Genomic DNA, 71,624 nt, shown 5'->3' on the forward strand with positions numbered 1-71,624 from the left:
AATACACATCTAGCCTCAGCGGCTTTCCTTAGCCACAGAGGAAGATTCCACAACCCCTTTCTTGTATTCTCGATTCTAAGAACAGAACCACCCTGTAGATGAATTTCTAAACAGTCTTATTAAATAAGAAACACAGAGCCAAATACAGAGGTAATAGCCAAAGAGATCAGAGCAATAGCCATGACTAGCCTTAGCTTACCACCACGCAGTAGCTTCCACAGAGAGAGCATCTTCCGGTCTATCCGTGTTTTTATTGCCTTCCTTTTCTGCCTTCTCATTGGCTCTAAGCCCAGCCACATGACTTCCTCATCACTGCCTGTCTATACTGACCTCCAGGTCTCTATGGTTGGTACTGGGATTAAAGGCTTGTGTCATCACACTTGGCTGTGTCCTTGAACACACAGAGACTCTGCCTTCCATGTGATCAGATTAAGGGCATGTGCTAGCACGGCCTGACTTCTGCTTAATGGCTATTTGACCTCTGATCTCCAGGCAACTTTATATATTAACATACAAATAAAATATCACATTTCAGCACAAATAAAATATCACCATACCACCCAGCTAAAGGTGCCAAGTAACTAAGTGTGGGAGTTAGGAATTATGTGGAACCTATATCATGACAAAATTTTCCTTAATTTTAAAACAGGAATAGAATTTGTGTATTTCAAATTGTTGAAGGATTGATAGAAGTGAGACGGGTTGTGGGCATTTAATGTTATTTTCAAACTAAATGCTAAGTCACATTATGATGGGACACCCCTTCCTTTTTTATTAAGAACATATGATACTGTTTGCTTCTGTTTTGGCTTAGTAAACAGTTCAAGTTTGGCTCCTGGAGTATCCACTTCCCTAAAGAGCTCAGCTCAGACTCAGTATACTTCCTACGAACCCCACATCACTCAATGCCTTTGGCTCTGCCAAGGCAGGCTAACTAAGTATAAAAGTCAGTGAGACCTTCACTAAAGTCTCAGCAAAGGAGTTCAGGCCCTGATGTAAAGGATGCTGGCAGCCATAGGCATCTCTGAATTCAAGAAGCCTAGCTCCTTGAAGTCATCTTGAGAAAAAGATGAATTTGAGGGCTGGAGAGAGGGCTCAGCCGTTAAAGGCTAGACTCACAACTCCCTGAAAGATGAATTTGTTTCCATAACAACCACAACAAAGCAAAAAGAAAGTTTTCTTCCTTTTCAAAAAGGAAACCACAGAGCTGGGCACAGTGGCTCACACCTGTAATCCTAGCACTGTGGAGACTGGCAGGAAAAGCCTGAACTGGAGGCCAAGCTGGGCTACATGGGGAGGCCTTTTTTCCCCTTTAAGGAAACTGTAGAAGAAGAAAAAGTGGGGTAGAATAGAAAGAAGAGGAGGAAAAGAAGGTGGAGGGGGGAGGATGGGGGAGGAAGAGGGGGAGGAAGAACTAAAACATGAATTCCAACAGCCATGGTCTTATCAGATTAAAAAATACTTCCGAGACTCTCATGCAACATGTTTTGATCGTATTCTTTCCGCCCCCCTCCTCAGCAGTTGTAAGGGCAACACACGCTGGGCTGTGCACTTCTCCAAGTTAACGTGACTCTGCCCAAGATTTGACTTTGAATAAAAATGAAGCAAAATCTGGAGTAACCTTGTGAACCGCTCTCATTTAAAAGCTGTTTTTAATGGTCATACAGGAAGGGTCAGCGATAAGGCACAGTTAGAAAAGACTGCCTTATCTAGGAATGAGTGCGTTGAGATCACTGATTTTGTGCATGTCTTCCGGGGATCTCCAGAAGACTCAGTGAGCTGAAATTACAGGAAAAGTGGGCACATTTCTTCTTGGCTCTTGTCTGAGTCAAGGTTTTAGACTCATTTGCGGCCTTCTATCACTGGTCAGGAAGTCTGGCAAACTGAGATGACTGGAATGATCACAGTGTAACACTCTGGAAGGAGATAAGCACAGGTCAGTAACCTCAGCCACAGCCACGTATCCCTCAAGTCCCGGGGAAACAGAAGCTCCGAGGTGCACATGCCTGCCTGATTCTTGTTGCCCACAAGCTCATTTTCACTTTTAAGATCCATTATTTTTAACCAGTTGTCAGAGGGAAGCAAGATTCTAATGTCAGACTCCATGCTTATTTAAAGTCTCATTCTGGATCAACCAAGTCACTCACTTCAGGGAAACTAAGAGAATGCTCTCTTGTACCCTGAATTTTCACCTGCATTTTTTCCTATCAGTGTTATTAATAGCTCCTATCTCTATATTAAGGAGTTTGGAGTGATGGAATAGGCTCATAATGCCAGCACTCAAGAAGCTGAGGCAGGGGGATCTTGAGGTGGAAGCTAGCCTGAGCTATATCACAAAGCCTCGTCTAAAAATAAAACCAGTAACAACGAAAAGATTTAGAGATCAGAAATGCCGATTTTTACATTAGTTTATTGTGTGAGTTTACTGGGTACAATGAAATTGGCAATGTCTTATCTTCCACCTGCCTTGATATTGCTGAACTGGAAGAAGATACTGTGGTTGTCTCTCCAAGAAGAAATAATAAATGTTGATCATTAACAAACGAAATTACAGCCCTTACCGGAATCTGCCTCACTTAAATGCAGACTTCCTTGCCCACCCTTGGTTTCGAAACTGAATTTGAAAAAAAAAAAAAAAAAAAAAAAAAAAAAGCCCTCCGGGAGACTGCCAACAGAGCGGAAGCCACAAGAGTCCACATCATTCTTAGTGCCAGAGAAAAAGACTCACAAATAATGTACCTCCCCTGAAATTAAGGACAGAGTCCAGACAAATAAATGGCTTCTGCAGGATGTCTGTGAGAATTGGTATGCGGGTTCCCAAGCCCGGAGGACCGCTAGAACATCCTCCGCTACATCTTCAGTCGCTCAGTGCTCTCCCTCTCTCCTTTCCATCTCCACACCCGCCTTCTGTTTTTCCCACCCCAACCTCCTTGAACTTTGGAAATCAGAGTGCTCACTCTGCTATGAAGGACCCCCGCGAGGCTGCTCCCCCTCTCACCACCCAGGACTAGGTGTTGGGCGAAGAAAGGATGATCAGCCAGAAATGACAGGTGAGGAAGCTTCTGGACTGCTTGCGTGCGTGCGGGGGTGGCAACATCCCGAGACCGGTTGCAGTCCTGTTTGCTATGGCTGGACTCTTACCCACTCCCCTCGCCTCGGGTTCAGCATCCTCAGAGCGTAACCACGGCCCCCTGAGGCCGGAGAGCAGGCACACATCCTTACTCCCCGCGGGTCCTCCACGCACCACCCCTCGGCCACCCTTAACCTGGAAGGGACCCAGTTCCCTTCTGCGAAGCCTAGCTCCCGGGTCACGTGTCGTCTAGGGCAGCCTCTTGTTGGAGAAGGTGCGGTCGCCTGGGGTGCCTTGCTCCTCAAACCGGGTCAGGAGACCTCTGAAAGGCGTCAGGGGGCAGGGCTTCCTGTGGGAAAGGGCCGGGAGGACGCGGGTGGCCTCCTGGCTGCCTCTGCCGGCTTCCTGCCCGCCCAGGGCTTTGCCGAGGTCACCCGCGCCAGGCCGCTCGAGTCCGCGTCCTGCCACTTTCACCAGAGGCTCTTCAAGGCTCAGGGACCCTCATGTCCTCAGGTATCTGTTGGTTAGCAGTCTGGGGGTGAGGGTGAGACCTGTTGCTTTCTTTTTTCTTTTTTTAAATCTCCTCCAAGAGGGCAGCTTTGTCCAAAAGTTTTCAGGGTGTTGTCATCATCTACGGCCCCTCCATGGTTTGGTTTACAGGCAGACGTGCACTATATAATAAGGAAAAGTTTAAATAATTATAGACAGCTCGATCCCAGCTTTATAAAATATGTGATCTTTATAAAGGGGGGAATCGAACGATACTGGGAGCGCTCGGGGGTGTGTGTCTTTGTTCTTTCCTGTTCTTTGTAAACTTTTCATCTAGTCGGAAACCAGAAAAAAAAGAATGTCCTTTGTTCTTTCTAGCTCTCGAGCCGCCGTCCGGGTTCCCCGCCACCTTGCGCTGTCATTGAACTAGGGAGACTTCCCCGCCTACTCGAGGCTCCCAAGAGAGCGGATCCCCGGTGCACCAGCTTGGTCCAGACCCACTTCCCGGCTGCAGCCGGGTCACAGGAAAACCCTTCGTCGTCGTGGTCCGGGACTTTCCGAGGCTTTCGGGTCAGAAAGAACTTCCGGGTACTGGGGGAGGCTCCGCAGGGGGTCCGCAGCCACGGAGGTGGGTGGGTGGGGATTAGAACTGGCGGGTGAGCAGAAGGAGACAGAGGATCCGGGTCACTGGAAAGCGCCGAGCTCGCCCTTCCGCTCTCCACTCCTGGTGCTTGCTCCCCTTCACTCCCTCTGCAAGACTGGGAACTTACAAGATTGCTGCTGACTCTGCAGAGCAGGTCTGCTTTGGGGGAAAATTCGCGGACAGATGTCTTCTAAGCAGGGGGCCATGGCAACTGAGGGAGTTGGGCAAGAGGATCGTTTTGCCTTTTGTTTCTTCCAAGTTTCTCTTCCCCCTTCTTCTACCATCTCAGTTTCGGGTGTTTGTCAGGGAGAAAAGCTTTTGTTAAAATTAGAAACGTCCGTCCTGCAATCATATTCTCTCCCAGAGACTAAGCTGGAGCAGAGAGCAGTGATGGTAAACGTTTTAGAGGGGACCCTTCCTTAGCTCACCGTTCAGAGGAACATCTGTTTACAGCCAGCGTTGTTTCAAACAAAACCAATTCTCAACACGTGAGGAATCTCAGTGGCACGCGTGACCACCCTCCCGGGGGAGCCGTGCAAACTTCCTGTTAAACTGTTGGTACACCTGGTTCATTTTAGTAAAAACATCGCTCTGCGTCTTCTCATCTGTGGCATTGGAAACCAATCAGCCTTCACAGAGCCGGGCAGCCCTTCACGGGTTTCACAGGACATAGGGGTCAGCGAGCAGCAGCTTGATTGGCCTGTGCGTGTGATGTGTGTGTGTGTGTGTGTGTGTGTGTGTGTGTGTGTGTGTGTGTGAGTGTGTGTGTGTGTGTGTGTGTGTGTGTGTGTGTGTGAGTGTGTGTGTGTGTGTGTGTGTGTGTGTGTGTGTGTGTGTGTGTGTGTGTGTGTAGTTGGGATGTTGAAGCTGCTTTGTACCTAACACATCTACTCATATCGCTCTTTTTCTCAGGAGAAGAGACAAGGCTCCAGATCTAGCGAGCTGTGGCCACTGGAAGGCTCTCAGGTGAGTGTGTGCCTCTTGGGATCCAGCATGAGAAAGGTTAGCACTGAGTCTGGGGTGCAGGGCCGGTGCCTTTGGCTCATGCCTGTTATCAGAACTTGTTTTTCATTCCACTTATCTCCTTACTGTTAGCAGAACTTGTTTTTCATTCCACTTATCTCCTTACTGTGTAACAGTTTCTTTGTTAACATATATGACCGTTTGCAGGTCGTTAGTGTTTTACAGCTTTGTGATGACAGATAACAGTAATATACAGGGTAATGCACACATTACTGATGATACTTTACTATTGATAATTCTGTTTCATTCCACAAAAAGCTGATGACCTGTGGTTTTTGTAAAGAAAAAAACTGCTAAATGTTTGATTAGGTCTTAGTGTACGTGGTGTCAAATTCCAAAGGTGCAGGGTGTGAGGTGAAAAGTCTCTCTCCTGCCCCTGGCCTTTGGTTTCCCTTTCCTGAGACAAACGCTGCTACCACTGTACAGCCTGTTGACCTTCTATGCTATTTGATAATTTAAAACTAGCAGAGTTCAAAAGCATTTTTGAGCCTCCTCCTCCTCCTCTTAAATTTGTTATTTTAATTGTTCATTTCTGTCTTCCTACTGAATACTGAACTGCTAAGGATTCAAGCTACCTTGTAGAGGGACCTTGTGCCCCTGGAAACTAACAAATAGATTAGTTTGTTCGTTGGCCTTTGTGACACCCCTAACAACCTGCACAGCTGCCAGTGAATGGCAGGCCTGTGCTCATATTCTCACATGCAGGCACAAAGATGATTGACATTTGTGGAAAGCAATGTTTTGGACCACATCCTCTTATGAGGCAGCGCCAGCAGCGCTTCCCTCCTAAACAGTGGTGTCTAGGTTGGTATCCCGTTGGTCTCAGCACACATGCTTCTGAGCCCCCCTTCTCTTAACTTCTACAGTCTGTGAAGTACAACGGTTAGCCCCAGAAGGGAGGCAGTTTGTGGCATGATAAGAGACAGTGCGTTGGAGTTCGGATCCTGGCTTTGACTCCTTGTTTTATACCTGCACCCATTCTTTAAATTGCACAAAACTCCATCTCCCTCACCTCTAAAGGGCAATTCATAGGACTATTTTGAAGATAAGCCAAGATGGTCCAGGTGCAGGAAGGACACAGCACCCCGTGCCTAGCCTGTGAAAGGCATATCATAAGCAGAAGCCTTTAACTGTCAGCTTGTCATCATTTCATCTTCCCGAGACAGGTGAATGCATCTGTCCTCTTAGGCTACCTTAAGGTGCAGTAACAGCCTCGAGAATCTCAGGGAAGAAGAATGGATTTCTTGCTCATATGACACATGCCTTATGTGTCCGTCTTTGGTCCTTCTCTCTGGCACTCAGCCTGAGCTACTTCTTTAGGGGGCTGTGATGTTGTGGCAGGGGCATGAAGGAAGGTGAAACTACATCTTTTAAAACATCTTGGTGGTGGCACACACTTTTAATCCCGGCACTCAGGAGGCAGAAGCAGGGGTATCTCTGAGTTCGAAGCCAGCCTGTTCTACAAATCGAGTTCCAGGACAGCCAGGGCTACACAGAGAAACTCTGACTCGGGGGAAGGGGGTGGAGGTTGGCGGGGGAGGGAGATCTGCAAGGAAGTAAGCTTCTGCACAGCTTCCACGTGGCGGCGTGATGCGTGTTTCTATTTGTGTTGATGTCATTATCAGTCTAAAGCAGGGGAGCCTTCTCCAAAGGGCCCGCTGGGGAACAGCAGAGAGCGAGGTGCAACAAACACTTGACCTCTGTGTGTGCTGGAAGGAATCACAGTTGTGGACTCAGAGGTCCATCAAACCCTAAGAATGAATTCACACCAAGACTACCATGGGCCCCAGGTGCCAGCTTTCCCCTTACAGTGAGAGTCCCAGGTCTGAGAGCCTGTTTGCAGCAGACACTTTTGGCAAATGGATGCACTCAAAAGACAGAACTGCAAACTCAAGGGTTATATAAAGCATCCAAAACAATATTTAGCTGTCACCAAAAACATTGTATTTGGGAAAACACCGGTTTTTGTCTGTTTTTCGAGACAGGATTTCTCTGTGTAGCTTTTGGAGCCTGTCCTGAACCTTGCTCTGTAGACCAGGCTGGCCTGGAACTCACAGAGATCTGCCTGGCTCTGCCTCCTGAATGCTGGGATTAAAGGCATGCACCATTACTGCCCCCCGAAAATACCGTTTTTTAACATAGTTCTTTTGTGACTGTGAAAGCCCAGGGATGGGCTGGAGTTGAAGCACTCCCTGGACAAAAATGGAGATGGTTTCTGCTTTTCTTTTTTCTCAAGGTCTTTGCTTCTTATCAGAAAACCCTGCGTGCGCACGTGTTTGTGTGTGTGTGTGTGTGTGTGTGTGTGTGTGTGCACCCGAGTGTGTGTAAGATGTGTTGTGCACACAGGTATGTGCGTGCATGCAGAGGCCAGAGACTACGGTCAGTGTTAGTCGTCAGGCATCTACTACCTTCTTTGAGACAAGGCCTCTCACTGGCCTACACTTTGCAAGATAGGCAATGCTAGCTGGCCAGGGAGCTGCAGGCACCTGCCTGTCACTGCCCCCTCTCTTACCAACACTGGGATTACAAGTAGGTGTGACATGCTCCTCAGTTTTTTATGTGAGTCCTGGAGATCTAGGCACACTCCTCACACTGGCAAGGCAAGTGCTTTATCAACCCTGCCAGCTTCCAAGTCCATTGTTTTCTTTGATGTTTTTGACTTGCGGGTGTAATGCAGTTTTACTGTAGAAAACCTTTAAGCAAACAGGGAATATAGGTGGAAAGTGGATGTCACCCGAGAGTCACAGCAATGAATTCTTTTTATCAATGCATAAATTATTACATCACTGCATTACTCAGTGTAATTATTCTCATTCATGTTGTCTGCTTCTTGAATAATGAGACTTCATTATCATGAAGTATTTTGAAATGCTATCGTGAAGCAGTTTGATCAGTTCCACCCATTGCATGTTAGCTACTTCTTGCTGGCTTCAGTTTCAATCATTTTTACATCCTTGGCCCAAGATTTTGAGGAGTCCTCTCACTGCTTTCCTTTTTTAACTTACACAGGATCTCTTACCTTGCTACGAAGTTGAGTATGCTGCAACAATGTCTAAGAGACAAGAATATGACATTAAAATTAAAGATTAATTTCTTTTTTTTTTTTTTTTTTGGTTTTTCGAGACAGGGTTTCTCTGTGTAGCGCCTCTCCTGGAACTCGCTTTGGAGACCAGGCTGGCCTCGAACTCACAGAGATCCGCCTGGCTCTGCCTCCCGAGTGCTGGGATTAAAGGCGTGCGCCACCACCGCCCGGCTTAAAGATTAATTTCTAAGTTAACAAAAGACATATTGCTCAGCTGTCATTTATGGGAGTAAATGAGCAAAGCTTGATTTTAGCAGCATGATGGGAAGATTGGGAGGGGCTATGTACTGAGACCCTGTCTTAGTTACGATGTTTCTATTGCTGTGATACAGCACCATGACCAAGGCTTTCTTTTAGAAGAAAGAGTTTATTTGGGGATTACAGTATCAGAGAGAGGGCTAGAGTCCATGACCTTCATCATGAGGACCATGGCAGCTGGCAAGCAGGCATGGTACTGCAACAGTAGCTGAGAACTCACATTGAAACACAAACGCTAGGCAGGGAGAATTAACTGGGAATGGTGTGAATTTTTGAAACCTCAAAGGCCACTGTCTCTATGCCTCCTCTAACAAGGCACACCTCCTAATCAGTCCTGAACAATTCCACCAACCGTGGACTAAATATTGAAATATATGAGTCTATGGGGCCATTCTCTTTCAAACCTCCACAGACCCACTTAAGAAAAACAACACAGGAAAAGGCAAAGATAAAAGGGTAGTGAAAATAGTTTTCAAACCAGCATAGTTTTGATTCCAACATCTAAGACAGTAGTTTGATACTAACCGATTTTTGCTTTGTTATAAACAAAACCAGGGCAACTATAAATTTCACTTAATTATAAAGTCTCATCGATGGGGCTGGAGAGATGGCTCAGTGGTTAAGATCACTGACTGCTCTTTCAGAGGACCCAGGTTTAATTCCCAGTACCCAATGGCAGCTCACAACTGTCTGTAACTCTAGTTCTAGGGACTCTGACATCCTCACACAGACATATGCCGGCAAAACACCAATGCACACAAAATATAAATAAATAAATTTTAAAAACCTCATAGAAGACTACTGCTTCAAAAGCCCTAAATCAGCATAAGTAGATAAAAAACCCAACCACACAGACAATCGGGAGTCATTCAGAGGCCACGGTGAACACTTGGCAGCTTGGTGTCTTCAGCACACTTGGTGGAAAGAGTGGTATGGCTGTGGCAAAAAGTCACCCATATGCATGGCGCGACCAAACTCCAGAATTAAACATAATGGTTTCTATTTGTAGGAGAGAAATCATTCTCTGTGGAAAAACATGTGCTTGCACGCATTTGTGTGTGTGTGTGTGTGTGTGTGTGTGTGTGTGTGTGTGTGTGAGAGAGAGAGAGAGAGAGAGAGAGCGAGCACATATGTACATGCTCACATAATTATGCTTGTGTGGAGAGCCTGTTTGTAAAGTTAAAGGCAACTTTTTAGTGGTTGGCTCTAGAACAGAAAACTAAAAGATTGAGATTGAGTGAGAGCCTTGTTTCTGAATGCTTTTTATTTTTTGAACTTTTAAGTCATATGTGTATGTAGTTTTAAAACTGTTAGGGTTTTTTTAATGGTCGTTCTGTATCAAAATAGCTTCAGAAAATTTTAAAAAATGAATTTTCCTTTCCTGTTGTAAATATCCTGTAAATAACACCCCATCCCACCGGCACTGTAGTAGACCCTCGTACAGTGAGGTCTAGGTGGGGCACCTCAGGCCTTGGGCTCCAAGGATGCTAACAGTAGCTAGATGGAACTGCTGTGATTGATGACTGCTTTTCAAGACATTTACAAAAAAACACGGACACAAAGAACTCCAGTACCAGTGAAGGCTGTGGTATTGAGGCAGCCTCATGACAAAAATGTAATGTCTAAATGATAGAATATAGGAATCATGTGAAGTATTTACTTTTTAATCATTAATCTATTAGAAATTTAAGGTTTAATTTACTATAAATTGATTTAATTTAATTATATAAGGTGATAATATCGCAACTATTTATAATTTTAATGAAAAATTTTTTTACCTTATTTTTTGTGTATATGGGTGTTTTGCTTATTTGTACATATGTGCACCAGGTACATGCAGTGCCTGAGGAGGCCAGAAGAGGGTATTGGATTCCCTGGAACTGGAGTAGCAGGAGGTTGTGAGCCACCATATAGGTGCTGGGTGTCTCACCAGGCTCCTCTGGAAGAGCAACTAGTGCCCTTAGCAGCTGCTGCATCTCTCCAGCCCCGTTTATAACCTTTAAGTTTTTTATTTAAAAAAGGTTTCACAATTTGTAGTAATCACGTAGAATTAATAGACTGTGGATTTTCTTTGTGTATGAATCGTCGGAGGACATTAAAAACGCAAACCAATCGTTTTTGAGACAGCCTCAAAAATTAGGTAGCGCAGGCTGGGCTTGAACTCGTGATCTTTCTTTCTGCCTTAACGTCTCAGGAATGACAAGGGTGTGCCACCACGACACACCTGACTTTATTCTTAAAGTCCATCCGTCATATTTCTTCTAGGCGTGCCATTACTTAACGAAAAAGGAATTGAGGCTTCCCTCTACTCCCCGTGAATCACGGCACTGTTAATAGTCATCCTCATGATGAAAGTGGTCAAAGCAGAAATGAAACAAATCGGGAGAAGAAGGGTTAGTATAGGAGTCGTCTGTGTGTTGTTTTCTTCGTTTAGAATCCCCTACCACACTCTGAGCACACTCTTAGAGAGGGCAGAACTAACTTAGTGGGGGCTGAACTAACCTGATGCCTTGACTGTTGCAGGCCAGGGGACGTCATGTCCTCCTTTGAAGATGCTGACACGGAAGAGACGGTGACGTGTCTCCAGATGACTGTTTACCATCCCGGTCAGCTGCAGAGTGGAGTATTTAAGTCAATAAGGTTCTGCAACAAAGAGAAATTTCCTTCTATTGAAGTGGTGAAGTTTGGTCGGAATTCCAACGTCTGCCGGTACACTTTTCAGGACAAACAGGTTTCCCGAGTTCAGTTTGCTTTACAGCCATTTAAACAGTTCAACAGCTCGGTTCTCTCGTTTGAGATTAAAAACATGAGTAAGAAGACCAGTTTGATGGTGGACAATCAGGAGCTCGGCTACCTCAATAAAATGGACCTGCCTTACAAGTGCATGCTCAGGTTTGGAGAGTATCAGTTCCTGTTGGAGAAGGAAGATGGAGAGTCGGTGGAATCTTTTGAGACTCAGTTTATCTTGTCTCCAAGACCACTCTTGCAAGAAAACAACTGGCCAACACAGAGTCCTGTACCTGAGGATTCGGGGTATTCATCCTACTTCACCCATAGGACTTCTCCTACAGAAATGGATGAAAATGAATTGTGAAGAGAGCCCACGTAGAGAAACGTGAAGGATGGATGAGTGTAGTGTAGTACAGATATCTGCATGCTGACTTTGGATTTAGTAATAGCATTCGGAAGTCCATATATAGGCTGTGTTTGTCGTCAGCTCAGTCAGCTGTTTGCATTCCGGATCTACAAAGAATTAAGTGTATGTCTGTAAGGGTTAGTGTATGAAACATACCTGCTGTGTCATGCTGTTCTTGGTCCTTTTTCTGCTTGATGGCACTCCCATGCTTTGTTTTGGTAACAGCCAAGCTGGGTCACATCATTTCGTAGCAGCCTTTGGTTTTCAAGTTCAAAGCTCAGGCGGATTGTTCACTGGTGTCTGTGGCATGTTAATACTTGTAGAGCTGGAGTCCTGGAATGAGTTCTTGAGTCTCATCTGAGTCACTGTGGTTTCATGATGGAAAGACTTGAGAAAGAACACCTTGATTTTCTTTCTATGAAATTACAATATTTATTCCTAAGATGGCAGTTTTGCTTTTTTGCATGTAGGACCTACAGTTAACATTTAAAGAACATGGAGGTTAAAATTATTTTTTTACAAAATTGAAAATTGCCGGGTGGTGGTGACACACGCCTTTAATCCCAGCACTCAGGAGGCAGAGGCAGGGGGATCTCTGTGAGTTCAAGGCCAGCCTGGTCTACAGAGTGAGTTCCAGGACAGCCAGAGATACACAGAGAAGTACTGTCTCAAACAAAATAGCACAAAACCACCACCACCAAAAAAAAAAAAAAACAACCCAGAAACTGAAAATGAATTTTATGTACCTTACACAATTTAAAAATTGCAGAAATCAAAACTTGTAACAGCCTCTTTGTGTCTGATGACGTCAGAGCTCAGTCCACTAGCCTCTTCTCTGAGACTTCCTAAAGAAGGAAAAAACGTTCATGCTCAGCTGCTGTAGAGAAGTAAATATATGTGAATATTTGTAATAAATGCTTTCATATTTCTAAACGCTCGCTTTCACAACTTTTAGAAGCTGTGTTTAAGAGATTCTCATTCAGTTCCTTTTGGCTAGATGAAGATGAATGTTTGTGAATGTTATGTAAAAGAATGACAGCCATCAAGTTAAGATAAATTCTAGCACTACCAGGAAGCAAGGCTCCCTGTGTAATTACCTTGGTAAATGAAATTCTGTGCTATAACAGATGAGGTGGGGGGGAACTAACCACACACACACACACACACACACACACACACACACACACACACACACACATTTGTTTTTGAGACAACATCTCTCTTTGAAGCTCAGGCTGGCCTTGAACTCATGATCCTCCTGCATCAGGCCCCTGAATGCTGTGCTTACAGGTGTGCACCCCCCCCCCCCCCCCCGTGCTTAGCTTAATGTAACTGTATTTCTGCAACAACCCTTCAAAACTATTTCTAATAAACTTTTCAGGCTAGTGCCATGGGAATGTCACGCGCAGTATGTCTCTTGATGTAGATTGCCAGTCACTCCTCGACTGTGAAATGGGGCCTCAGCTGCTGCCCCAGCCCCAGGCCTGTTGCTATGGAAACTGTTTTCTGTCTCTGTGCTAAGTGCCCAGTTGACTGTTTCATTTCTTGGTTTTTCTGCTGACTTCTGTGTTAATATTCTGACCTGCCCCTTGGGGCCACCCTGTGATCTGACATAGAAGCCTGTTCTTAAGGGAAAACTCCACCCCTTCCATCTCCCCCTTCCGCTTTCCTCCTGTGAGGTGTACACCTCTCCAATCCCTCGCCCTTCTCTCTCTCTCTCTCTGTCTGTCTCCCTCACTCTGTCTTTCTGCCTCTTCATCTCTCTATTATAATAAACTCTCCATGTGGATGCAGTGTCTGGGGTGTGTATCTCCCCACATGGCCTGCATCTCGTTGCATCTGCCCAACATGGCCCCCTGCACGCGCAGGATACCCTCGGGGAACCTCCCGCATACAACATCGTAGCAATGGCGATATCATAACAGATGGGGGAGCAGAGTTACCGTGGGACTTAGAAAACACCTTCCGATGGTCTCCATACTGTGGTGGGTGAAGGACGCAGTCTAATGTATCACAACACGGTGGTAAACAAAGAGTGGCATACAGGCGTCCGGGTGTCTCCGTGCTAACTGCCAGAACCTGTGAGTGTGTCCTGACAAAGCAGAAACGAATGCATGCTGTGGATAGAATTAAGGTTGCTCACTACCTGGTCTCAAAAGAGGTCAGCCTGGATTATCCCAGATCCAGTTAATAACAGGGTTTTTAAAAGCAGGGGAGTAAGACAAAAGACACCAGAATGATGGAGTGTGACAAGGACATGGCCTGCTGGGAAGGGTTTTGCACTTGGAGGAAGGGGGCTATGAACCGAGGAATGCAGCAACATCTTGAAGCCAGAGAATGTGCAGAGAGATCCACATGCTGGAAAAGGCAGAGAAACCTCAGCAAGAATTGAAATCCTGGGGACTCTTCAGTCCACAGACACCTGCCTTTGACTTCTGACCCGTAGGACTTTAAGATGCTAGGTTTTTGTTGCAAATGACAGCAGCAAAGAGCAAACAGACCTACTCCTTCTGATGTAAGGTTATGGTCTTCGTTACTGTTCTATCGCTGTTAAGAGACACATGATCAAGGCTACTTATAAAAGGGGGCATTTAATAGGGGCTTGCTTACAGTTTCAGAGGGTGAGTCCATGGCCATCATGGTGGGGAGGATGGCAGCATGCAGGCAGGCATGGCAGTGGAGCAGCAGGTCAGAGTTTACATCCTGATCCAAAGGTAGAAGGTGGAGAGAGGGAGACGGCCTGGCTTCAGCTTTAGAAACCTCAAATCCAGTGACATCACCTTCTACAAGGCAACACCTCCTAATCCTTCTGAAACAGTCCACTAAATAGGAACCAGACACTCAAATATATGAGTCCATGGAGGCCATTCTCATTCAAGCCACTACTGGCATTTCTTGCCACTATCATAATGGCCTTCGTTATGCTACCTAGCTTTAGGATTACACCTTCTTGTCTGATGCAAATTTGTGAACTAGACTACCTCGCTCGTTAGAAGTGCTCATGGAGGAGGGGAGGCAGAGGGTGGAAGCAAGGAGACCGGGAGATGAGTGGGATCATGATGTAGGATGTGAAGTCCACAAAGAATCAATAGCAAAGGAATCCAATAGGTGAGTATAATAGTGTTCTGATTGCAAATAACAAAACCTCTTCTGAGCTATTCTAGGACAGAGGGGGTGATTAAAGGGAAACTAAACTAGCTCCCAGAATGAAAGGAAGGAATACTGCAGGCTTCTGCTAAGATTGCACCGCCCAACCTCATTCCTTAGTGTACGGTGGCCCCATTGCCCATGTACATGTCTGCCTATGGCCACCAGGAACTCCCAGGATTTGCCTACATTAATCGCTCAGAGAACCTGACCTCCCTAATTCAGTTTTTGGAAGGGGTAAGCTTGAGTGAGATGTCCAAGCCTCCACCAATCAACTCTCTGAAGGTAACACAATCACGTTCTAAAACAGCTGTCCCAGTGAGTGACCATGTAGAAAGAAAACACATTTTCTAACAACGACCACAACAAAATCACCACCGTTGAGTGGAAATGAGGACAAAAGGAAAGTGTTTGATGCACCAAACTCTGTAGCTCAGTGAAAATCTTCCACACAGGTCTTAAGGACTCTGCCTTTGGGAGTTGGTATGGGGCTTTTAAAGGAGCATGTCGGCTGGTGGCAGTGTTATAGCATTCTTTCTTGGATCTGTAGCTTCATGACATGGCCAAGCAATCCACTGGGGAAGTAAACTCATATGGTATATGACTTTTAATCTTTTTTTATTTTTAAGAATTATGTGTGTAAGTTTGCCTGTGTGGGGGTATGTGCTAGAGTTATAGGCAGTTGTGAGCTGCCCATTGTGAGTGCTTGGAACCAAACTTGGGTCCTCTGCAAAGGCAGTAGTCAAGCCCCTCTTAACTGCTGAGTCATCTCTCTAGGCCCTGGAACAGGGTTAAATTCTTTTTTTATTGGATTTATTTATGAGGGTGAAGAGTTACACACATGAATAGGTGGAGGTCAAAGGATGACTTTTGAGAGTCAGTATCTCCTTCCACATACGCTTTTTACAACTACTTTCTAGAAAGTTCTATTTCTATACCCAGTACCTTTACTGACAAGCAGAAGCTCTCACATGAATAAAAGTATGTGTTTCAGTGGGTGTAGGATGGGGTGTGTATTAGAATTCCTAGCCACTCCCCCACCTACATGACCGTGAGTGTGCTGGCAAGATTCTTAGTCATCCCAGCGCCTGGTGTCCTACGTAATCCATTTGCTGCATGATCATGTAATTTGCGCACAGCGTGATCACATAATCTATGTGCATGCACATAGATTGGCGTAGCTACATAAGCCCATGTGCACATGTGGGGGGGAGGGGACCTATAAAAGCAGTTCCACTTATTCCTCCCCCCTCTTCCTGCACAGTCATTCCATAGGCCTATGCACATCTTTCCTATTCCCTTCCCTTAATAAACTCTTAATAGTGGGTTTTGTTGTACCTCATGGCTTCTCTTTGCACAGCAAACAGTGCTGCCTAATGAATAACACTTCACCACTTAATAACAGTGTGTTCACTGGAACTTTAAAAAATAATTTTTATATGTAGATAATATCTATGCATTAAGACAACTGGCCATAAGCTCACGGTCAGGAGATACTGTTCATAGTTTGAGTAGCTGTTAGACCCGAGAATCGTGAGGAGGAAAGACCACCTCCACAAATGTCCGATTAAAGCAAGCTGTATTTTGGGGTGCACCCAGGACTGGCCAGCCGGCTGTCCCACCCTAAGTCAGGATTTGAGAGAGCAGCTCCTGCCAGACTCTTGAGGTCCTTTTTTATAGGAGAGATAAGGTATTCACAGGGGCAAGAGAGCTGGCTGTTACACATTGTTAGGAAAATACAGGGAAAGGGAAGGAACAAGGGTCAGGATGTGCATCATGTGAGTGGGGTTGCAAATTTAGTGTAGGCTGAAAAACTCGGTTTACAATTTACATCAGATCTAAGAAACAGGAACTTTTTTTCTTTTGTTTTTGGAGACAGGGTCCCTCTGTGTAGCCCTGGCTGTCCTGGAACTGGCTTTGTAGACCAGGCTGGCCTTGGACTCAGAGAGATTCACCTGCATTTGCCTCCTCCTCCCAACTGCTGTGATTAAAGGTGTGCGCCACGACGGCCCGGCTGGAATTTATTCTTAATTACAAATAGAAACCTTAACTTGCAAGGACTTTCAGCAGGACAAGCAGGAACTTATTCAGCTACAAACAGAAACCTTAACCTGCCCAGCGCAAACAGGAACTTACTCCTGTCTCAACTGCAAAGGTGTATTGTTCCTGTTTTGGTCTCCTACTAACTTGCACGGTATAGCGTGTCTGCTTTGGTCTGACATAGCAGCTGCTTCTTTCTATGTTACCTAATGGCTCCTTGTTTGTTTTGTTTTTCACTTGGTAGTCACACAGTTCCTTGATTGTCACTTGTTAATGTAATAGGCATGGTTACCGCTTGGTGGGCTGTGATTGAGATGTCAATCTTCATTGAAGGTGGTAACTAAGGAGAGCCATGGAAAGCATGGTTGGGATTGAGAGGATGACAGGGTTGCAGCCATCTTAGAGAAGGGTCAGACCTGGAGCAGCAGGCCCCGGGAAACCCACCAGAAGATGTGCTGTCCCTCTACCCTAGGCCCTGGGAATTCCACCAGAGGATGTGCTGTCCTCCACTCTAGGCCCTGGGAAACCCACCAGAGGATGTGCTTCCCCTAGACCCACACAATTAAGAGCTACATTAAAAAAAAACAAAAACAAAAAACGAGTTCCAGGCATTTCCTGCTATAACCTAAAGGATATGATAGATTATATACCATAGCTGCTGTGGATGATTGATTGATAAATAAAGTGTTGATTGGCCAGTAGCCAGGCAAGAAGTATAGGTGGGACAAGGAGAAAAGAGAATTCTGGGAAGTGGAAGGCTGAGCCGCCACCAGCCGCCGCCATAAAAAGCGAGATGTAAAGTACTGGTAATCCACAAGCCATGTGGCAACTTATAGACTAATAGATATGGGTTAATTTAAGATATAAGAATTAGACCATTAGGCCAAATAGTTTAAATAATATAAGCGTCTGTGTGTTTATTTTATAAGTGGGCTGCGGAACTGCGGGAGCTTGGCGGGACCCGGAGAGAAACTCTCCAGCTATACATAGCTGTTAGAGGGAGCAAGTTTCCTACAGATAAGAAATGGGATTTCTAATTGTCAGAGAAAATGGGTCTGTGATGACATAACCTGCTAGAGGAGATGGCAATTTCCTTGCAGCTGCAACTCTCCAATCAGTTCAAACCAAGCATCTCTAACTTGAAGTAAGCACCAATCCTGAGCTTGTGACTATATAGAATTGGAATTCCCCCCGCATCCCCTACCCTAACCATTACAAAAACCCTGCTTGATTTCTACTCAGGGTCTCTCCTGCTCAGCTGCTGCGTCAGATGGATGGGTTCAAACTCCTCAATAAAAAGACTCTTTGCCTTTGCATTTGGATGGGTCTCTTGGTGGTCTTTGGGGGACTCTGGGTACAACAGGACTCCTGGAGCTTCTAGTTGGACTACGTTGCTCTGGAATCCAGTTCCTCATCCTTCGGCCACTCTGTCTATAGGAATCTATTTCTTTGCCTGAAGCTCACTTATTAAGTATTGGCTTTAGGGTCAGGAACTATGGGGAAGCAAATGGGAACAGTGGCTTCAGCTCTGCTGCTGGTTTCATTTTCTTCTTGATGGAAGGCCACCAAGGAACCAGAGGGAGTACTTGGCTGTGCCACCAGCATCAGGGAAGTCACTGCTCCAAAGTCACGGTAAAAACAGAAAACTTGTGGGGATAGACAATTAGAAACTGTGACAATGTCCAAAGTCGTTTTCGTTTGGTGACATCTGCTGCTCAAATCCCTTTACAGAGGAAGACATAAATAACATTTACCCCTCTTCCCGAAGTCCCAACCACAAAGCAAGGTGTGGTTCCAATGGAGTTCATTCTGGGAGGCTGGGGAGCTTATTGGGCTTACACACAGGGCAGTGGGTGAGGGGTAATGGGCAGGAGGATGGCCGGCCTCAAAGAAGCCACACGAGGAGGAAGGTTTGCTGCACATAGGGTGGATGATGACTCCTCTGTGACCATGCAGATGGAGCCTCTCCCCAGTCCTTCCTCATTTATGAAATCTAACTCTCCCCGAAGCCAAGTGCACTGAGGGCAGAATTATGTACAAGAGCTTTCAAAGAAGGGATGGCTATTTGAGTTAGGGTCCCAAGACCCTCCTCCGGGGAAGGCAGTCACGAGTCAGCAAGCCCAGCTGTGATGATCTGTTGTAGGTGGGCACAGATGATCCGGAAAAAGACAGCAGTTTGGCTCAGAGGTGTGGACACAAAAAACACAAATCTCAACTCAAAGGGGATAAGAAATAGTTTTATTCTGGAGCCAAATACGAGTGACCATGGCCCAGAAACAGATTTAGGTTACATCACATTCCGTGCATTGACTTGGAAGCAGTTGCATGAAGTTTTTATAGTAATAGAAAAAAGGAAGTCATAAATCAAGGTGCTTTTCAAATGCATTGGTGTAATGCTTGAGTGGGTGGTTACGGCACCGTGGAGAAATCTCTGCTGTAAGCCTGGGATGCGGTTTGATGACTCACAACCTTTTGGCTGGTGGGAAATTAAAGCGTTGTTAATAGACTCCCAAAGGTTTTATCTGTAATTGGGAGGTTAGGTTCTAACATAGAGGAGAGCCAGGAATGGCCATGTGGTGGGCTAAAAATAGCCCAAGATGAATTACAATTAGTCTCTGGACTTGCAACATTCTACAGTTACTGAGGTTCTCACAGATACAGCTTCTGTCCAGGAATTCTCATCCACAGGAGACAGCCCTGTACAAAAGCATCACTGGGTTATCTTAAAACAAGTTTTAAATCCTCAGCTAAGTAAATAAAACAAAACAAACCCCAAACTTCCCAAGCACCCATGAACAATGTTGACCTAGTTTCTAGAGAAAGAAACATGATGTTCAATATGGGCTATTGTGAGAGCCAAGGTTACATTTTAGGTTTTAATTACTATGCCTAAGAGATCCATGAAACAAAAATGTCTCTGATCTGCAAGGCCCTTGCCCAAGGACAGATAGTTCCTGAAAGGCTGGAAGGTATTGTTTATGGGAGATAACAAGCCACATGTTTTCAAGTTGTTTGACTCATCTGCACCGATGTGCTTGATCACATGTGCACGGGAGGTTCACAGGCTGGAGGTACATCAGGAGGTGTGCTTGCCCCTGAGTGGACCTGATGGGAAATGCAATGAGTGTGGGTTTTCTTTTTTAAGCCACTACAAACCGTGATTCTGGGCCTTTTCCCCAGGAAACCGGGTATGGACCTGGCCAGAGCCCATCCACCTGGGCAGTATTTAATTAAAGATTGCCTTAAGTTTGGCTTTAAACTGTGGTAGCGGTCTTATTCTCCATTGGTGGGATTAACACTCTGAATCACAGTGCCAGTGTTTATCTTCATTTCCTGTGTATCCTGACACTTTTCTCTCTTTTCCTTTTGTGAAACTAAGGGTCAAGACAGTGCCCCCCACACAGGGCCTCTGTGAAGCCCAGCTGAGGAGTAGCACGCAGTCCCTCATCACAGTATGTTAGGATGAGCACGAGCAACTGGTCCTTTTGTACCTAATGTTCTCTGAATTAAAACAGCTCTCAACTCCATGGAACCAAAAGAAGATAAGAGATAGTTTTTTCTTGAGTCAAATTTGAGTAACCACATCCCAGGATTGCCCCAAAGGATGTTTCATTAAATGTGGTTACATGCTATTTTTTTTTTTTTTTATTAATCAAAGAATACATTGGTGGGGCTAGTAGACAGGTGGGGTATAGTCATATCTTCTAGACTGGTAAAACTATTCTGCTAAGAATACCTTCAAAGGTTTTGATGGTCCTAAGAATGTTAGGTGGGACAGAAGGGTGGGCAATGGAGGCTTCAAAGGGACTACAAATAGGTCAAGATAATTTAGCTCTGAGTCTGGGACATTCTAACTCTCCCCAATCATTAAGTTTCAATTGGCCAGTCAGCCTTGTAGAATCCTCAACACTGGGCGTATTTCCCTGGAGAACTGATTTAGAAAGGGCGTTACTATGTCTAGGTGTCAGGGAAAGGGTTTCCTTCAAAGACATTTGTGATTTTAACCAAATACTCATAATGATAATTTTCAAATTTCACCTCATTTCTTCTTTAATGTTTTCTAAGGATATTAAGTATCATTTTGGTGAAGCTGTTCCTTTCACAGAATTCCATTTTGCTCTCTACGATCAAAATACTAATAGGAGATACTAAATAAATGGAGATAGGAAAATATTGTGTTCAATATATCTTAGTAGACATCTGTTAATAGACTATGATTGGAGTAACTGTATCTAAAGTAAAATGCAAAGTCTGCCCTCTGCTAGAAAATATTTATACAACTTCTGAAAAAGGCCACGATTTCAAATTACATCATTTTAGAGGTAAACTGTAGACTCTTCAGTAAGACCCCTCACACGATGCTTCATCCCCTCCAGCACTTCTCTGACAGAAAGACGTTGCAAAGAAAGTATCTATGCTGACTCTTCCCTTCATTTGTCTACCACACGTCATTCCATCAGTCTCGCTGTTCCCGAAGCTCACTGGTCATCTTTTCAAACCATTGGATGCCAGGGACCCCACTCAAATTCCGTATCTGCATCAGATAGGTGCCTTTTTACACCCCCAACCCCCCTAAGAAGCTGGACTTCTCTGCCTACACATCCCTGGAGGAACTCAGCTAATATGACTTAAAATAGCACCCATTTACTGTGATGGTTAATGTCAATTTGACAGGATCTAGAGTCATCTAGGAGACATGCCTCAGGGTGTGCCTGTGAGGGATTATCTAGGAAGAGCCACCTTAACCATGAATGGTCCATTTGAGGGGATGGGGTCTTGGACTACATAGAAAGAAGAAAGCTAGCTGAGGACCCACATCATCACTCTCCGATTCCTGATTGTGGACACAGTGTGTCCATCTGCCTCAAATTTATGGTGCCAAGACTTCCCTGCTATGGACTGCACACCTGCCCTGCTATGGACTGCACACCTGCCCTGCTATGGACTGCACACCTGCCCTGCTATGGACTGCATACCTGCCCTGCTATGGACTGCACACCTGCCCTGCATACCTGACTTGCTATGGACTGCAAACTTGACCTTGAGCCAGAACCAACCCTCTGCCCCTTGTGTTGCTTTCTCTTAGGTATTTAATGGCAGAAACCAGACAATTCACATATCTACCAATAATCCTCAGACTTACAGCGGCACTTCTTCCTTGAGCGGCAGACATACACAAACACCTTTTTATCTGCCCTGTGGAAACATCTCATTTAACTTTCCCAACAAAACTTTTCATTTCTCCCACTTCACTAAACCTGGTCTTTCCATTGCTCTGATTAAGTCAAGTCAGAAGCAAGAGGTTATTGTCAGGTAGGGTTTTGTAACTGCTAGGTTGGCTGTCAAAGATCCATAGATTTATCCAGAAGGGAAGCAATGAACCCAGACACATTATTTCCACAAGCAAACCAAAGGGGCATGGAGTCATCATTCTCAGGGATGCTCTTAAGATGTCACTGAGCCAAGGGGGCCAAATCACAGGTGACATAAGCAGAATCAGAGTAGTCTATGTTTATGTTGTCGAGGAGCCAGCTGTGAACTGGGGCCATCAAGTTTTGTGGATGTCTCTGTATCTGAACAGGTGACATCAGTTCTAGGCTTCACTGGAGTGACGGAGTTGGATGAGCACTGTCTCCTGGCAGAGAGGCAGATGATAATGGCCTGACAGTTCCTCTAAGGACTGACTACTTTCCCACATTCCAGGAGAGATCCCAAGGCTTTCAGCCAAGATCTGCATCAGTGTTGCATCCTTCCTGCCTGTGTGGACTGTACATATGGAAGAGATGATCTGATTCAGCCCGTGCTTTTATCCCCATAGTCAACCCAATGGGAATCCCTCATGCTTCTCCCTCTAAAATTGACTCTTACCCTCTATGGCCTGCTGTAGGATGGTCTGTATGTCAAGCGTGTTACTGATTGGTCAATAAATAAATCACTGATTGGCCAGTGGCCAGGCAGGAAGTATAGGCGGGACAAGGAGGAGAATAAAGCTGGGAAGTGGAAGGCTGAGTGAGACACACTGCCAGCCGCCACCAGGACAAACAGCATGTGAAGATACTGGTAAGCCACGAGTCACGTGGCAAGATATAGATTAATGGGAATGGATTAATTTAAGCTATAAGAACAGTTAGCAAGAAGCCTGCCACGGCCATACAGTTTATAAGCAATATAAGTCTCTGTGTTTACTTGGTTGGGTCTGAGTGGCTGTGGGACTGGCGGGTGACAAAGATTTGTCCTGACTGTGGGCCAGGCAGGAAAATCTAGCTACAATGGCCATTGTGAACTTAAGCCACACCCCAGCTTGCTGGGAGTGCTATGTCTTTCTTGTGACCTATTCCCTATTTACCAACTTTCAGAAAGGCAAATCTGATCATTGTATGTCAGGAACATTCTATCACACATCAAAGAATTTTTTCTCTTAACAATGGCCTGTAAAGCTTCCATGAATTGGCCCCAGACACTCTCTTACCATCTCCTACAACTCTTCCCCTTACTCACGAGACTTCAGTCCCTGAGTCTTTTTCTTCTCAAAAAATTTCTTTTCCTGCTTCATGAACTTTGCACATACTCTTCTCCTTGCCTACACCATTCTTTACCAGGCTCTCCCTCCTGCTCAATTAAGAACCAGAACAAATGTCTCCTCCAACAAGAAGTCCCCCGAACTGTGGAAAGATCTCACTAGGCCTTGTTACCTTGCCCTATCACTTTATTTCCTAACTGGTTTGTGATTTTGTTTTTAACACGTTTGTGGTGGTTTAGAGTAAGAATGGTTCACATACTTAAATACCTGGTCCCCAGTTGGTGGAACTGTATGTAGCCTTGGAGGATGTATGTCACTAGGGGTGGGTTTTGAAGTTTCCAAAGCCCATGCAATGTCTCAGCACTCTCTCTGCCTCATGCATGTGGATCAAATGTGAGCTCTCAGCCACTGCTTCAGTGCCATGCCATGCCTGCCTGCCGCCATGCTTCCTGCCATGATGGACATGGTCTCTAAACCCCTGGACCTGTGAGCCCCCAGTACACTTTATCTAAGCTCCCAATACACTTTATCTAAGTTACCTTAGTCATGGTCTCTTCACAGTAACAGAAAAGTAACTAAGACAGAAGTTGCTACCAGGGAGTGGGGTATTGCTAGGACAAGGCTGACCATGCTGCTTTTTGGAGGAATGTGGAGGGAGGACTTTGTATTAGGAAAGTGGTTGGATGCTGCAAATGAGACCATCCGAGCAGGAGCTTGAAAAATGTGCTGAGGGCAGCACGGACTGCAAAGGCTTGAGAGGGGACAGTATTAGCAACTGGGCTAGAGGTAGTTCTTGGAGTATTTTGGCAAAGAATGGGACTGGTTTTCACCCTTGTCCTGAAGAGTTCTGGGCTAATTTTGTGGGCACAGGAGACAAGATAGTCTAGTATCGACTGTTGTGTGGTTATCAGTGATCACCCTTACGTAGGTCTACAGTGGAAAGGATCCAAGCAGGACAAAAGGACATACAAAATGGAGTTTGAGGAGAAAAAGAGCACCAGAAAGTTTAATGCTGAAGCCATGTCTTGTGATTAAAGAGACAGAAGTTTAAAGAAAGGTCTGGTATGAAATGGAATAATGGGAGTGGTCCACTTGGGGCAAGGCCCTACCCAGCTGTGCTTCCCACTTACAAAAGGAAGTGCCTAATGAATCTTCTAAAACAAAGAAAAGCTTATTCAATAAAGGAAAGTACCAATAAATCAAAGCTGATTCAAATGTAATTTGAGGGGGCAAGTTCTATTCCTAGGGGGTAGTCAAATTTGGCAATATTGGCCATGTGGTTTAGCTTTAGTCGTAAGGATATGGGAGTAAAGGGATTATGGAATCTCCAGTTGAGGAAAGCCTGAGGCCAGGTGTGGCAGGGGAGTCCCTGCATGGAAACCATTGAGCGAAGATGTGAAAATGAAGCCTAGATTGTGTTGGAGACCCCAGGCTGTTGGATACGTCAGAGCCCTGGGATGTCTGCCAAGGAGAGCTGTACAGAAGGAGCAGAGCCTGCCCTAGAAAGAGAAGTGTGTTGCAGTCAGCAAAGCTGGAGGGATGGGTCCATGTAAGCCCGCTGGCACTGGACACAGAGCTACAGGAGCTGGTTTGTTCTACTTTGTTTCTGTTTGCTTTGGTTCACTGTTCCCTCACTTTGCCATCATCCCTCCCTTTGGAATGGTAATGAATACTCTGCGCCACTGTATATTGGAAGTATGTAATTCGCTCTGCCACCTTACAAGAGGTTACCATTAAGAGATTGCCTGAGCCTCAGATGAGACTTTCGACTCTGAAACTATGTTGAGACCATGAAAGCCATGAAATTGGACTAAATGCACTGTATATTATGGTATGGCCATGGGCCTATGGGGAAGTAGAATTTGACGGCTTGAATGAGGATAGCTCCCAAAGGCTCAGACATCTGGATGCTCTTTGCACAGCTGGTGTCATGGGGAGTAGGTGGGCTTTGAGGTTTCAAGTGCACATGTCATTTCTCAGTTAGCTCTCTGCCGTGTGCTTGTGGATCAGATGTGCGCTCTCAGCTGCTGCTCCAGCACCAGGCCTCGCTGCCTGCTGCCATGCTCCCGGCCATGATGGTCATAGACTGACTAACCCTTTGGAACCATAAGCTCTCAACAGACCCTTGGTCACAGTGTTTTGTTTTGGCAGGAGGAAAGTCACTAAGACAATGTTCATCAACGGCTCTCATCAGAACAGTAAGTCAGAGAGCAGAGACCCTCAGACTCTACAAGACCCAATGTTTGCCAAACAGATGTTAGTCTTAGCATTTTATAAACATAAAGCAAAAAAACCCACTAGGATTCTTCTTGGTAATTAAAGCGTATTTTTACGTGTCGTTCCAGTCTTTTTATCTTCATATCTGGTTTAAGAAAATAAATATATGCCAAGAGTCACACTACCTGTTAAAAACAATAACGGCAATATGCAAATATCATTAAATGTAAAAATGTTTATTCACAATCCTTGAGAAGTTACCATTCCTTCAGAAAATTCTTTATGAACAAAAAGCCAAAAATTACAACAATAGCTTATGCCAAACCCAAAATATACATCTGATGTAATATAAACCTTAAAAAGCATTAACACAGGCAATGTGAATATAGAGTATTTTTAAATTATTTTCATGGCACAGCTACAATTTAAATTTTAAGACAGATATAAATAATAGCATAACCTAATGTATATTTACATATCAAAGTATATTTATTTCTATGAGATTAAAAATGACAAAACCACAGATGTCATTGTACAGCAGTTCAAATATTGAAAGGGCCACATCATTTTTCACGTACAGCGAGAACTTAACTACCTCTACCTGGACCTTCCTGTTCTGTTGAGAGCATGCACCATCACTGCCAACGAGAAGGAAACAGCAAGGGAGACAGAATACAGTGTGCTTGCCAAAGTGACTCAGTCCTCAGCCCAACCAAGGACTGCAGTTCGGGAGCATTTCACAGCCCTGGTCCCTTACGTGGATTCACACAGGTCGTCAATGTACCGACACATCAGTTCCATCCCACAAAGCACCTTGTACTACAAGGCAAAGTAAAGGGCAATACAATCAAGGGACCTTTCATATCAGAAAGGATTTTATTTACTTTGAAATACCCGTATTTTAATGTTTTCTTAAGTCATTCACAGAATACGTTCTGTGTAAAATCTTTCAAAGATCATTCACTGGAAATATAGAATTTAAAAAGTGAAAGTAAAAACTTAAGATCTCAATTTAAAGCCAACATAGTGGCATGTAAAAGGAAGTAAAAAATTCAAATTTACATTGTTAAGTATTATTTTTGAATTTTTACCAACTCCAAGTGCCCAAACTCTGGAAGCTTCTTTAATCCTATTGCCTTTTCTTCAGATTGAGTGAACATTGCATTAGTATATGTGTATGTGATAGGTGTGCAAAGAAACCCACACATCAGCATGCTTTGGGGTCATCTCCGGTTAACTGCTAAGTACTAAACAAGACTAAAGGAAATCATCAAAGGAAACGCTGCTGGAAAAGGGACCAGCCTTCCAAATGAATCCAACCATCCCTCCTCAGGCTGCCTTTACATCTGCTGAGAATTAACAAAAATACTTTCAGATTTCATTTCTATAATAAAATAGGCTTAGTAAAGCAAAGTAAAACAGTACAATTTAAGATGCAGAACTTGACCGGGGTGAACAAGAATGCCATGAGTGTTTGATAGGTCAGATCACCGAGTCAGTCCTGGGACCAGAAGGCAGACGCTGAGACTCATTGCCAATGTTCAGCTGTCTCTCTACTCCTAAGAAAACAAGCACTTGTCACGTGGTTCCTATGCTGCCTTACAAAAAGGCTCAGCATCCATCTGTACATTCTAGTTAATTTTTAACATTTGGTAAATAAGGTAACACAATTTCATCCTACCGGATCTGTTGATCTGTGTCAGACTGCTTGATGGCAGAATCTGACAGTTCTAACACAGGATTCACAAACCCAGAGTACTCAGAATTGCCGTTATCATCCATCTCGGCACTGACGAAGTCATTCTCCCACTCCAACCCATTGGAATCATCCGAGGCAGACGTGGGGTTGCTGCCTTTCTTGCTGCTGTACTTCAGTGCTGCCCGAAGGATGTCTTCTTCTGTCTTCGAGCGCTCTCTCATTGGCAGCATCCTATTCATTCCTAGCATTTCGAGAACATTGAAAGAAATCTCACTGAAAAAAAGCGGCATTAAAAGACTTGCCAGCTAAGCCAGGGGCCATGTCGCACACCTTTAATCTCAGTACCCAGGAGGCAATGAGTTTGAGGCCAGCCTGGTCTCTAAAGTGAGTTCTAGGACAGCCAGAGTTATAGAGAAACTCTGTCTCAAAAAACCAACCAACCAACCAACCAACCAACCAACCAACCAACCAACCAACCAACCCACCCACCCACCCAGACTTGTCAGCTGAATAATAGGATTGTTCTTGTTTGACTCTGATTTGTGAATTAACCTATGGAGCCAGGCCTGTGGAAGCTTTCTTTTTTTTTCCTTTCTTTCTTTTTTTTTTTTTGGTTTTTCAAGACAGGGTTTCTCTGTGTAGTTTTGGTGCCTTTCCTGGAACTCACTTTGTAGACCAGACTGGCCTCGAACTCACAGAGATCCGCCTGGCTCTGCCTCCTGAGTGCTGGGATTAAAGGCGTGCGCCACCACCGCCCGGCTGTGGAAGCTTTCTTAAGAGAAGAATCTGGGGTGTGATATCTACACGTCACAGTCTTTGATAAAAACGCCACACTGATCACCTGATAAGATTTCTGAAGGGCCACAAATCAAACACAAAAGAGACGGTGAGTCCATTGCTCTGTATCTCATAAGGTCACTGAGTATCTTTGCCAAGGCCTTTTCCCACCCAATGACTGCTGCATTTCCTGGAGAAAGGCGAAGATTGCCCTGCCGTGATGACACAGGCTTTTCCTGTACCGCCCAGGTCCCTGCTAATACTGGTGCACTTCCAGCACATTAACCACCCCTGGGAAGTTACGTAGAGCACCAGCATCCACTCCATTTCAGAGTGAAGGAGACTGCAGCAGAGAGGTACATGTCCACAAGGTCACATAGCTATGTGGTGCAGGGACTGAAGTCCAGGGCTCTCTGCATGCTGGCCAGTCTCTACTGTTGAGCTACGACCTAGACAAGGCTGAATTTTAGTGTACCCAGCCTGGCTCCAAAGCCTGTTCTCATACTTTGATTCTTTACTACAATAGAGTGCAGATGTTTCATAGTTGTAGATTTAATTCTGAATACAAATTGTCAGTAACATGAATCTCAAAAATACTAAAGCAGGTGGAGGCGAGAAAGGACAGACATTTCTAAATCTTAATCGACACTGGGAAAAGAACTAAAACCTAGGGTGGGCAAAGAGGCTATAAGGAGCTAGAGACACGATCGACTTTATTTTGCAACCTTAAGGAATCAGACCTCACAGTAAAGAAAGGGAAGGAGTTTTAAATCTCTACCACTGCTGTCTGTCACTCCTGCAAAAAACCACAAAGACTCGACTCAATAGAGCAAGTGGTTACACTAGATGAGCCCATTACAAACAGTGAGCTAGGGTTGGGGAGACTCTCAGTTGGTAAACTGCTTGTCACACAAATAAAGAGAACCTCAGCACCCATGCAGAAGGCCAAGCAGCCTAGCAGAATCAGTGAGCCCCAGTCCTAGAGACCATCTCAAAAAGCAAGATAGACAGCTCTCGAGGATACCTGAGGCTGACCCCTGCCTCCACATACATATGAACACGCACGCGCACACACACACACACACACACACACACACACACACACACACACACACACATAATGTGCATATAGACAGACACACATCTACATCCACAAAAAAACTTCATGGGCTGACAGCTCCTATGACTACAGATTTGTACCTTGGATTCAAATCTCTCTAAAGGAGGCTGCAACTGTGTACTGACCAAAAAGAAGGTTTTCAGTGGACTCTTTCCTCTGTCTACCCTCACTGAACAATTTTGCTAATAAGCTGAGTAATGACCAGGACAATCTTATCTATGAATACGATTAGCACATGTAGACGACAGAGTAATTACAAACGAACTGGTACCTGGGATCCAAACCTACAGGACTGATGACGGGGGTGTCATTGGAAAGATTTAACAAGCTAATGCAGCCTGTCATAATGCTATTCCAGCTCTGCCTGTTGGTCTTTTAATTGACAAAACAAACTAGCATGATTAAAGGGTATCTAAGATCCATTCCATCTCAATATTCTATGAATTGTGTAAAGCTTACTATTTTTCTTTGAGTTCTATATTCTGTAATTCTTTCTTACGTTGCCTATTTTTTAACATGAAGATGAAAAGTTGGATCTTAATGAAGTTGTGTTGAAAACAAGTAAATACTTTAGCTATAATTCTGAGCATGTGTATGCACCATTTCCTATATTAGGTGTTTTATATATATAATGTCTACATAGTCATTTCCCCCTAATATTTATTTTTGTTTCTTTTTTGTCTTCTGAGGATCAAACCCAGGTCCTTGCACATGCTAGGCAAATACTCTACCTCTGAGCTACATTACCTTCCTTAGACAAATACTTTATTGTTTAGTAATACATTAGCACTTATATAAAACATGGAAAAGTTCATCCTTTTTGAGGATGAACAATCATGGCTTAGAGAGATTAAATGACCTATGTAAGGTACTAGGGCTAAGACTAACTGGATAAAATTCAAATTTATATCTAAACAACAGCTTGTGTTCTACAAAAAACCCTCAAGAATTAAATTGCTTGCTTTCAGTGAATCAGACATTAACTGACTTCTGACTTTGAACTGCTCAGAAAGAGGCAGTAATCCTTCATGTGGAAAACTTCCTGAGTTAGGTTAGAAACACTTTTTTTTTTTTTTTCCGAGACAGGGTTTCTCTGCGTAGTTTTGGTGCCTGTCCTGGATCTCGCTCTGTAGACTAGGCTGGCCTTGAACTCACAGAGATCTGTCTGGCTCTGCTGGGATTAAAGTGCTGGGATTAAACCCCATGCTGGGATTAAAGGCATGAGCCACTGCTGAAACACTTTTAAAAAAAAAATTAAATCCCAAGAAACATTAAAACTTAAGTAATTTTCTAAACAATTTATTAGGAGATGATAATTGATGATAAATAATAGTTATGGGTTTGCAAAATGGCTGAGCTGGTAAAGGTGCTTGCTACCAAGCAGAAGGGCCTGAGCTCAACCCGTAGGCCCCACATGGTGGAAGGAGAGAACTAACTTCCCCCACAGTTGTTCTCTGACCTCCACACGTGTTGTGGGGTACACATGTGTGCTGTGGAATAATCTTTCTGAACACAGTGAAGATGTGTCACTCTGATTGGTTTAATAAAAAGCTGAATGGCCAATAGCTAGGCAGGATTTCCGGGCAGAGAGGATGCTGGAAAGAAGGGAGACACCAAGGAAGCAGCATGGGCAATACAGAGTAAAGGTAACTGAGCCACAAAAAAGAACGTAGATGAAAAGATATGGGTTAATTTAAGTTATAAGAGCTAGTTAGAAACAAGCCTAAGCTATCAGCCGAGCTTTCATAATTAATAATAAGTCTCCATGTCATGATTTGGGAGCTGGCTGAGAGGAGAAAGATTCAGTACACATGTGTATTCAAACACACACACACACACACACACACACACACACACACACACACACACACACACACACACACCCCACATATAATAAACATAAGAAACAAATAACAGTAATTGCCAGCCAGGTATTGTAGCTCATGCCTTGAAGCCCAGTACCCAGTAGGCAGAGGTAGGTGGATCTCTCTGAGTTCAGGCCAGCTTGGTCTACAGCAACTTTCTAGTCAGCTAATACTACACAGTGAGACTTAAAAAAAAAAAAAAAAAAAGTCTGATTATTATTTTTATGGGCTTGAACATACTCAATTTAAATACCATGAAACAGCCGGGTGGTGGTGGCACACACCTTTAATCCCAGCACTCGGGAGGCAGAGCCAGGCGGATCTCTGTGAGTTCGAGGCCAGCCTGGGCTACCAAGTGAGTTCCAGGAAAGGCACAAAGCTACACAGAGAAACCCTGTCTTGAAAAACCAAAAAACAACAACAATAACAACAAAAAAAAACAAACATAAATACCACGAACACAAGGCAGAAAACATCTTGCCCAACAAGGACGAGTGTGACTCTGAGGGACACTGAGGCAACAGACCTTCTTCGTCTTCCCACTCCAGGTCCAAGGAGGTGCTGTCGTCATTCCCGCTCGTTGACTTGGTTTTGGTCATTAAGTCACAGCTGCTTTCGGTATTTGGTGTCAATACTGTGGCGTCAGACGAGAGTCCTGGAACACACACCAAATGAACATTGTCCCTGTGCCCTGACCACAGCAGCCATCTTTCTTCCTTTCTTTTGTTTTCTTTTCTTGGTAACGACTGGCTCTCTAAATCTTACTGTTCCTCCAAACTCCCACAAATACAATGTGGCAAAAAGTAAATTGAAATTGTTCAGAGAATATTTTAAAAGACTTACTACTACTTCGGAAAACTTCGTACTGTGACTTTATGTTTCTCAAACAAGATTCAAAGTCGTCTTCTGGTCCTGCACTGTAATAAAAGTGAATTTAAAAGATGCTTTTGGAATAAATGAAGCAGAATGAATACTTATGTGAATGATGGTATTTCTGGCTTCAAGCCTCTTCCCCAAAGTTGTAACTGCTATACAATCAGAATACTCTGGTGAAAACAGGTCTGAATTTGTTTAATGCTACATGAAACTGAAAACTGACTGTGAAGGCCAGTCCTCAAAGTAGATTTATAAGTAACTTTACAATAACAACAAGCGTGCTCTAAGTAAGGAAAATAAACAACTAAGGTGACTACCAGCTTACCTGAGGAATCCAGTTACCACATCCCTTTCTACATGAAGATGTTACTCTTACAAGTGCATTGAAGTCAATTTGAATAAACGATCACTTACAGCTTAAAAAAATGTTCTCAGTATTCACTAAGACAGTATCTTAGAGGAAGGCATATATGAATATATATAAACAATATTATGTGTGTACGTGTATATACACATATAAATTTTTGGAGGTGTTTTACACACACACGAGAGGGGGCTAAGGACTGAACCCAGGGCCTTGAGCATGTGACTGTATTTAGAAACATCTGGAGGAGAACAGTGCTCGTCTGTGTGGAAACGGCACTCTCTGCCGCAATCCGAGGAGAAAACACGCGCTGCTCTTTCCTTACCTTTGATAGTCTCCACCGCCGGGATGACAGCGCTGTGTAGCTCTCTGCTTTTCTTGCTTTGGAAACACAATGTAAAAAAAAATCATTTTGATGTCAAGTCAACATTTTTAAAAAAACACCCATGCAATGCCAACATCGTCTGCCTGGTTTCTAAAAACCAAAGGTTAGCATTCTTCACTGAAGTCTTTTCCTCCATCACTACTTCCCATCCTCTTACTGAAGGACAGAATTATTCTCGGCTCATCAGTATGTGATGGTGTAGTACTGAGAACACTTAGTGTTATGAAGTGCACTGCTGCCCCTGACATTTCAACACTCCTAAGAGCCTCCATGACTAGAAGGGGAAGGCAGGAAGCCAACTGTCAGGTCATGCTGTGGTCCTCTTTGGCACGGATGAAGGAGCAATGTAAGGGTTTGTAAGGCTGAGCTGACTTGGGTCCCTTAACAGCAGTGGATTAGTTGGGACTAGGCACAGGATTCTGCAGACCTGTCAGAGCTGTGCTTGGATAGTGGCTGCATATTCCTGGCACGGTGTACCTTCCGCTTCTTCATCTGTTAAATACAGATGGTTACTGTCCTGCCTCAGCAGACTCGGCTAATATGAAAAGCAATGGAGCAGCACATGTCTGTACAGTTGGGTCCATGTATGATATGCAGAGGATGTACTCCCAGAACAAACATTCAGTCATGGAAGCAAGAACACAGAGAACCTACATTACCCAAACTGACACATGCGTCAATGGGATGCTTTAACCCAGTGGTTCTCAACCTTCCTAAGGGTGTGACCCTTTAATATAGTCTCTCATGTTGTGGTGACCCTAACCATAAAATTATTTCATTGCTACTTCGTAACTATAATTTTGCTATTGTTATGAATCATAATGTAAATATCTGATATGCAACCCCTGTGAAAGGATCCTTTGACCCCTAAAGGGGTCAGGACCCACAGGTTGAGAACTGCTGCTTTAACTAGACTCGATAGACAGCTTATTATTGTAAAAAAAAGAATGCCTATATTAAGAGCAACAATTAGTTTGATAGAAAGCGAAGTTAATTTTAATGTTTTCCAGTACTGGATGTACTAAAAAAAAACCAAACACTTCCCCATAATGAATCTGTTGGAACCCACCCCCTCAAAGGCAGAGAAAGAGACAGTTCACACAGAAATCACAATGACAGGATTTCTCAGTTTGTCTAAACTTCCACATGTGATTGGAGTTTGGAACTCCTGAACACCGTACCACAGCACTGCGGTAAATCTACACAGGCATTACGGAGGGAGGCCATAAGCAGTGTACTAGCTAAGCATACTTGCCTGGACTCTGGCTCTCCCGTGCCCCAGCCCTAAGACCTGTCCTTCAGCTTCTTTGTCGGTAAAGCAGGGGTTCAAATGCCCCTCTCCTAAGACTGCTGTGAGTTCTCCACTAAGAGCCTTCTTAGTTGTGTTCCTGACACTCCCTTCTATGAAATCTGTCACTGACAGTTGCCAAGCAATGTGTGATAATGCCCTATTCCCACGTCATGGTAAGAGATGGTAATCTGTATTTCCTAATACGCCAAAGATGTTCTCAAGACTCTACCTCTTAGTGGCTCAATTACATAAGAAATTGAGAATTAAACAATACCCCTAGTGAGTCATAAATCATATATCTTGTCTTATATTAAGTATAAGAATCTTACCATTTAAGAAATTGTTTGAAAAATCTTCATGAAAATACATTAAAATGCTTAAGAAATTATACTGAAGGCTAGTTTTGAAAGATTTGCCTTCTAAACACATTTCCCCCCCAAAGAATTTGAATTCAGAGCACTAGAATTCATCTTTAGGCTCAACAAGAATTAGCTCCTGCTAAAGCTACACAGCACACAGTATCAAGCTCACGTTTATGTTTCTTCTAGGAGGAAAAGATGGATTTGTTTGCCTTTGAGATTCCTAAGGACATGTGCATAAGCACATCCTCTGCTAACCAAGGAGCTGTTGGTTCTAGCAGGACAGTCCCAACTTGGAAGAGTCAGAGTAAAGAAGGAGAGGTAACCCTGGTGTGCGCTGGGGTCGTCCCCCTCACCTCCAGGAGCTTTCGCTGCCTCGCTGCCCTGGCTGCTTCACGCTGGGCAGCGTATAAAGCTTCTTCTTCTAGTCTTAACTTCTCCTCTTGTAAGGCTAACTGTGCATGAACAAAACGGTAAGGATTAACAGAAACCAGAACCTGTCTAGCTGCTCTAAAAACCAGCTACTCCGACTATAAAACAAAACAGAAAGCACTGAAAGTAACTGATATCTATGAAGCATATCAAGTTGGTATTTTTGTGGCTGCCCATTTCAAATTCTTTTACAAAATACCCCAGATGACATATAAGACATTACTGAACTCCTTAGAAAATGCTATGATCTTCATTTTCAGTCACCATTTGAATACTCGTCACCCTGACTACAATGGTTTTGGCCCTCACAAATCAGAGATCCCTAAATCTTAGGCCAATCACACCTACGCGTTTCCCAGATTCCGTCTTTCCACTTCATTGACATCCATACACATTCCTCAATTTTTTTAGTATTCATTACTCAAAAACTACTTTCAAACTAAGTTTTTACCATTCACAACAGCACACAGAACCTTAGTGGTAAGTACTGCATATCAAACCTAAGTTAAAAAACAAGTATTAACCTCTTTTTCCTTTATATACTATGAGCATCTCTTGTGTAGATTAAATTAATACATTTGTAAATCACTAATGGTACTAAACATACTGTTTTTTATTTTTACTTTAAAGAATTCCTTTTGGTACTGCAGACTGATCCCAGAACTTTGTACTCTATAGCTGGTCTAGATGAACCGAAGGTTAGTTTTGATACAGGGTCTCATTATATACAGTTCAGGCTGTCCTTAAACTTGCTGTTCCTAAGCCTAGCCTCAAACTCACTCTCCTGCCTGTACCTCTCAAGTGCTGGAATTATAGGTACACACACCATGCCTAGCTCCAAAGACTGCTTTTAAATGTAGAATGGAATACAACTAATTCTCTTTAGTTCAGTGATAATGAAGCTCTGACTAGAGGCCACTTCCATAAATTTATGTAACAAAGTGACTGGCAGGGGTACTTGGTTCACTGAGAACAAATAAACCCCAAACAAACAAAAACTTGACCATGTCTCATTAGGCCGACTGAGGCAAAGGTATTTGCTCTTGCTTGGCACTCCTATTAGTGAACTGAGAACTATCTTACAGAGTGCTCTGCTGCTGACATGTGACATCACATGACCTCTTAACATGCAATCAATCTAATTACAGTAAGCCGGAATAAGCTTCCACTGTCAATCATTTTTCTCCGTATTTATGTAGACAGGTCAGTGACTGCCGGCAACACATCAGAAAGCACCCCCCACCAGCAGGCTTCACATGGATTTAAACAACAGGGCACACCACTTACCTCTCTCTGGATTTTCCTATCCACATCTCTCTGTTTTTCAGCAATTGAATCATAATGCCTCTCTTGTAGGTCAACAATTTCTTCCTCAGTAAGTGGCCTAGAGAAGACAGGGAGGGAGGGAAAGGAAAAACAAAACAAAACAAAAAGCCCTTCTGATGAACCTGAGTCCAAATAAAACATTCCAAAAGCCAGGGGAATGCTGAAATTTTACTGCCAAAATTTGTATTAAAGCAACCGGATATAGCTTCAACTGCTATGTGAAACTATAAATTGAAATACATAGTCCCCCATGCAGTTTAAGATGATAGGCTTTCTTTCACTCTATAGTGCCTGTTAAGAAGTGTGGACTTTGCTGTTCTCTACACAGGCTCTACTTGACGGCTATCCTAGACTACACCCCAAATATCCCACCACAGAGCTTAACTTCAGTATGCTGTACTCCCTTCTCAGGGCTCACACAGTCAGAGCCTAACCCTCCCACCAATCACTCTGGGCTCCCCAGACCCTCATCCTTCCTCACACTGGTCCTTCCAGCCAGTAATCGCCTGGCCTCCACTTAGGACAATGGGGATCCCACAGCAGGTCTGAATTCCCTTTTTCACCACTCACTGTCCTATGTTCCTACAGCCGTGGAACAATCCTTCTGTACACTGGGATTGTGTATTCTCTCATTGGTCAATAAAGAATCTGACTGGCCTACAGCAAGGCAGGATAAAGTTAGGTGGGACAATCAAACTGAGGATGCTGGAGTGAAGAAGGGTGGAGTCAGGGAGACACCGGCCAGCTGTCAAGGAAGCAGGACATGTAGAAAATGAGGCAACAAGCCATGAGCCACGTGGTGAGGCATAGATAAGAAGTATGGGTTAATTTAAGTGCAAGAGTTAGGCCTGAGCATTTATAAGTAACATCAAGCCTCTGAGTGGTTATCTGGGAACTGGTGGGCGGGAGAGAAACATCCGACTATATCCTATCATTACATCAATTACGCTGCTTACTCACTTGGGGCCCTGGATATTTTCCACTTTAGTCCTTTCTGCTGTGGGTTACCAGGAAAAAAATACATCAACCATTTAGCTCTCAGTCTCCAGCAACAGTCCTTTAACTTACTGAAGGTGACTGCCTACATAACTCCGTAACTTCCTTAAGTTTCTTACTCAAATTTTTCTTAAAGGTAACTTAATTTCACTTCTACTCTCGTGCTTAAAATATATCTTATTCTTCCTTCCCTTCTCTAAAGAGGCAGGGTCCTTAACCTATCTGCACTCATTACTATATTCATGATTCATTCAAGTCAATGGTTTGCACCTCCAGGACTTATAATGTACCAGCTGCTCCCAACAACCATAGAGAGTAGAGGCGGAGATTACATCCAGGGAAATGAGATGGACGTAGATCAAGGATAAGCATGCTGCGGAGCCAGGACTTAGATGCAGGTGGTCTAGCACCTTACTCCTCATACGTCTCCTGTCTTCACGTCCTTCCTCCACTCAATCAGCAGTATACAGTCTTCAGCTTCCATCACTCCAGTAACGCTGGGAACCAATGGCTTCTACGTTGTTAAACAACTTAAGTCCTTCCTACTTAAGTTTCATGAACAGTCTGAGCATCCCCTCTATCCTGCCTGTGTCTGGACCTTCTCACTGATCTTTTCCTTTCTAGGCTCCGATGGTTCTTTGTTTCTACCACTTCTCATTCATTCTCAAACTCATTCACTGTGTGTCTATTTAATCCTCACACCACTCTTCCTCATACACTAAGAACCCTAGTCCATCATCCTACCACACAGGCATGTGACCCCACCCCTCTGAGGTGGTGGGGAATGACCCCAGACTTGATAAAGGCTAGATAAATGCTCTGCCACTGAGCTGGTTATATCTGGGAATGGTGAAGAAGGCTAATGATATCAGCACTCAGAAGGATCAAAAGTGAAGGACCACTATGAACAACACAGAACTGGAGGCCAGTCTGGGCTGGGTAGCAAATTCTCAACAAACACATCCCAAAACAAAGCAAAGCACTAAGACCTTAGGTCTATTTATTTAAAAGCTTATTTAAAAATTTTTCATACAATGTATTTCAAACATATTCTTTCCCCTCCAGATCTTCCCCACCCCTCTCCTCATTCAATTTCATGTTCTTTCTCTCTTCCCCTGCCTCAAAAAAGAACAATAAACAACATAAAACAAAAATGAAATGGACAAACTAGAAAGAAAAAAAAAGATAATCAGTTAAAACCAAAAAAATATCAAAACAAAAGAAAAGGCTTACAAAAAATGGAATCTGTGTTGTTTTGACCAACCACTCCTGGGCTGAGGCCTGTCCTGGACTGTGGTTGATACACACAGTACACTCCACTGGAGAAAACTGATGCTCCTTTTCCCAGCAGGCGTCAACTACGAACAGCTTCTTGGTTAGGGCTGGGACTTGGTGTGCACTGCTCCTTTTCAGTACTGGGATGCTGTCTGGTTTGAACCCGGGCAGAGACCCTAGACTTTTACTGTTTTCTTCACCACTTTCACTGAAAGCAAGGCACACATTTCCATCACTACATACAGTCCCCCAGTGAGTGCTTCCTTCTAATCAGTTATCTCACTCTGTATGTGCATTTTTTGACTATCCCTGAAGGTCTCCTCTGCCAGGCTAATAATGGCTAACCAAGTCTTTTGAGACCAAGCCAGACGTCATCTATTTTGGTAACAGGGATTCTCTAGGTTTACTAGTATGTTCTATAGCAGCTGTTTTAATTGCTACCTTGTACTGAAATGTTATCTTTAGGATTTTTCTCTCAGTAGGATATACTTTCTTCTAAAGCAGAGACAAACACATGGAGGGGGTGGGGGGGAGAGGGAAGGGGAGGGAGAGGGAGAGGGAGAGACGGAGAGACAGACAGACAGACAGACAGACAGACTGCCCGAGACTAGACTAACCAGGGCTTTGCACACGTGAGGCCCTGTGCATGCTACTCAAGCACTCCCCCACCGAGCCCCATTCTCAGCCTTTGTTGTTGGTTTTTTCAGAGGGTCTCCTGCAGCCCAGGCAATCTTCCTGGGTGTGCTATCATAAGCCTGCTTCACCTGATTTTGTTCTCCAGTGTTGCCATCCTAGATCTGCACCGTCACACACCAAGTCCACGCTTATCTTTCAATCCCACTGTCTAACATCGTACCTGGCACATGAATAACTGCCCCAAAAAGGTTTGCTAAACTAAGAAACGCAAGGACAAAATAACCAAAGTAGGAAACAATTGCCTTGACACTAGGAACTTAGTTTCTTCTTAAATATTTTAGGTGTATGTCTGTTCTGCCTGCATGTATGTATGTATGTATGTATGTATGTATGTATGTATGCACTGCTCACATGCTTGGTGCTCAGGGAGGCCAGAAGAAGGTATTAGAGTCCCTGGAAGTAGAGTTATAGATGTGAACCACGCTGTCGGTGCTGAAAATCAAACCTGAGTCCTGGGGACCAGCAGTCAGTGCTCTTAACCATTGGGCCACCTCTCCAGTTTAGGAACTTTCTTTTGGGTTAAAGACAGATGCTTTTTTTTTCAAGCAGTCTATGCAATTTAATAGCAGATTAAAAAGGCTATATAAATAAATTATAGTATAAGGTTCTAGTTACTTCTGAAGTAGCAAAAGGGTTTTCGATTTGTAGAATGTTTTAGAGCAGTGCTTCTCAACCTTCCTAATGCTGCAACCCTTTAATACAGTTCCTCATGTTGTGGTGACCCCCAATCATAAAATTATTTTGTTGCTACTTCATAACTGTAATTTTGCTACTGTTATGAACTGTAATGTAAATATCTGATATGCAACCCTGTAGAACAACTGTTTTAGAATGTCATAATGAAGAACAGGGTGAAAAAGAATTATCAGTATTAAGTGGCTTTAAGAAAACTAAATGATTTATAACCTAGGCCTAATTAAAAAAAACCTGAGAAACTGATATAATTCAATTTTTTTCATTATTCAAAATAGTGTTTGGGGAAATATATTATTTGTCTTACTTTTATGTAAAGAGAACATTTTGTTTCTGAAACAAAGTGTTCAGTGTCTCGAAGGCTATAAGAATCTCTCTGGAATTCGGACTTCAAGAGTTCACATACTGTTGTTTAAGTTTCCACTCCATCCTGTAAGGAATTGCTTAAGGTAAGCAACTCAAAATGGCTTCAGGAAGTCCCTGAAACTGATCAGATTCTCTAGGCCCCTTCCTGCCAGAATAAGCAATAAAAGCTCTAAGTTCCTCTCAGATAAGCCAAGCTGCAAAGAAAATACAGACAAGCCAAGCTGCAAAGACAACTCTGAGACCAGACCAGTTGCCTACAAGAGGTTTAGACCAACCAAGGCACCTGCAAAGGACACTCCCCAACTCACTGAACTACTTGCAAACTACGCAGTAAGCTCTAGGTGCCCAGCTATGTGAGCTGTCAATCATGCTGGGGTGGCCTAGGTGATCCAGCTGTCCTGGAGTCATTTCTGCTCCTGTAAGGAACTCCAATAGACTCACTGGTTCACCAAGGTGGACTCTGGTGGTGTCTGTGCTTTGGTTTCTCACGGGCTCCCTAACTGGGGTGAGTAGACGGGTGTGTTGCATCTCTCCAGGAAAAGTTTTGTCAACAACACTTACACGTTTTGTTGTTTGAAAAGCCTTACCTATGGCTGCTTCCTGGGCTCTCCCCCTGCACAAAAATTAAACACGTAAAACAATTTTCACTAGTTGAACTCACTATCAAGGCAAGCCAAAGCAATTTTCATTTAATCAAAAATAGTTTTTACTTACCTATTTCTGTCACAGTAAGCAAATTTCATTATTAAAAGGATTTAAAACAAACAAACAAAAAAACCTTTACTATTTTTCAAAGGCAAAGCTCAGTTATAGAACAACCATTTGCTGGATAATTCTTAATTTTTCTAATATTTGTTATATAGCAAATGAACTCACAGTTAGACGTGCCAGAAAACACACTCAATATGCCTTCAACATTTGTGGCTGGTCTGTTATTTAGATTTTAAAGTTTTAAAATTTACATACCTATTAAAAGTTTTTTGTACCCTCCCCTGGAAATCACAACCCTTTAGACGAGTTGTTTCCAACTCGTGAGTTGTGACCCCTTTTGGGTGGGTCACATATCATTCCTAACAGTAGCAAAGTTACAGTTATGGAGTAGCAACAAAAGTCACCACAACATGAGGAACTGTATTAAAGGGTGGCAGTATTAGGAAGGCTGAGATCCACTACTCTAGACTTTCTGGCCACTTGAAAGCATGCAGAGTAGCACAGAACTAAGAGTTGGCCAAGGTCGTAAAGTACAATGGATGTCACTCTGCCCTCTTGTTACACTTCTCACACAGGAGTGACTTTTGTCACACTGCCTGCATTTTGTGCTTTGTGGTTTCACTATTTAAAATAATTCCTAATACAGAGATTCTGGCTTAAAATAAAACAAAATCCCCTAAACGTGGTGTCTAACTGCTACCTGGTATCCCAAGCACAAGAAGGTGTGATGTGTCTTGTACAGAGGATATGTAGGATAGGTAAGTTTCAAAAAAGCATGGTGACAGTGAGCTCAAAGTCAGGGTCGGCATCTATGCTAAGGAAAGTATTTTCAATAGAAATACAGGAAATACGCCTATACATTTATCAGGTGATGAAATGCTACGACCAGAGTTTCAGGAATCTTAGTACTCCTATGAGGAAGGATTTGCTGACAGCGTTCATGGGAACTCTGAAACATTTTAACTACCATATGAATTGGGGCTGGTGAAATGGTTCAGTGGTTATGAGCAGTGCAGCTCTTGCAGAGTGATCTGAGTTTAGTTCCCAGCACCCACATGTGGTCCACAGCTGCCTGTGATTCCAGCTGCAGAGGAGCTGATCTACTGCCTTCTTTTGCTCTCTGAAAGTACCGGCACACATGACATATATTCAGAATAGATACATACATGAATAAAAACAAAAAATAAATCTAAAAAGAAGAAAAAAAACTGACTGTCTCAGTTTCTTTTACAAAATAATAAAATCCAGTAGTTGCCCTTTCTTTTCCAAAGCAAGCCATAATTATTTTGAAGACGAATTTGGGCTTCTGAGTATTTCTTACACATTTAAATTATTCCTATCTGTTAGCTAAGATATATTACTAAGTTGACAGTGGTAATCAACTTCTCAAAGGTCCATATTCATGTAGGAAGTAGCATCACAAACCAGGATGGCACGTAGCCACGGCTATCCCAAGTGGGGTAGAGGAGAGGTTGGTCAGCGTCCCAAGAGGGGTAGAAGAGAGGCCGGTCAGCAGAGGAGGAACTAGCAAAAAAAACCAAACAAACCAGCCAACTACTCAAGAGTACCTTGGGGAAAGGTGCCAGCTCTTCTGAGAAGCAGGATGCTGCTAAGGTGGACCAGGAAGCTGACAGAAGTCTTATTTGGGAAGGAGGAGGCAGAGGCAACTGCTGGGAAGGGAGGAAGGAGTTTCCATGGAATGTAGATGCTGCTTCTCTAGGACAAGGAAGCCGGACAGTTCCCTGAACTATCTACTACAGGATGTATATGCCTTGCTTTTGGAGGGTCTTTTTTGTTTTGTTTGTTTGTTTTTCAAGACCGGGCTTCTCTGTGTAGCCTTGGCTGACCTGGAACTCACTCTACAGATCAGGCTGGCCTTGAACCCATAGATTTACCTGCTTCTGCCTCCGAAGTGCTGGAATTAAAGGCATGCTCCACCACTGCCTGGTCTTTCTATCAGATTACTTTGAAATGTTGAATTGGACAAGTTTAAACAACTTTAATAATTTAAAATTATATTTTAGTGTGTGTGTGTGTGTGTGTGTGTGTGTGTGTGTGTGTGTGTTCAACTCCACACGTGTGTCATGGCAGGCATATACAAGTCAGAGGACTTGTAGGAGTCAGTTCCCTCTTCCACCTGGTGGGTCCTGGGGGCTGAACTCAGGGCTGGTACCAAGTGCCTTTACCTGCTGAGTCATCTCACTCGCCCCAGGATGTGAATCTCAAAGGAAAGTTGGACACATTTTCCTCTCAGAGGACCCTAGGAAGGTGAGTAATCAGCTTATTCACAAATTCACAGCTAACGTTGGACTTCAGCACACAAACTCACGCTCTCCTAATGATGCCTCTGCATATTAAGATACAGCACAGTTCACCGATTTGAAATTACATCTTTTTCATATTTTAGCATTTCTACTCTTAGGTTCATCTTAAATGTGACTGAGCTTTTAATAAAATGAGATATAAAAATCAGTATTAAGAACAACTGATGGGAGGTAACCGCTAAAGTGAGGAATTTTATAATCATACATACATTCTACCCTCGAAGATCCACAGAAAACAGGGGTTCTAGGTGGAAGTATTTTACTTATATAAGGGAAAGACATTAGAAATATCTTCTTTTTGAAGTTTCTTCGATTCTATAAATGGCAAAAAAAAATATCTATGTGCAGCATTAAATTCACGATACAGTAGAAAATTCTGAACTCTTACTAACATAAATTAATCAAAGAAGGAAACGATGAAGAATGAATGAGAAGTAAAAAGCAAGACAGACAATGGTATAACAGCAATTAGTAAGAACAAAACCAGTGAGTTAAATACTTACTTCATCACTCTCTACTAGATTCTCAAACTGAAAGGACAAAAAGGTAACCGTTAGGAGGGACATTTGTCTAGTGTACACATCTCACAAGAAACCGCCACTTGGCTAAACCTTATAAATAATACATCTTTATACGGTACCTAAGAAGTTGAGTGCCTTTTATAATCAGCATATTTGGTATAATCCAGTCCACAAAATGGCCAACCCAAGCTCAAACATATATTTTTTTTTCTGTTCATCAGAATCTACAATACCGAGTCAGGCCTGGTGGGACAGACTTGTAACCTCAGCTACTCTGAAGGCAAAGGTAAGAAGATGCAATGCTCAAGCCAGCTTTAGTGACAGCATGAGTTTAAGGCCAGCCTGTGCAAGTTAGTGAGACCTTGTCTCAAAATAAAAAGTGGAGTAAGAGGGATGAGGATGTGGCTCAGAGTGGTAACCAAGTACTCATGAGACCCGCCTCCTAAACAATTGATATTATTGAAATAAACACTGGGTATATATAATAGATATTATACTCCATACTAAATGTGCTTCTGATCTTTCTCCATTATCTTAAAGACCCAGGTTTGGTTCCCAGCAACTACAAGGTGCCTCACAAAAGTTTGTTAACTTGGCTGGGTAGGAGTGGCACAGGCCTTTAAATCCCAGTACTTGGAAGGCAGAGGAGGGAGATCTCTGTGAGTTCAAGGACAGCCTGGTCTACAGAGTGAGTTCCAGGACAGCCAGGGCTACACAGAGAAACACTGTCTCAAAAAAAAAACCGGGGGGGGGGGTGGGGTGGGGTCGGGGGTGGGGTGGGGTGGGGTGTCTGTAACTCACTAGGAATCGGTTGCCCTCTTCTGGTCTCTGTGGGCACTGCATACACACGGTGCACTTAAATGCAGGCAAAATCTCATACACATAAAACAAATCTTAAAATAAAACCAAATCTCTGGGCATTTTTGGATCCCATCCAATGCTCAAGGACTCACCTCTATGGTCAAGTGTTCTCCTCTTGGGCACGTTCTAAAATACTTCGATCTGGGAAGAAAAACATAAAAATGTTAAAAATCACAACAAAGTCTAAAGTAGAATTAATATTATGGCATGAAAGTATTCAAACAACAAACAACTATAAATTCTCTAATATAGAGCACTTTGTATTTCTAAAAACAAACCAAATTTACCTAAGACTTTATAGTTCAGATTTTTAAGTTTAGTTAACCAATCTTTTTATTGGCACTAATGTATATTAAGTCTGTAACAAGTTAATTTATACATTTTAAGTTTAGTTAACCAATCTTTTTATTGGCACTAATGTATATTAAGTCTGTAATAAGTTAATTTATACAAATATCATATAGAATAGAATATAGTGACATTTTAAATTTTATTTTATTTTACCATATTAAGTAAAATATCTTGTTAAAAATGGAGGTGAGGGGCTGGAGAGATGGCTCAGTGGTTAAGAGCACAGACTGCTCTTCCAAAAGACCTGGTTTCAAATCCCAGTACTCACAGCCATCCATACTCAGTCCTAGAGGAGCCAACACCCTCCTCTGTGGGCACTGCACATACATGGTGCACAGTGATACACACAGGCACAACATCCATGCACATGAAAATAAGTTAATAAAATGGAGATGAATATAATCAAATCACATTATGCATTGTATGAATCTTAATGAAATCTATTACTATGTATAATTAACATGTCAAAAAAACTAGAAAAAGCCCTTTAAAAATACACAAAAGATCATACTAAATCATACACAATGAGTATCCCCTTTACATTTTAGATGCAAAACAATTCTAGAAGGATAATAATAGGCCAATGTGTGAGGAAAAATGGTTATCCTCAGCTGTGGGAGTCCTGTCTGTATTCCCATTGTTTAAAAGGCTGAGACAGGAGGGTTGCTGTGCGTCTGAATCCAGCTCAGGCTACATAACCAGGCCTCAAAACAAAACAAAGCTTTTAAATAATGGCCATATATTCAAAGAAGGCTTTTTGTTCTTCTCTTATGCCTTCACAAAGGAAAAGGAAAAGTACTCATAAATGTCAAGTTACATATAAATAGGTCAGTACATCCTCTTTTTGGGGGGTGGCACAAATACTTCCTTTCACTTTGATCATTCATTTTGCTCCTCTTGCTGAACTTAGACACAACTAAGGAAGCACTGTCTTCCCATGTCTGTTCTAGCAATGTCTGCACTCTACTGTGATACCAAGCCCATCTCAGACTCAGCCGATTCAAATTCCCTTGCTACTGCAAGCACCAGGCAACTCTGAGACTTTCACACACATGCAGTTCCTGCTACAGTTACCAAAATCAATCAAGTGAAGCCCCTGCATGGCAGCCACACTCACTCTTACAGTTCCTAGTTCGTCAGGTTCACTAGACAGAGAAGACCTCTTTTACAATGAGATTCCTGGGGTTAGGTCAGGTCTGATGCTTTGGATGTGTACATATGCATGGAGGGGGTTGGCAGGTTAGTAAGAAAATGACATATTATGGCCACTAAAGAATAAAAACAGCAAAGAAATTAGTTGCTATTTTCTCCCATGACAACATTTTGAAGCTGACAGATGTGACAGTTGATCTTCAATGTCAACTGACTGGGTTCCGAAGCACCTGGGATCTGTGACAGCATTTCCCTGAAGAATTAACTGAAGGGGAAACACTGTTTTAGTTTCATTTCCTGTTGTTGTGACAAAACACTGTGATGAAAACAAGTTCAAGGAGACAGGGTCCCCATGCAGGGACTTGACACAGCTGGTCACATCACATGCAGTCAAGGCAGAGAGCAATGAGTTTCCAGATGCAGCCTAGTGCCTTCTCCTCCTCCTGCCCCGGCCCAGCCATGAGACACATTCAGGGTGGGTCTTTCCACCTCAATCAACACAATTACGAACAGCCCTCACAAGCACATCCACAGACCAACCTAATCTAGACAATTCCGTGGGACTCCCTTCCCAGGTGATTCTGGATTGTGTCAAGCTGACAAGGGAACCTTCACAGGCACCATTCCACAGACCAGGATCCCGGACAGATAAAAGAGCCAGAGAAGAGCAGCAGAGCCTGGCTGCCATGATGGATTAAACCCTCTGAAACTGTGAGCCAGGGTCTACCCTTTCTCCTGCTTTAATCTATGTACGTGGGATATTTTGGTCAAACAACCAATAGCAATGTAACACAGTTATTTTGTGTCTTCCCTTCTCCCAGGTTATTAGTAAAATGTAGAGGATTCTGTCCTGTCTTTAAAAGGAGCTCACCGACTATTCTAGTGTGAACAAAGTATCTTTTATTCTCTAATTACCCAGGATCTCCACTCTTCAATTTTTCAAGCAAACTCAGAAATGAGCTGAATATTCCAGAAGCACTGTGTTCTGGCAGCAGGACTCCTGCTTCTGGTGTTAAGTTGTCTCTCTACGTGTGACGGTTACCCAGTTGCTTGAACAACCTGTCTCGGATTAAACTGGTTAGGAAGTAAGTGGTGAACTATACAGTGACATTAGGTTACATGACTACCACAATGTAAGTTTAGTAGAAGCCAAAGTGTCTCTGGCCTCTCTACCCACAACTGGTTAGAGTGAGAACAATCATATTCTTGCCTGACTGAATAGTCAAACTACACACCCCTAGACTTCATTTCATTGGCTCAGAGTTCTCTGGAAACCAAACATAGATAATATCCTCTTGAGATCTGTATGGCTTCACTTTCTAAAAAAATTAGACTGAAACCATATTCACAAAGAACATATATTGACTCCTACAGTAGTAAGAGCATATTGATTGGTTAAAGCAAATAAGCAATTTGGCAAACTCAGGCACTGTTTTTTTAAGAGAAGCTTTACTGTGGGGTTTTTCTAAAAACAAGTGGGTATCAGATTATACATATTTTAAAATGAATTATGGATGTCTTTACTTATTTAAACGCTGCTGGTGCCTGTAGAGACCATCTACAGACATGTGCAGTATTAAACTTGTCAGTGATACTTGGCCAACTTTGAGCCATATTAAAACTTTAGCTGTCCTCAATTTTTCCACGTTTTCTGTATGGCAGACATTTTGAACATGGTTAGAGGGGCAACTGTTTCTAAGGACCACTTCAGTGATGCCGCTTCCTTAGCGCACAGGTAGTGTGTCAGTCCACGAAGGTCCTGTAGTAAACACACTATCACTTAAACACATGAAGGACACCAAGACTCAAGTCTCTCATACCACTGACTGCTAAGTCTAACAAATTTGGAACATATATTTTTAGTATCTCCTACAAAAAGCTATCCTGACTTTTTATTTTCTCCCTCCCAGTTCTGCTCCAGAGTGAAGGGTGAGCCTTTTGTCAATCACCCAAGATCCTAACCCATCCATTGTTAATGGACTGTATTAACCTTTTACCATGGTTATCAGCATCCATTAATAATCACTGCTGTTTCACTAGAATATTCAAGTCCATAATTTTTCAAATTCTTTACAGATTTTTTAGAAGCCCTCAGCTCTATTAAGATCTTCCCTAGGGGATCTTAGAGATGATTTGCTGCTGTAGAAGGCCAACGGGAAAGCCACTGAAGCAGCACAGAGAATAACGGGCCAGGATCACAGTGCTAACAGCAGCACTGAGAATGACGGGCCAGGATCACAGCGCTAACAGCAGCACCGAGGATGACGGGCCAGGATCACAGCGCTAACAGCAGCACTGAGAATGACGGGCCAGGATCACAGCGCTAACAGCAGCACTGAGAATGACGGGCCAGGATCATAGCGCTAACAGCAGCACCGAGAACAATGGGCCAGGATCACAGCGCTAACAGCAGCACTGAGAAGCGCTGTGAGGACAAGACAGGTGGAATGTATTATGTACAGGGCAGAAATCAAGATGGAGCTGTCACGGATGAGGATGGTTAGAAATGGAACAAGTGTATAGCCTAGAGAGCAACGTCCATACAAAGCCAAGAGTCTGGATGTCAACACAGTGAAGAGCACAAGCTCCCACTTACAAACACACATGTGCCCAGAACTTTTCACATTTGTTCTATAGAAATTTCCTTTCCTCAGTACCCCTATGGCCACAGTTACCCAACCCCAGAGCGATCTCCACTGTCCTATATGACAGCCACTAGCGATAAGTGCTATTAAGCACTTGAAATGTAACTGGTCTGGATTTGGAGGGCTATGAAATGTCAAATGGAGTGTTTTGACATTTGAATGTTAAAGACAGTGCAAAAGTAACTGAAATATCGACTTCGGTAACTAACCTCTTCAGCATATTTGCAGGGTTAGATGTGAAAAACGTTTAGATCCTCTTTGATTCATCCTCTCTCCAAGTTTAATCCATCAATTCTATAGCCAAAAGCATCACCACACATGTTCAAGGACTAAGTGTGCAGCTTTGAGTCTAGCTGTGTTCATTTTACATGTAATGCCATCCACATTAATGCTTTCATACATAAGACACGGTTGCATTTTTCATAAAAAAGATTTTCACCAAACATTGGTAGTAAATAGCTGACAACATTCAAAAAAAGTTTGGTCTAATAATTTAAATCATACTATCTATAAATAAAGGAAAACAGTCATCCTACTTTTTAGAACTACTATTGTTAGCACATAAGTGGGTCAGATTGTACAAAAGTCCCTGAATTTACTTAAAAGAAAAAAAAAGCAAGCCAGAATGGAAAATCTGATTTTTTTCCTATCATGCTTATAAGTGAAAACAGGAAGATAAAAACTTTATTCTTTGCCTTCTTCATATTTGTACAGGGTGACTAAAGATACTGAAAGCTTTTGGAAGAAGAGTTGGCATTTCTCTGATAGAGATTTCAAACACCAGAGTTAAGAGAAGACAAGACACACTTAAGAAAGTAGGTAAGGACCAAGCTACTCAACCTCAAACTGATTTCATTTATGATAATACAACAATGCCGCGAGACAGCTCCCCAGTTCAGAGATTCTTGGAGGTATGGCTTTTTAGCAAGTAACAAGAGAAGACGGTACTAGTAAGTATGAGGAGGCCTGCTGTGGGATAATCCCTTTGTACACTGTGAAAATCTGTCGCTGTGACTGGTTTAATAAACAAGCTGACTGGCCAATAGCTGGACAGGATTAAGTTAGGTGGGGAAGCCACACTGAGAATGCTGGGAAGGAGAAGGGTGGAGTCAGAAGAGTCGACAGCCAGACGACTGGAGAACCAGTCAGACATACAAATTGGGATAGAGGTAAAAGCCAGGAGCCTCAGGACAGCACACAGATTAACAGAAATGGGTTAAGTTGTAAGAGGTAGTTAGTAAGAAGCCTGAGCGACTGGCCGAGCATTTGTAATTAATATAAGCTTCACTGTGTTTGAGAGTGGCTGTGAGACAGGAAAACTCTGCCTACAGAGGCCCCCTAGGTCTACAGCAGAAATCAACAAAACAATGAGTTATTCCTGCCAGGACACTGCTGCCCACCTTGGGTAGTTGAGCTGGGGAAAGAAAAAAAGAGAAGGAACATGAGGAAGGAAGAGTCTCTGAATTGGACAAATACATAAAATAACATTTTCTTTTTTAGTTCCATTGACTCTATTTCAGTGAAGCAGTCACTCTTCCAACTTGACAAGAGGCAGTCACCTTGTTATGAAGATGACTGTGTTTCACCTGCAGGTACTCTATTCTCTTTCCCTGTCTATCTTTGTGCCAAGGCTTCCATTTTTTTGTTTGTTTTGTTTCTTCGAGACAGGATTTCCCTATGTAGCCCTGGTTGTCCTGGATCTTGCTCTGTAGACCAGGCTGACCTTGAACTCAGAGATCCACCTGCCTCTGCCTCCCGAGTGCTGGGATTAAAGGTGTGTGCCACCACTGCCTGGCTACTGCTGTAGTTTTAAACATTTCCTATTATTTATTCCTAGTTTCTTATATTTATTTCCATTGCTATCATTAAGAGAATTTATGCACGTTCTATTTGTTACAGGCACACAGGGTTATAATGAAGTTCTTGTACAAATACTTGACATTTCACATTAATGAGCTGGAAAAAAAATACCTTCTCAGTACTAAGAAAGTGGAGCAATGGAAATCTCTTATTGGTAAAAGTATAAACTGGAAGATATTTTAATACTGATGAAGATGTGTATAAGCTAAGGACCTGTCCTGTCATTTCACTCCTGGGACTCCCTTGTACAGGTGCAGAAAGGGGTATCATTAGAATATTAATGGATGGTAACAGCAAAAACAAAGGAAAAAAAACCCACAGCCCCCCTTGATATAACAGAAATGTCCATCAATAGAGTGGATAAATGGTGGTATTTCAATATACAATATAATGCTACACAGGAAGAGAAATGAGTGGGTGATTAGGTACGAAAATGAGAGTTTTGGACGAGCACTGTTCAAAGTCACTGAGAGCAAAGACAAACATAACTAATATTTACTGTATTTAAAGTAATTACAGAGGAACAAGACTATAATTCTTTCCTTAAATCTAGCTGGGTGAGCCAGCATAAGAAGCTTGCTTCAAGTGCCAGGAACCACAAGAGTCTGAGGGAGCTGAGTGGAGAGGATGCAGAGTGAGTGCATGAATAATACATGTCATCAACTTGAGGGCAGGGAAAAAAGCAATGATCACTTGGACTAGGGTGGTGTCAGTGAGAGAAGCAGACAAACAAATACTTAGCAGATAAAAAAAAAAACCTGATCTAGGGGAAGGATCAGACAATGAGAGCTGATGGGAAGTAGTGTCGGAACCCTAATGGGTTCCAATGGGCAAGAAGCAAAAGGCAAGAATGGGCAGAACAAACAAGTCAGCAGGGCAAGTCAAAGATGCAAGACTTACAGCAGTGAAAGGAGAGAAACAGTGATGTGAGAAGCCAGGAGAGGCCTCAGGAAAAAGGCAGGGTCACACAGAGCTGAGCTGCAAAGGAAACGGTAAGTCACATGTGTACACTTAACTTTCATCAATTCAACATATGCTCAGGAGAAAAGGGAGGTAAAAAATAACCGGGGCAAAACCTGACCACTGCTGTAACAAAATGCACACCCGGCACCAGGGTGACCGTACAGTGATTACAGAAAACAAGTGTATTTTCTCTTAGTCTGGAGCTCTCTGCAGTTCAGAGTCATCCACGGATGACTTAGAGACAGATACTCTCTATGGCCCCAGAGGTGTCTCAACACGAGACAGCGTCCTGCACAGTCATTCCACTACTGAAACGTGAATGTGGGCTCAGCATGTAAAGAGCAGCAGAGAAGTGAAAGAGACTGTGGTTGGTACATGGGGTGTTAATAAAAAGAAGTTAGCAAGCCGGGCGTTGGTGGCGCACGCCTTTAATCCCAGCACTCGGGAGGCAGAGGCAGGCGGATCTCTGTGAGTTCGAGGCCAGCCTGGTCTACAGCGCGAGATCCAGGAAAGGCGCAAAGCTACACAGAGAAACACTGTCTCGAAAAACCAAAAAAAAAAAAAAAAGAAGTTAGCTAGCTTGGAAGTAAAAAAAACAAAACGGAGATTCCTGCAAATTTACTACCTTGTTATCAAGATAGATACTAAGAGAAACTGAAATCTTCTTGAAAACAGGCTGAAAATGTAGTTTTTAGTGCTTTTCTGTTATGCTGCATGGTGGGTTAAAAAAACTCTAAAACTTGCCGGGCGGTGGTGGCGCACGCCTTTAATCCTAGCACTCAGGAGGCAGAGGCAGGCGGATCTCTGTGAGTTCGAGGCTAGCCTGGTCTCCAAAGCGAGTTCCAGGAAAGGCGCAAAGCTACACAGAGAAACCCTGTCTCGAAAAAAACAAAAAACAAAAAACAAAACAAAAAAAACTCTAAAACTCAAAATTACACATTGGTGGAACAATTTTTCAACTCATTTTATATCCTACCTGGTGGAATACAGTAAGACAATCCTTTGTATTTTGTTGAAGATTATAAATAAATGATGAGCAACCAAGGTAAATGGTTCCAAAGTCGACTAAAAATTAAAAGCCTCCCAAGCCATCCCTCACCCCCAAACAAAAGACTGGGCAGGCTATAAATCATATTCCTGGCAAAACCTATTACAGAGATGATGATGGGCACTGTATTCCAGCTGACATCAAATATTTCAGCCGAGGTTTAACTCCTTGAATCTGAACGGATAAGAATTGACAGATGTCTCAGGGAGGGATATCAACACAAGTATATCATGCCTACAGTCACAGGTCTAATTCTCTGCCTCATTGCTTGAGCTGACACCCTGGCTGTCTTCTACCCAGGTACTGGGACTCAAATAATTGGCTTTCCTGGGTCACAAGCTTGCACACAGCAGACAGTGACAGTTTGCACTGGAGCCAATTCCTCCTAACAAATGTCATTTTATATCTACAGTTGCAGCTACTGTACATACGTGGTGTTCTTCTAGTGGTTATGTATCTATGGAGGCCCTTACAGAACCGGTAATCGTAAAGTCAAAATAGTCACTATTAATAGTGCCTCCGAATGACGAACTTCAGAATGGATATTCAGAAAATTATCTTTATGCCTTGCAAGACCAGTGGAGATAGGTCTTCCCTTTGTGCTTGGCAAAGACAGAAAACATAGGCTAAAAACAAACAACCCAAACAGCCACTACCTCTAGAGAAGAGCGTGCTCCAGAGGAAACTAGTAACAAACAGGAGCTCAGGCCTCCAGCTTCCATGCCATCTGCAGCACCCGAAAAATCACCCATCATCTGCTTTCGGAAAGCGAGATATGTGACTTCATATCACGTGCGACACTGAGTCTTCTCTTTTTCTTCCTTCCCAAAGTTACTGACTGACAGGCAAAGCAATGTATTAATATTTAGAACATGAAAATCAATAAAAATTAATCTCACAAGTCAAATGGGGTATATGTGAAGGTAAATTACAACCCAGGCTGTGTTTTAGTCACCCTGAAGAGGAGGAATCAGCACATTCCCAGATATGGGATAGGGTGGTTCAGAAGTATCAGAGATCAAAAGGCAGGGGGACGTGAAAACAGTGACCTATTTAAGAAACTGTATCCACAGAGTCAACAAGTCTTAACATCTACTATGGACTAGGAACTTAACTGGGAGCCAGGTATTTAACAGGAAGCCAAGATCAGCTAGGACACGGCCTGGCCTGAGATGCATGTACTCAGAAGGCTAAGTAGGAAAATGGAGCTCAGACGAACAGACTGTTCAGCAGTGCTGTGAGCTCTTATTTCCAGAGCGCTGGTGATGCTTTGAGAAAATGCTGGAAAAGAATTCTCGAACTGCCAGTGAAAGATGAGTAAGCAGGTGTTATCCAAGTGAAAAGGGAAGAAATGGATTCAAAGAAGAATGTAACACAGAGACAGGAAAGGAAAAACTAGGCAAGAAATAATGCAGAATCTGGAAAGACACATTAAAGGTTTTCCAGATTTTAGCCTTCATCCTAGAATTAGGGTAAGCACTAAACGAGGAATGTACAAGCCAATGTGATAGAGTAAATTCCTCAACTGAGATTCCCTCTTCTCAGGGAAGGTCTAGGTTTGTGTCATGTTGACAACAAACCAAACCAACAACAAGCAAACATAACTAACCAGCAGAGACGCAGAGGATGGAAGACACAGGTGACGTGGAGGGAAAGAAGGGGTCTCACGGTCCTCAGGTTCACGGCCACGGTGACTAGAGCGGTCTTCTACAGAGAAGGTAGGAAACAAGAATGGAAATGACTAGAGTTGTAGAAACTGGAGGAAGAAAGGGCTGGAAGGAAGGACGAGTGCAGCGCTGCAGGATGGGTTTAAAGTTGTATCTGACAGCAACGGGAAGTGAGCAATTAGAGGATTTCAGAATGCAGAAGGAGCAGACTGACTCACTGGGACACAGGGAGTAGATAAAGCCATGGGCTTCACACTACTACCCAAAAGTACACTGGGAAAAAATGTTTTTTTCTTGTCTGTTTTGTTTTGTTTTGTTTTTCGAGACAGGGTTTCTCGGTGTAGCTTTGGTGCCTGTCCTGAATCTCGCTCTGTAGACCAGGCTGACCTTGAACTCAGATCTGCCTGGCTCTGCCTCCCAAGTGTTGGAATTAAAGGCATGCCCCACCACCGCCCAGCTTTCTTGTCTATTTTTATTGATGTGTTTTGCTGAGTACAAAGTGAAGTTACAGATACTCAAACACAGAAATGCACACAATAAAACGGACATACGACGAGCATGAGTTCCACAAAACTCATCAGGCTGCCACAGGAGAAAAACAAGACCTAGAAATTTAGCTTTAGGAAACAGAAAGCAGCAGAAGTCATTAGACAAGGAAATAGCATGATACAGTGTAGTTTTAGAAAGCCCAACTACTATGACATGCACATAGTACAAGGAGAACAATTACAAGCCACTAGTTGGGTGAAGAGAAAGTCAACACTTAAGACAAACACAGAACAGAGTCCATGTGTGTAAAGGGAGGCTAAAACAAAATCTAGACAAGAGCATGTCTTCAGTATGAAGTGTTAGAGGCTGAAGCAACGGGAAAGGCTGAACTTTCCTTGGGATAAGCAGTATACATGTAAAGGTAATTAAGTGAGGTAAAGACACCAGAAGAGTCCATCATGACAGCAAGAGTAAGACTAGCCAGGAAAAAAAAGGAGAAGACGGAGGTGATGGCCCAGAGATGAGTCACAGCTTCAAGCTTATCACACGAGACAGGGTCAAGCTGCTGAGCTGTCCCTACGTTACATCCAGGACAATTCAGACACACAGGGTAACCAAACGCTATCTGTAGAATAAAAAGTTACAAGCCATTACCAGTTAGAGATAAGGGCTCTGGTTCCAGAGGGACTTTGACTGCAATTACAGCTCTGTTATCTTAGGCAAGTTCGACTCTCTAAGCTTTGGTTTTCAGCCTGTAACACAAGTACAAGTAGAGTAGAATTAACCTAAAAGTTCAAAATCCAAATTTCCAGGCTCTAAAACCTTTTGTGGGCCAACATGAGGCCACAACGTGGAAAATCCACACCCGACTTCACATGACAGGAAGATGGTCAAATTGCAGGAGAGTCTGAGGCCAGCCTGGGTAACACAGTAAGACAATGTGCTGTCTAAAGCACACAGTGCAAAACCACAGGCAGACTAAAAATACTATGAAATCACTTTCAAGTGTAAAAGGTGTGTATGAACTACAACATGGGTCCCATGCCTAAGAGTGTTGTGTATAGAAATATTCTAAAGTCCTATTAAAAAAGAAGAAATTGGTCTCAAGCATTTTGGATAGATAAGAGTACACAATTTTCGATAACACCACTTGACAGGAGTGTGCAAAAGAATGAATGAGATAACATGTAGTATTTAGAATACTGCCTGGCACACAGGAAGTAGCTAAATATTGAGAGGCACTAAAGTCCTTTTCACTGGGAGAGGAAAGGCAAATCACTGTAAAGTACTGCCTCGAAGCAAGTCTGCTGCTGGAATCCAAGGGTCTGACACCTGTTAAAACAGAGCACCCCTGTGGTGGTATTGTGTTCCCCAAAACATTGTGCACCCTAATAAACTTATCTAGGGTCAGGGACAGAACAGCCACTAGATACAAAGATACAGAAAATGGTGGCACTCATACTTTTAATCCTAGCATTCCAGAGGGAGAAATCCCTCTGGATCTCTGTGAGTTCAAGGCCACATTGGAAACAGCCAGGCATGGTGACATATGCCTTTAATCCCAAGAAGTGAGCCTTTAATCCCAGGAAGTGATGGCAGATAGCAGAAAGGTATATAAGGTGTGAGGACCAGGAACTAGAAGCATTTGGCTGGTTCAGCTTTTAGGTTTTGAGCAGCAGTTCAGCTGAGAGCCATTCGGATATGAGGACACAGAGGCTTCCAGTCTGAGGAAACAGGATCAGCTGAGAAGTTGGCCAGGTGAGGTTAGCTGTGGCCTGTTCTGTCTCTCTGATCTTCCAGTGTTCACCCCAATACTTGGCTCCAGGTTTGTTTTATTAATAAAGACTCTTTAAGATTCATGCTACACACCCCAAACATGATCACGCCTTTGCATAAGTCATACAACTTAAGTGGACCAAGTGTGGGCAATTTCACAGTGACCTAAAGACGGGAATTAAAACGCAACACAACAAAGCACAACTAGGTTCCTAAGGACCTAAGAACTAGTAACAGGGAGGCTGGGGATGCAGCTCAGTTGGATTGAAGCCCAGCACTGCATGAACCAGGCATGGGAGCACACACCTCTAATCCCAGAATCTGGGAGTTGGAGGCAGAACAATTAGAAGTTCAAGATCACTTTAGACAGGGGCATGTTAAAAGTTACACACACACACACACACACACACACACACACACACACACACACACACACACACACACACTCTTCTAATATCATCCAGAGAAACAGAACAGGCCAGCACATGGAGTTCTCCAAATTGTGCTGGTAGGCTAACCCCCAAAATGAAGAAGACTAACTCCTTAGGATATCAATATTCTATTTCTTGGCAGTAAGGTCTCCAACTTGCCTTAGCACTTATATTGGTATTTTGACTAGTCAACAGTTATCTTACCATATGAAATATGAAAGCACATTCTAGTATAGTTGGTAATTATAGTGTTGAGATTGCGTAGTGTAGAGTAAGTGATCTCATTTTGAGAGACTCCTGGGAAATCTGCAAAGCTAAGAAATCAGGCCTCAAATGACAAAGCACCCCTGTGGAGTCCAGCCTAAATGAGCCTAACAAAGCTTAGGATGTCCTATTTTTTTTCCTAGCCATGATAAGTACAGTAATATAAAATCAAGGTAAACTTTTGTGATCACCCAAATTTTTTCACCTTTAGAAGTAACCATCAATTATTCAGATGCATGTAAAAAAAAAGACTAATATCATAGCAACTAAACTGAAAGGCAGTTTAATCTTACTGTGTTTAAGCAACTGCATGATTCCAGATGCTGCTAAGAATTAATATTAAATAGTAAGTTTATCAGAAGATTCAAGTAAGGGGAATTGTTGAAACCTATGCTTATAGATGAAAAGAAACACGATTGGTATGATCCTATGGTCTTAGATGTCAGCATCCATAGCACATAGACTTACCCAAGGTGTCTACCAAAAGCGAAGAGCAGATTCACGGCCATGTATTATGGCATATCTACAGACAATGTACACATGACTCACTCATTTCCTTTTGTTACTCCTACCCTATGCTGCCAAGCCCATGCTCAACCAGTAGAATCCACGATTTTAATAAACAGCATATATAAAATGTAGTTTGTAAAATCACTGTGGGAAAAAAAAAACACAAGGTGCTTACAGAACCCAGGTAATGTACTCCAAAGTCAAATATGTTGTCTACCACAGAATTCAAAACACTCCTTCCCAGAGTTAGAACATTACACCTTCCAAGGCAACAACACTTAATAATAAAGCCAAAGATGATGTACATCAGTTCTTTGTGAGCCTATTTGCATAGCTTAATGAAAGGGTTCATCCTCATAAAACTTGGAAGTAGCATGATTTTGGATCACAATATTAAACAGCTGTCACTTCCCTGTGACAGTAACAGTATAGAAATCAGGAAAATCAAAATACCAAACTAAGTAGGAATCTTTTAAGTCCATTCACTCCGATTCTAGGGATTGCATAGAGTAAAGACCTAGTCATTTTGTATCACAGGGCATATACTGCCTGGTTAGTGAATCATATTTTATAATGTCTCCATGACCCAAAGATTCTATTTACAAATCCCTTGGTTTTAGTATGTATGCCGAAAGCTTCATGAAACAATGCTATCGGCTGAAAACTTGGCAATATGCTTAAGAAAGTACAAAAATAAACTTGTTCTTTACATAAAGTGGCTGGCTTAAAATTTTCAATTCTAGGTTTAAATGTCTGGGGGGAATACTCATTAACAACAAAATCAGCATCAATGCTATGTGCTCCCGCCCCCCAGTACTCTAGGAAATAAAAGGTGCAACAATGAAATAATCATAAAAATTTTGCTATTGGGTGGTGTGGAGAGAAAAATCTTAAGCATATCCATTTCGACACAAGAGAAGCGATGTTCGGTGATACTTGGATTCGATTACCAAGCAAGCGAGTAGCAATCACGGCATGCTATCCTTTCAAAATTTCTAAGTATTACTATGAAAAGAATCCCATACTGCCGCACCAATTACTTAAATGCCCAGAGTGCACTATGATCCGGCAGCTCTTTACCAAACAAGAGTTCATCAGAGAGCCTGTAGCAGAAGTGACTTCTACTTAAAATTCACCTGAGGCATCAAACCTCGGGGCCAGATTTTCACCTGCTCTGTTAAGGCCCAAAGGAAGATCAAAAACAGAAGACAGAAGCGTTGACATTAAACAAACTCAAAGCAGGGTGTGTCCAGGAGGCAAAGCCGGGTGCACACAGGAGACGCAGCCTCCCGAGGCGGGTTCTCGGGGGCGGCAGGCACCATCCCCGCCAATCCCCGGCCGGGCCTCCCACGACCTGCGCTGTCGCTTACCCTCCGCCGGCTCGCTGCAGCCGACCCGCTTCCCGGCGGAGCAGCCCGAAGCACTGCGTCCAGCAGCAGTTCCCCATCGCATGCCGCCCGGCGCCCGCCGCTCCTCCTCCAGCCCCGAGCGCGAGCCCAGGCGGAGCAGCTGCATCCGCGCCGGCCGGAGCGCGGCAGGCGGCGACCTAGGGAATAAAGGCCGCCGCTAGGCACGCGGGCTCCGGGCTACCGCGGCGGCGCGAGGGACGAGCGCGGGGCCGTGGGATCCCGGGTCGCCAGCCGTCCGCATGGCCTACTCGCCACCCGCCCGCGCCGGTCACCGCCCCGGCAGCCGCGGGAGGCCCGTGCCGCCACGCCCCCCTGCCGCTCCTGGGCTCCCATTGGACACGCTTCCTGCGGCCCCGCTTCCGGCGGCCGGCGCGTGCGTCATTTCCTCCAGCTTCCGGGTTGGCTGTGTCAGCCTGGCAGGAGGCGCAGGTTGGGGCTGTGTGTGTACTGTGTGTTGAACCCTGATCCTAGAGGGCGAATTGCCTTCTCTCGGTGGCGTTCCTGGCTTCTTCGTCGCTGTCGAGCGGGGAGGATCCCGCGGGGAGCCTGGAACGCAAGCCCAGCCTTCGAACTTTTGTGCCTAAAGCGTGCGAGCCTCCCGCCTGCAGCAGCGGGTCGGATGTCACCCAGCGGAGTGGGTTCCAGACCTGCACCACAGCTGGCGGTAGAGGCTATGGATGGACTCATTGCCATTACTTAGACGACCCGAAGAGGGTTTTCTTCAAATATCCCCGTTTGCGTGGCAGTCTTTATACTGCCAGCGTGGTGGATAGACATTAATGGTGCACTACTAGCCAGTTTTTGTTTGTTTGTTTTAAAAAACGAAAAGTTCCAGGCTGGGGATGTAGCTCACTTAGTTGAAGTGTGGTGGAAAATCTGCAATCTCAGTACTTGGGAGGTGGAAGCAGAATCCTAAGTTCAGGGTTATCCTCAGATAAACGATAAGTTGGAGGTCATCCTGGACTGCCTGAGACCCTGCCTTAAAAAAAAAAAAAAATTAAAAGTTCAAGTAATTTCAGGTTGGGAAGCTGAGATCAGAGGAAATCAGCAAAAGGGCTTGGGTTTTTCAGTAGCACTCCTACATTGCCAATTCAAACATACTGCCCCAAAGTGGAGCAAGGTTAAGGGAAAAATCCATGTCCTCAATTGCTGCTTTAAAACCCAGTTTTCGACACCAGGTCGCCTTAAAAGCAGAAGGCAGGAGTTGGAGGCCAGCCTGGTCTACAGAGCCAGAACCTGGCCAGCTCGGACTGTGTAATGAAACCCTGCCCTTGCCCCATTGGATATAAGGCATAGTTTCATAAATGCCTATTTATGAAACTTCATTGCTTCAATGCTTCATTGCCAACCAGATCTTACCATCTTAACCTGCTTTATTGCGAGTGAAATAGTTACATTAAAAAATAGTACTACTAATAAAACGTTTTTCAACGGGTCATTTTGTTGGTTCTTGTCATCAGGACCAACCAGTATTTCAGTCCTAGCACTTAAACTAATGAACTTGACGCTATGGTATCAAAATACATTAACTGGCTTAGGGAATGCCGGTGAAATGACTTAATGGTTTGAAACCTAAATTGTTACTGCATTTTCCTTCTCTCTTCCAGTACCTGAAATCAATATTAATAAAGTAGTCTTTGAAATTGAACTATAAATGTTTAAGGAAGCTGGTACGTGAATCCTATGGATATTGCCCATAATGTTGATCAACATACCTTGAGAGTCTGCAGAAAATTATGCCAAATTAAAAACTAATTTGCAAAGTTTACATATTGCATAATTATACTAACAGGAACTTCTAAAAAAAGACAGAGTGATACAAAGGCAAACACAGTAAAGGGCTCCTAGGGGCAGATAATGAGAAGTGGATCCATGATAGGAAGTCTGCATTTTGGCTCTATGGATGTCAGCATACTCTTGTTTGTGCTGCACTGTAGGTTTGTAAGACACTGCTGTTGAGGGGAAGTAGCTTAAGATATGATGGTGATAATAATAAATAATACTCTGTGTTATTTCTTTTTAAGATGTGTGTGTGTGTGTGTGTGTGTGTGTGTGTGTGTGTGTGTGTGTGTGCCACGTGCATGCATATGCCCATGGAGACCAGAAGTGAACTGCATGGATGCTTTTCAAAGAAAGTAAGCACACGGAAGTGTGTTTAAAGACACAAAGGGTAATTATGTAACTGAATCACTAGCAGCTTGTTGTCTGCCTTTTGGGTGTGTGGTAAATTAGTGCAGTTGCTCAACATCATTCAGTACAAGACACTAGGTGATTTGCTTCCCTCTTTGCTCGCCAAACATTTCCATTTTACAAGAGAGGCATTCACACAAATGATTATGTAAGTGGCGTACTGCATTTATTGGACAGAGTTTGTCTCAAATCTCTTCATGCCAAGCCAGAAACCACATTACTAATTAGAACAGGGAGAATTTAGCACAGGGAATCACTAAGTCAGTTAGTGGTGCTTAATGCTAGCAGGCAATTCTAACGTCACACAGAGGTAGCTACTGCAGGGAACAGCTACCACACCTGAAAACCTCTGGACACTAAACAAGGAAGGAATTTAGAAATTCAGAAGTCCCTTGAAGGAAGACACCAATTTCTGAGATTGTTCATAGGTGCTGTGGAAACATGCTACCTTCCATTGTGGTAGCAGAGAAAGATAACAATTGAACCCACTCACTGTGCAGGAGGGTGCCCACCACTTGGGAAACGTGGCAAGACTCATTCCTTTTCATCCACCTGCTGCCATATGGACAGGACAGTGGAAAGGGGGATATTACCTCTACACCAAGAATGTCCCTGCAGTGCCTTCCATTGGAAGATCCTCACATAGAACCCTTCAGTTAGAGTCTGCATGGTGCATGTGTGACATCAGACATCATGGCAAAGAAGGGTAAGAAACAGAACAAGTTTCACCATCCTCCTGAAAACAAGAGAGTCTTGAACCCCCATAAGAGGAGGAGTTGAGACCAAACACTGTAAAGCCAGAGCATTCACATGATTTCATCATCTCCCACCCACCACCAGTGTCCTGTCCTACAATGCAATTTTAACAGTTTTCCCATTGAATGGTACATTCCATGATCCTTCCCTCCTATCTAATCAAGCTTCGGACAGTGGCAGAAATATCTGTTATCTGGCAGTTATCTCTGAGACTAACTAAAAAAAAAATGACAAAGCTTCTGTGTAGTCTTGAGGCAGGATAGAAAGATGGGGGACTTATGGGAATATGAAAGAAGAGAACCCTTCACTCCAAAGTGGAAGTTGGAAGCCTTTTGCCAGCTGAAAATAACACTTGATCTGGAGGTTGACTACCAAAAGACAATATTCCTTTCATATAGAAGTGTTACAAATAAGAATGTCAAAATAGCAATTAACCATGCTGTCTTAGGGTTTTATTGACACACCATGACCATGGCAACATCTATAAAGGTTAATTTACAGTTAATTGGGGCTGGCTTGCAGTTCAAAGGTTAGTCCCTTATCATGGTGAGAAGCTTAGCAGCATGCAGGCAGACATGGTGCTGGAGAAGGAGCTGAGAGTTCTACATTTTGATCTGCAGGCAGCAGAAATGAGCCACACGGGGCATAGCTCAAGCATATATCACCTCAAAGCCTGACCTCACAGTGACACACTTCCTCCAACAAGGCCACGCCTACTAATGCCACTCCAAGCATGTGAACACATGAGTCTGTGTGCTATTCCTATTCAAACCACCAGACATACCTAAGACCTGAGCATGTATTACCTTCAAGTATGATCTTGTTCCTTTTCTGGCAATTTTCTGGGAACTCACGAACAGGACCATAAACCTTATTTACAGTAATAATACGTCTTAGCTCCCTTGTGCAATCCTGTGACCTAGGGTTTTACCTTATCAGCTATAATCCTATCCTGAGCACCTCAGGGACACCCTATCATCTCATTTAAATTCCTTAATAACTCTTTGAAAGTAACTTCAGAAGCCTCCAAAGACATGTACTTGGCTGCTGTAAAGATAGTTAAGTGCAACTCTGAGAAGCCCAGGCCCACATTTGGGTGTATCTTATCTTTTCCCCAGCACCTCCTCTCCTATTAGCCCTGGAGCTTAAATCCATCTTAGAATCTGGCTTAATTAACTCCAGCTCTGTTTATACTACTGATTCATCCTGAAATTCTTTCCTATGGTAAAAGCCAAAATTTCCAGCTTCACCTGTCTCTCAGAGATCTTCAGGTTCCTGTAGGTGGCAGTGTGGCGCAGCCTCCAGCTGGTGCCCCACTCATTATCACATAACTGGCACTCATAACTTTGCAAACCGGATTTCAGGCCACAGAATGGGGAGCAGTCTTAGGAAAGTGTTTTGGATCACGTCAATCAACAGTGCCAGTCAGCACACCGGTGATCAGAGCTGCTCCTGGCCATAGGGTCGTAGCCAGTCCGATTCATGCAATCCCTGGTCGTAGTTAAACATTTCTTCTCATTTCAAATACTACTGTTTGACTTCAGTTCAAGTTCATTTTCATTTTCAGATTTAGACCTACAAAATCTGGGGTCATGTGTAATAATGCATGAGGTAAGCAGAATGCTCTGAAGATTAGAAAATAAAACCCTTCTTTTCCCACACGTCGTCCCAGCACCGTCAGGAAAGCAAGAGTGGAAGATAGGTTGGGAAGTAGATGAGATACACGTTCTTTACACCCCCATAGCACTTGGATTCTTGGACCCAGGGACCGAACGTGGCTGTGAGTCAAAACTGTGTGAAACTGTAACCCCCTCCTCTGAGCTGTAAAATCAAAACAAAATGAAAAACACCAAACAAACACTCCAAGGACACAGCATTTGTTGGAGTATTAGGGGAAATTACAGGTGAATTAAAGCTTAAAAAAATGTGGCTTGCGTCTGTTCAACATGAACGTAGTGAGAACTGGAATAATTGCCTTCATATCAAAGGAGAAAAAAAACCCCTTACTCCTTAGGAACGATAGAGAAAACAAAACGAAATCACACTTCATCACTTTAATGTGGCTTTTTAGACACTGGCAATTGATTAAACTTTTTTAAATGGGCACAAGAATAAGTGGAAAGGAAGAGAACACATAGACAGTGAAGGTGTCCTTTGAGACCTAGACCTCGTTACAAGACCGTGGAAGAGGTTGGCAGAGCTGTTCACAGCCCCATGAAGCCACATGGGCAGAGTAGGTTAAGACACGTGATATTTGAGGCGAGAAATAGAAACGCCACAAAGTGAGCAAGTTGAGAATTAAGAATTGATTCTGTTTTTCTTCTAAAAATGCAAAGAACATATCAGTTGAGCTTCCCAGCAGATCGAAGAGTGAAAATGTAAAGGCGTAATTAACCTGATAGCAGTTCACTGCAAATGGAGAGAACACAGGAGTAGAGAAATGATGGTATGGAGGCAGCCAGGAAGGCCGCGGCAGAGGACGCTGAACCCATGCGTCACCTCCAGAAGAGGAAGAGAGTTGGCGAGGAAAAATGATTTGAAAATCATGGTAAAGAATTTGGGGTTTGTTTTACTTTTGCTTTTGTCTCTTTCCCCAGTCAGGAGCTCCTGTAAGCAGTTGGGTCTTGAGCTCCATCTGCAGAAGAAGCTGCCTTTGAACTCTTGATTCTCCTGCCTTTCCTCCCAAGTGCAGGGACTGCAGGTGTGCACCCCCACATCCAGTGCAAACGAATCATTGATATTTGATAAAACGCCAAGCCACAGATTTAAGAGCCCTCAATGTACTCTAACAGGATAAATATAAAGTCTATGCACCATGTAACAGTAAATCCGTTTAAAAAACAGAGAAAGAAAAGTTAACAGCAAAATCAAAACCCCCAAAATAACAAAAAAAAAAAAAAAAAAACATACAGAGACAAAGAAAAACCCACAACACAGGAGGGAAAAAAATCCACTGTAGGAGAAACAGCGGTAAGAACGGCATCTGAGGGTTGGCAGTTTGACTTCAGAGAAGGGCGCTTGACAGCAAGGTTCCTGGCTGGATCCTGACCCAGTACCACAAAACAAAACAAAACTACTCCCAAACGAGGAAAGCAGTATCTCTAAAGGGCTGCAGTCTTTCAAAGGGCGGTGAGAGGAGACTGGTGGACTCCGTCAACTCGACTGGTGGACTCCGTCAGCTAGATGGAGGGGACAGAGCTTTGACAAACGAAGGCAAGCACACTTTCCAGTAAACACACGCTGAGAGTTCAATGCAACAGAGCTTTACTACAACAAAACAAAACCCAAACCAAACCAAACGCTACAGGGAGCACACCAGCCTACAGGAAACAACGGCAGAGGACCCCAGCTTCTAGGAAAGGACGAAAGAAGAGCACTGAAAGTGGTGCATGCAAGCCGCTGTTGTTCACCTTAAGAGGGGAGTTGACCTGATTATTAGAAAACAACAGAATAATTTAGAAATTGTAGAATGTTGAACAAAATAGATCAATAAAGGAGGTGCTCACTGGAATCATGAAATTCACGTTGTGAGCTTTTTTTTCTAGTAGTAAAAATGTGGCTTAATGTAATTTCAATGTAATCTGGTAACTTTAGGATGTATATATTAGTCCCTAGCACAGGGCATCTTGATCTCAGCATTAGTGTTTGGATCAAATGATCCTTTGTCAGCGGGGCTGTCCTGTACACTGAGGGGTGGTTAGTAGCATCCTTGGTCTCTACTCAAGAGATGACAGCTACACATACCTTCCCCTGTGACAACCCAAACTTTCTTCAGATAGTCATTTTGTGTCCCCTGGAGATCAATATTGTCCCTTGTCGAAAATCATCAAAGACATCAAAGACAAAGGAAATACATGCTCATCCTCCCTGCAAATATTCCTAGGAATGAATAGGTTTAACTTAAGTAAATATGAAATGCCAGTAAAAGCTAATGGTCTCTATGTAAATAATTTGGCAATAACTTGAGGATCGGAAAAATTTAACAAGGTCAGTTTTTTTTTTCTTTTACAGAATTGAAGTTTAACCCAGGGGCTCCCACATGCTAGGCAAAGTCCTCTGCCACTAAGCTAAATACACCCCTATTCCACAAGTCACCTATTGGTGTAATTATTAAGGCCACTCCACGTAGTTAAAAGGAGATTTATTTAATGGCGTAACTTACAAATTAAGGGATAGGTAGGTTGCGGGGTTCTGGGGAAGGTGTATCACAGTCCAGCGGTGTTCTCTGGAGCTCTGCTTGGTCCACCTCCACTATCCAGGGTCCCCGCATGGAGAGAGCGCCGGCCGATCCAGATCTCGGGTCCCCAGGCGCCTCCCTTGGCCCCGCCTTGTAGGCGTGACAGTTGTCGAAGTCTCAATGGGAGTTGGAACTTCCAGATCAAAGCTGGAATGGCTACCCACTACATCACCTGACTACTATTGAATTGATGGGGAATTTATTAACCCTTCCCTGAATCAAATCTTGACTAAGAGAGAAGAATCGTTAGAGTAGGGACATCTGTGTCAAACAAAAGATTGCAGTGACAAGATGTCAAAGTCTGCAAAGGATTGGAAGTCACTAGAGTGTTGATGAATGATATATACATTACAGATTGCATGTCTAGCAAATAGTTTTATAATATTAACTTATTTAAATCATCATACAAAATGCATTCAAAATCTTCAAATCTGTACACTGATTTCTATATTAACTTAGATTAGCTTATCAATTATAAAATACTTTAATGCCATCTTGGAGACTTTGGAAGTCCAATTAGACTGGTCATGGTGGCACACACCTTTAACCCCAGCACTCAAGAGGCAGAGGCAGGTGGATCTTTGTGAGTCTGAGGGCAGCCTGGCCTACAGAGTGAGTTCAGAGACAGCCAGGGCTCTGTTACAAAGAAACCCTGTCTCAAAACAACAGCATCAGCAGCAACAAACCAAAAACCAACCAAACAAAATAGGCCAGTCAGTACAGAAATCTACCTTTACAATACTGATCGGTCTAGTCTGATCTCCGTGGGGAGTTTTGGAAGTTTCCCAGGAGGTGTTAATGTTCTCAGGTTTGAGAATCACTGTTTGATGACAGAAGTCGACAAACTACGTCTTCCTGTTTCGTAAATAATGTTGTATTGGAACATAGCCGTGCTCATTAATCAATGTATGCAAGAACTTGAAATATTTTCTGACTAGCACTTTACAGAAAACATCTTTCAACCCTTTCTATGTAGCAAGAAGAAGGAATGAAACAGTACTATCATGTTTTAAAACCTCCAATAAAATTCTAGTAAAAAAAAAAAATCAGTCAGTAGAATGATGTATATGTATTACCCAAACTCTGGCCAGCAGTAGTTACTCCCTAAACAGAAACCTCCTGCCCCTTGGCAAGCTACAGCATGTTTATGACATGAACACCCTCCTGGATTGGCTTGGCGTGATATCACCATGATGAGTAATAATGGCAATACTGTGTACGGTGCAATAGTCTTTATATGGAATTCTATTATTTGCAATACTCTTACACTACTACTAGGCTGGCAAGATGACTCAGGTGGTAAGGGCGCTTGCTACCTAGCCTGGTGACCTGAATTCGACCCCAGATCCCACATGGTGGAAGGAGAGAGCTGCTTTCTACGAGCTCTCCTTCCGACAAGCTCTCCTTTCTACAAGCTCTCCATGCAATGCTGTGGTATGTGTGTGCCTCCTGCACCTCCCCCCACCCCCCCAAAAATTAATTTTACAAAAAGGAATGACTAAGCATTGAGATTTTACTGAGATATAATTGACACAAAATAAGATACTCACTTTTTAAAGGTTTTTGACAGTTTCATACAAGCATATATATGATGCATTATAATCAGTATATGGATGTGCAAAATGTATCGCAATCACGTTCACTCCCCATTTCCCTCTCTTATTCCTTTCCCTCTCCTGCTGACCTCCCTTCTTTTCTTCCTCACTAATCTCCCTCCCACTTTTCTGTCATTTTCTATTTGACTCGCTGAGTTTAATTAGGGTTGCTCATATGTGCATAAGTGGGGCGTTATTCAACTGGAGCATAACAACTTATGAGTGGCTCGATCACTAAAAATGATAACCTCCCCTTTGGCAACTATTAAGTTCCGTAGAGAGGGGTGGGGCCTCATGAGCTCCTCCCCCATCCACAATGATATGCTGAAGGGCCCAATCTTGGGTAGGTATCCATAGCTCCTATGTGTTCATGATTGCAATGATCCTGTCATGTCCAGAAGACAGCATTTCATAGCACCCCAGCCTCTAGCTCTTATATTTTTACCTCTCTCTTCTGCAGTGCTCACTGGGCCCTGGAGAGGGTGGTATAGATATTCTCTTTCAAGCTGAGCATTCAACAGCAAGTAACTTATTCTCAGCACTTTGACCACTTAGGAATCTCTACATTAATACACTGTGAAAAAAAAAACTTTATGTAACCTTATTTTCTACAGATCTCAAAGCCTCTAGGAGTATTTTTTTCTTCTTGTTGGAGTATTTCTTCCAGGAATGTTTCCCAGAGGGTGTGTATGTGGTAGGTGTCATGATGTCCTCATACACTGGGGGGTCTATCTTTATTTCTGTCACACACCACATATAGAAATATAACCAACAATTGGGAATATGTGGTTATGAAGCAAAGTCTCTTCATACTATGGAGAGGATGCATACTGCTCAGACTAGTGTGGAGGGATCGATGCTTATGCTCCACCCAAGCACCTGCATTCTAGGAAGACTGTTAGCAACATTTTTCCCTGCAGTGAAGACGGGCCTTAGTCGATAGTTTCAACCTGTGTAAAACTTTACAAAGAAGGGTCTGTCTGTTCTTTGAAAGGATTGCTTCATAATACTTTGCCACACAGTTTTGTTTCTATCTTTACATGAGAACTGGACTAATGCCTTCCCCATATCTAGACTGCAAACAATGCAGTCTGGGGGAAACACAGGCAAGATGTTGAACCCAGGGCCCCGTGCAGCGGGAGCAATGTAAACAACCTGCAAACAATGAAGTCTGGTTATTTTTGTTTGTTATTGTGACAGTGTATTCAGAGGAGAGCCCAACACTTCCTTAGTGACACTGATGGCATTTAGAATGAGGTGAGACTAGGAACACAGTTGAGATAATGTCTCAATGGCCTTCACCACCAACCGGAAATGTTTGTATCCATCTGGTAAATAATAGAGTCAGACAAAGCTTTAAAGTTCTACAGTGACACATTGGAAGAGCATTTTAGGACTTGTGCTACAAGCTAACAGCAATGCTAGATACCTGGGGGAAAGAAACCAAAGGCAGGGCCACAGCAACAGTGCGGGCTGGAAACCAAAGGTCTCAGCTCAGATGCTGGAGATGAGGACTGAAAGCAAAGACATTCTCAGAACAAAGCAGAACTTGACGAAGGTCCTGAGTTAGAGTACCATGAGTTCCCATCGTCAGGTCTGGAGACTGGGAGATGATGTACCATGAACAGAAATAGTGGTTTTCGACAGGCAGACAGATGGCCTGGATAAGACATATGCTAGGAGTTAGTTGTAAAGGGCTTTGGTTTAAGGTGCTTCGGGATCTTCACAGCAGGGTGAATTGGAGACTACTGAAAATGTGGCTGGAACTCAGGCTGTATGTCCAAATGGGAGATACAGACTCAAGCAGGCTGGCCAGCTCTGGTCCTTGGCTATCTAGCTCACTACCCACTTTGCATAGCTCAAAAACTAAGGCTCATTTTTGCCCAAAAAGAAATATACTAATCTATTAAGATTCAGTAAAATGTAATGGCTTTCAATTTCAATGTTCAGAGATGGTTCTGTTGGACTGTGAGAGAGAGTAGTCATCTTTTCCATCTTGGGCTGATTTCATGCTTTATTCGAAGATTTAAGAAGCTGCATCAGAGGTCACGGGGTCTGTGAAGCCTGAGATGTCAATTGTCTGGTCCTTCACCGAGAGAGCTCACTCTCCTATGTTTATTGCTGAATTAGCAAGGGCTGCTCTGCCTTCTGAGGCAGCTTCCCTAGAATGGAGGGCAGCAAAGGGCAGCAGCTACAGAAATCAATCAACAGCTTTCTTCTCCCTCAGACAAATTCTGTCAAGTTGTCTTAACGTTTACATATGAAAATTTACGTTTTATAGCAAATGTGTTGGGAACTGTGTGATGCTTCAGCTGGTAAACTGTTTATTGTGTAGGCCAGGTGACCCCAGTTTAATCCCCAGAACACAGGTAAGAGTGGAAGGGGGAAACTGATGTCACAAAGTTGTCCTCTGACTTCCAACACACATACCATGGCAAAAGCCCCACCCCCACCCCATGGAACAAACTCCACATTAGATTAATAAATAATAATAATAATTTATAATAATAAAGACAGTTTTTAACATTTCAGTTAAAACTCTCTAAATACTTCAGGCAAAACCAAATCATTTGCCTTTTAAATGAAGACTAAAATTCTAGGCCTATTATAAAAAATTAGAGCTCATCATTAGGTCATACCAACTAAAGCCTTACACAAAGGCTAACAATGGGATGCGGTGGAAGCAAGACCAGCTGCTTTCTGTTCGGCCAAAAGGGGGAGCCATGTCGCCTCGGAGGATCCGAGTTCAGTTTTGCAGTTATCCAGAAGTTGACTTTTGGGCACAATTCTTTTTTTTTTTTTTTTTTTTTTCTTTTTTCTTTTTCATTTTACATACCAACCACAGTCCCCCCTCCCTAGCTCCCCTTGGGCACAATTCTTCCCAACAAGAAGGACTTCTCAGTGTTTTAAAAGATTGCATAGGGAGAGCGGCAGTACTCAGTGAGGCTGGGGGTGGTGGTCAGTAAACTAGGAAAGCCTCGAGCTGGAGGTGTAGCTGAGAGGCAGAGAGCACTTGCTGCGCCTGCAGAGGGTCCTGGGTTCAGTATCTTGCCTGCGTTTTCCCCGAGAAATTTCAGAGTTACAGGTTTTGCTTTAAGGTCTTTGGTACACTGTGAATTGATTTTTGCCTCGTGTAGGGTGAGAGAGGGATGAAGCTTCGTTCTGTTCAAAGCCCGTGGAGCGCCACCTAGTGTTACCGGCTCCATTTGTTGAAGATACTGTGGTTTTGTTCTCATGCAGTTTTTGACACCTCTGTCAAAGCTTAGGTGCCTGTGGTGAGGCAGCTGACTGCAGTGTGGAGTCTTGGAGACGGAGACAGGGTTGAGTTCCCGCTGCCTGCAGTAGTGTAGTAAGGCCCTTTCCCTTGCCAGAGGCAGAAGTCTTGTGCACAGGGACCTCCGTCTCTGGTGAGTCTGTCCCTGGAGTCCTGAAGACAGTCATCTACTCCTCTTCCCTTCCCTCCTCCTCTCAGGTGTCCTAACGTGCCCTGCATTCCAAAGTCCAAATTTTTAGGGTGCCAGTTGGCCTCGACTGGCTGAATATTTTCTTTCTGTTGTTATACCCCCCTTTGTCTCTAAAGTTATTAATTTGGATCTTCTCTCCATCTTTTAGTTAACTTGACAAAGGATTTATCAATCTTACTGATTTTTCTCAAAGAACCAACCTTTGTTTCATTGATTTTTTATTTCTAGTTTATTGAGTTCAGCCCTGAGTTTGAT

The 71,624-nt window shown here is 43.3% G+C and overlaps 2 protein-coding genes across 9 annotated transcripts; one reads left to right on the forward strand and one right to left on the reverse strand.

Annotated features, from left to right (window-relative positions):
* The first annotated feature begins 2,665 nt into the window (after positions 1–2,665).
* Tifa (TRAF interacting protein with forkhead associated domain) lies at positions 2,666–12,999 on the forward strand. 3 transcript variants are annotated; one of them, XM_052731657.1, is made up of 5 exons: positions 2,666–3,583; positions 3,938–4,129; positions 5,115–5,168; positions 10,831–10,958; positions 11,089–12,999. In XM_052731657.1, exon 5 carries the CDS (start codon positions 11,102–11,104, stop codon positions 11,657–11,659), a length of 558 nt encoding a protein of 185 aa, XP_052587617.1. In that variant the 5' UTR covers positions 2,666–3,583; positions 3,938–4,129; positions 5,115–5,168; positions 10,831–10,958; positions 11,089–11,101; the 3' UTR covers positions 11,660–12,999. The 3 variants fall into 3 exon arrangements, with proteins under 3 accessions (XP_052587617.1, XP_052587616.1, XP_052587618.1); XM_052731656.1 differs by lacking the exon at positions 10,831–10,958 and having other exon boundaries at positions 2,668–3,583; XM_052731658.1 differs by lacking the exons at positions 2,666–3,583; positions 3,938–4,129; positions 10,831–10,958 and adding an exon at positions 4,192–4,356.
* Positions 13,000–25,840: 12,841 nt separating this feature from the next.
* On the reverse strand, positions 25,841–59,443 carry Ap1ar (adaptor related protein complex 1 associated regulatory protein). 6 transcript variants are annotated; one of them, XM_052730457.1, is made up of 12 exons: positions 59,089–59,443; positions 56,654–56,678; positions 49,440–49,445; positions 44,655–44,703; positions 43,684–43,710; positions 40,733–40,758; positions 36,081–36,177; positions 34,718–34,816; positions 32,652–32,707; positions 31,930–32,003; positions 31,613–31,741; positions 25,841–27,565 (listed from the first exon to the last, which is right to left on the reverse strand). In XM_052730457.1, the coding sequence occupies exons 1-12, from the start codon at positions 59,231–59,233 to the stop codon at positions 27,303–27,305; spliced, it is 996 nt and encodes a 331-aa protein (XP_052586417.1). In that variant the 5' UTR covers positions 59,234–59,443; the 3' UTR covers positions 25,841–27,302. The 6 variants fall into 6 exon arrangements, with proteins under 6 accessions (XP_052586417.1, XP_052586418.1, XP_052586413.1 ...); XM_052730458.1 differs by lacking the exon at positions 34,718–34,816 and having other exon boundaries at positions 59,089–59,442; XM_052730453.1 differs by lacking the exons at positions 49,440–49,445; positions 56,654–56,678 and having other exon boundaries at positions 59,089–59,441.
* Positions 59,444–71,624: the final 12,181 nt, after the last annotated feature.

The sequence above is a fragment of the Peromyscus californicus genome, unplaced genomic scaffold, assembly GCF_007827085.1.
Source record: "Peromyscus californicus insignis strain IS unplaced genomic scaffold, ASM782708v3 Scaffold_9__1_contigs__length_137607984, whole genome shotgun sequence".
In the NCBI taxonomy this organism is placed as follows: Eukaryota; Metazoa; Chordata; class Mammalia; order Rodentia; family Cricetidae; genus Peromyscus; species Peromyscus californicus.

Excerpts from the sequence above, each read along its gene's own strand:
- Tifa (XM_052731657.1), top strand. The coding sequence starts at position 11,102 with ATGTCCTCCTTTGAAGATGCTGACACGGAAGAGACGGTGACGTGTCTC.
- Ap1ar (XM_052730457.1), bottom strand. The coding sequence starts at position 59,233 with ATGCAGCTGCTCCGCCTGGGCTCGCGCTCGGGGCTGGAGGAGGAGCGG. Across the intron at positions 34,817-36,080 it reads ATAGGAAAATCCAGAGAGAG|TTAGCCTTACAAGAGGAGAA; the intron begins GTAAGTGGTGTG and ends GTTCATGCACAG. Across the intron at positions 32,004-32,651 it reads GGCGGTGGAGACTATCAAAG|TGCAGGACCAGAAGACGACT; the intron begins GTAAGGAAAGAG and ends CTTTTATTACAG.